The sequence below is a fragment of the Chrysoperla carnea genome, chromosome 3, assembly GCF_905475395.1.
Source record: "Chrysoperla carnea chromosome 3, inChrCarn1.1, whole genome shotgun sequence".
NCBI classification, from domain to species: domain Eukaryota; kingdom Metazoa; phylum Arthropoda; class Insecta; order Neuroptera; family Chrysopidae; genus Chrysoperla; species Chrysoperla carnea.
Window position 1 is genome coordinate 48,186,954 of NC_058339.1, and position 72,089 is coordinate 48,259,042.

Genomic DNA, 72,089 nt, shown 5'->3' on the forward strand with positions numbered 1-72,089 from the left:
GTGGGATTCTCATGAAGAATGTTTATTTAACATTGAAACAAGTGCCATTTAATTGATTTTTGAATTATTTTATATGGAACAAGCAAGGTAATCAACATTACTGTTAGAAAATCATGTCATTTAAGAAAATTAAAATTTACATAGAAAACAAATAATTAAAAAAGCAATGAAAAATTATGGATTAAATTTTACTTCCCGTTGTAAAGCTTCTAAAGGTGCTATCGGACGGACTATATTAAAAAACTTTTCTTGCTATGCAACAGTCTTAAAATGGAAGTACGATAACAGGTTTAACTCTGTTTCAGCAGACGTTGAATAAATAGATGGATATTAAGAAACCATACTTATTTACAACAAGACTGTTCAAATGTATACGAATGCAATATCTAGCAAAAATAGCCCACTTTTTTAATGATCTGATCGTTTAAACTGCAGTGTTTTTTTTTTTAATATTTAAGCCTTGTTATGATTGCTTGACATCATTAGTGATTTTCTCAATATGTTCATCATCAAAATTTCAACTTCAAGCACTCGACTTAAATATACAAAGTTTTCTGAACAGGTACTGCATATTTTATGCTTTTTAGACATATAAATTTTTTGTTTTTCAACAACACGGAAAGGCAATTCCGTAAAATGGCTGAATATAAATTGTTGAACGTTTAATTGCTAAAGTTGAAAATAACCGAATGGAATCACATGTCATCGCCTACTGATCTAAAGATAATTTTGTATTATGTAATAGACCGATTGATTGCACTTAAAGGTTCTTTAGCAGTCTTAATAAAAATAGAAATAAGAATAATTAGGAAAATAACACTTAATTTACTTTTCCTTATCAATTCTTTGTTCTTTTAAATCTACCAAATATTCTAATATACAAAAAATTTCTTACTTACCTTGAAGGTTAAAATACTAAGAACTACATAGTTTTCTGGGTTCGATTTTGGAAACATACGACTGTAATAGAATATAGTACTCAATAAAATTAAACCAGAAAGTTAAGACAAAATGCCTGCGTTGTTTTTATTTCGCAGCTCATCTGAAAAAGAAATACATGTCCAAGGCAGCATTTAAATGAAGTTGTTCATAACTTCCCAGTCTTAGAACAAGACTAATTTTGCTGATATTTAGGTTTTATATTTATAATTTTTCATTGATTTTCTATGCCAATGAAAAGCTTTTTAATGATCTCTTGTGAGTAAAGTTTGTATTGAAACTTGAACTGGTTTAAAATTATTGTTAAAAATTCAGAAACCTTATTAAGTACTATGAGCTTTACGATGCCCAGTTAAAGTATGATAACAAATTGATGTAAAATCGATTTTATATGGAAGAAGAAGTAAATATAGAAACAAATACGTTAATAAATAAATTAAAAAAAAAAAAATTGTATCTTGAGAAAAAATTGTCGCCACAAAAGAATTGTTTGAAAACCTTTAAAACCGTATAAACTTTACTTAATATATTAGTGATCAGAAAACATAAAAAATAATACATCTAATAATAACATCGTGACAGTAACAACATTCATGATAAAATAACTTCAACAAAAAGTTTTTACTCGAACATATACTTCCGTTAAATAATATTATTTAATCTTATCAAAAACGAATAGAATAATAAAAGTTTATCTCATTAATAATACTGTAAACAAAAACATAATTTTAAGTGGTATATTTTATACACTTTAAAGGCATTGTTTGGCATACTAAAAGTTGTAGAAAAGTTTTATTTCGGTATATAGAACTTTTAGCTTAAAAATAATTGAAAAATTCGAGCTCACAAGTAATCGTTTAAAAATCATTTTTAGCTGTTGTATCCAAATGTTTGTAAAAACAATCTAAACTTGAATTCCAAATTTAAGGACTACACCAAATCGAACATACATCAAAATAAAACTTTCATAATTTTACAAACTCAAGTAAAATATACATAGAGTGAAGCAAAATTATACTTTTGTTCACCGACCAATGATATCCCATGTTTTCCTTTCGGAAACTAAGAAAAGTCAAACAGTTATGTCTAGGTCAAAAAGTAAGTCATCTATAAAAATACAATTACAAAAGGCAAGATAACTAGGGATATTCTACATCGACGGTTGGTTAATTGATGTTTTTCAAACGGATCTTTCGTACTATAGAGCCCAAAAAAAAAACAGCGAGGCTGATAATCCTTAAATTCATTGTTTAGCATCCGTCTAAGAATTTAATTCTGAATCTGATACCGATTAACTTCCGTTAAAAGAAATGCTCTGCCAAGGCGGCTTTCTAGATGGATTTGTTATCTTCATAGACTGAGATATATTACAGTCATGCTCAATTGTCTAGAAGCACATCAAAATATGTTGCCTCTTTACTTCAAAACTTCAAATCAAACTTCAAAAATATGAGAAATAGCTTTTCCAGCCTAGTGAACAAAGTAAAAGACATTACAGTGCCCTATTTAAAAAGTAAAATGTATAAAAATTTGCATTCAAACTTTTACAAGTTCAATAATTGAATTGGTATCATGTAGCGTAATATACTAACTAATCTCATAGCTGAATAACCACATGAAACAAGCATTAATTATCTTTAATCAAAAGATACGGTATTCTAAAATATATATTTATCTTTTGTTATTTTTTAAGTAGATGATGAACTTCTCAAATTTGTAATGAAAGTTAATGATTTAAAAGTTATGACGAAAACTAATATTTAATAGCTTGAAGAAGATAACGCGCGAACAATAGATATAAATTTAATAATATATACCTTTGAACTGTTACAAAATAATCTAGATTGTAGGTATGTATGTAAATATAGTTCCTATATTTAAATAATGTAAATTGTGTTTGTAATATGTGAAAATATTATATAATATTATTAAGAATCCAAACACGATTTTCACATTTTATAGATATGTATGGTAGTATGTTAAGCATAGCACAAATAGATATTTTCCAATTTTAAATGGATGGTTATGTGGAGATATATCTATCTATTATATGCATCAATCTAGAAATGTGAAAGATAAAGACAAACAATTATTTGTCTATGGAGTGATTTTTGTTTAATGTTGGAGTGAAGATATTTTCTTATATCTCTGCTAATGTCCTTTAATCTGTGAAATACATAGTGTAATCGTTAAATAATTAAATATAACAGAAACACTTTAGTATTCTAATTGACCATGCGAGACATTGAATCATACGAGTTACTGTCAATGCGAGTACGACAGAATATGGACTACCCGGTATCTTCTTCTATTTTTTGTTACTCATTTATCTTCTTCCCGATCATCATACGACAGAAGATCGTTTACTTTTCACTCGATTTTGCCCTAATAACTGTATGTTTTACGAAACAGGCTGGTAGGTCGCACACATTATAATTTTTATAGACCTAAAATAAGACTTTTACCTAGTTAGTTAAAGTGACAATAGGTTTAGGCGTATCCAGTTTTTGGTCAAAGGCTAAAACAAGAATCTGGTAACTACACCAATTAACAAGAAAGAGGTAATTAGTAATTGTTGGCATAGGTATTTCATAAATAAAACGATATCTTTGCATAACTAACTAAACCAATGTAAATCCAAATTCAGGATGAAGCAGCTGCCCTGACTTGTCAAACCCTTGTTACACCCATGTACTCAATTCTATTTAATCCTTTTTTATGGATTTATTAATAAACATTACTTTTCGACAGGACAAAAAAAATTCACTCGTGAAAATCATGAATAAAATTTTTACTGTAAAAAATTACCAACCACTAACCCTCCCTCCCCCCAATTTGATAACTTTTTATCATATTCATTCAACTTTATTCTCAAAAAATGAGTTTCTTAGTGAACGATGATCTAGTAAATTAAACAAAAACTTTTTTTTTCACCCCTTTCTTTGACTGCAGTAGAATATATTTTCATAATTCTCTGTGTATTTTACATATTTTCGAATATATTCGTATTACTATTAATATTTTTTTGGGTAGAAATTGCATCCAATTTTCAAGAACAAATTTGCAGGTAGCAACACATTGTAATGTATTCTACCAATCAAACTTCATAGGCAAAATGATTATACTAAAACGATTTTTTTAAGTATATCTCCACTTATATTACATAAATCTTATAATTTCGTGCATGTATATATTCTTCTGTCTTGCAAATAAAAGCAGCTTACCTGTAACAAAAGAAAAAATACGAAATGAATAATATTTTATGTTTAGTTCTCACCTGATATTCAATAGTACAGGGTTGTTGAAAAAGATGTTACTACGTAATTGGAAGATATTTTATTCAAAAAGTTGAAACTACTAAAACGTGTAATAACATCTTTTTGGACCATGTCTCTTCCAGTTAAGTATTAACATTTTTTTACTTGGTCTAGATATCTCTCATATGCCTGGCAAAATGGGATTGTACAACCCTGTAGAACAAATTAGCATGAAATGTTTATATCAGTCTCAGAATTATATACTTAAAATGAATATGATTATTATTTGTAGAAATGATCATACGATTCAAATAAAACTTTTGCATATAGCTCTACGATTCTACGAACTAAACATGAATGGTGTGATAGATACTTCACTATCGTGCAACATTCATATTTAAATCAACTACAACTACTACTATACCATTATAATATGCCATTATAATATGTCGTCACTAACTCGTAGCACAATCGTTAGAAGTAGCTAGTGTCAAAATCTTCAATGAATTAACATTTTAAGATAAATTTGTATTACCCAGCCAATGAAAAGGGTTTTTAAACATTGAAGATTGAATTTTTGAGTATACATTTTTAGGAAATTCGTAGGAAAAAAATAAATAAATGTTTAAAAAAACTACAAAACACGCTTTTATAACTAGTAGAACCAAAAAAAAAAAATCATTTCAGAAAAACATCATTTTATCGTAAAAAAAGCGTGGGGTGCTAGATTTCAATTTTTTTAAATATTTTATTTACAGATATTGGTAAAAGTGAATTCATTATAAAAAAACTTCACTCTTTTTATATTAAGATAAATTTTATAAAATTACCTACAGCGATATTAAAACGATTTTCTTAATTGTTAAAAAAATAAGTGGCGACAAAACTGCCTGGAAATTTAAATTATATAACTTAAGAGACAAATTTTGGTTTGAAAGTGATTTTAAAATATGGAAGTTTTATTCGGGAAGTCGCACTAGTATACGCGGTAAACAAAAATGCTTTCAGGTGACTGGTGTTCTTCATCCCTACTTCATTTCTGCCTGCCTTTTTATACCATGTATATATGAAATACACATAGTATATTAAGTTTAGTCCCAAGTTTGTAACGTATAGGTGTGCATAGAATCACCTAATTAGTCCATTTCAGGTTGTCTGTCTGTCGTCTATCTGTCCGTCACGATTACTCAAAAACGAAAAGAGATATCAAGCTGAAATTTTTATAGCGTGCTGAGGACGTAAAAAGTGAGGTCAAATTTGTAAATGAGCAACATAGGTCAATTGGGTCTTGGGTCCGTAGTACCCATCTTGTAAACCGTTAGAGATAGAACGAAAGTTTAATAATATAAAAAATATTCCTTATAAAAAAATAAACAACTTTGTTTGAAACACTTTTTCGTAAACATCACTGTTTACCCGTGAGAGCGCAAATTGTATGTATGTTATGGCTGTATCAGTTATATATGTGTGACATGTATGTATGTGTAATTTAACAGAGTATTCATTAGTAGAGTAGTCTGTACATGTAATTTCAACAATTAACTCAGTCAATTGTTTGTTTTTACTTGTTGTTTTATATATTTATCCACAATATAACTAGTCACTCATCATCAGTATGAATAAACTAATCGTTATTCGCTAGGAAAAAATATTTTAGCCACTTAACTCATCATATTTTTGTGTGTGTATTAAACTTGTTTCAATTTTTACGTTTCCGGTCTTATAACATTTCACAAACTCTCTTTATAGATATCTGCTAGAAACATTGAGTATTACACGAAGAAATGAAAACGCTGTTAAAACATATATTCTTATTCCTTATCAATTTATTCATTCGTTTTCAGTATTTCAACATTCATGTTAAAATGATCGTATTACAACCTTTTATTAAAAATGGTACATTTCCAATAATGTTTGTACCTGCACCTGTAAAACTAGAACTGACTGAGTAAATTGTTGAAATACCATATATAGACCGTGTTGATTACTCTGTCACATTACACATACATACATGGCACACATATATAACTGATATTCTCATACAATTCATACTATACAATTTGCGCTAATTTGCGCTCTCACGGTTAAACAGTGATGTTTAAGAAAAAATGTTTTCTCTCTGAGATTAAATCTCTTGAGAACGAACGCTAGTTCAAAAAAATTAGAGATCATATAAAAAAACTTGTAGTCATACACAAATAATAAAATTATTTTTTATTATTTTAATAATTTTTTTACTAATTTTAAAAGTATTTATTAGTTAGAACAAGTCTCTTATGAAATTAATCGAATATTTAGTAACTAACAAATATCAAATTATAACTAATACGAATCCTTCATTCACTAGACATCGTAATGATTGAGAATTTTTTTATGAAAATTTTAACTGTTTCAAAGCTTTAGACAAAGAAAATCGGATCCATTAAAATTTTTTTTAAATAATTGAGCCCATAAAATCAAATATAAATTTAATCCTGGATTTTAGATCCATCTCGCAAGTTTAAAACTGTCTTAAGTTATATTAAGAATGTATCTGCAAATGCCATTTGTTGCAGAAATAAGACTATTTGAACGTATTATGATTGGAAAAATACCTAATGTACCCGTATAACTACAATTGAATAACAAATTATTTCTTGTATTACATTTAAATTATATTTGTATAAAACTTCATATAATATAATCAAATGAATGTATTTTATCGTATTTTTGCATCGTTCATCTTACAAATATTATTTTAGATATTTAACATACAACACTTCTTTGATTCATTTCTTCTAAGCTTATGATTCACAGTATTATCTGCGGTTATTTATCATTTGTGCAAATAGAAAATAAAGATTACAGTTAATAATGCATGAATATATTCAGTTAGAAATTGCATGTACAAATTGGTGGTAGTTGGTTTGCGAGGTTTGTGTTAAATTGATACCCGTCGAAATTTTAATGGAAAGTTATTTTAATTCTATCCAAAATTGGCTTCCTGTTATTGGAATTTTGCGGCTGTGGTTCATGACCATATAAAGGCATTATCGTGAAGAACTACTGTGATAGAAATGAGGGAAAAATATTGCTCACAGCTTTTGATTGCAATAGTTTTCCTAATATTGCCATTTTCTTATTAAAAGTGAAGGAAGCATTAATCGAGGAAAAGTTCTTTCTGAACATACTTTTGTTTTTTACTCCTTTTACTTGTTTCTCGTCATTCATTTTGAGGTCGTAATGAAAGTGAAACCTGATAGATAAGATAAATTCATCTCGTAAAAGTCTTCTATACTATTGGAGTCTAAAAAATATTAAAATCGAAGCAACGAGGTATCTTTGGGTATACACACCGTGTGTGAGTTTTATTGGAGGCGTTTCCATGGTAACGATACACTACCTTAATTATAGAATTGTATGGATGCATATATAATTGTATGGATTGCATTTTTGACTAACATTGAAAATTTAATATTATTGTCTCACAAATTTAAATAAATAATTATGATAATTTACATTTGAAAAATAATATTTCTTCAATTTAATTTCTTATTTTCACAATTTTTAATGCATTAAGTTTAATTGATTAGTGTTTTTCTATTCTAGTGTTTTTCTATAACACTAACTTGTAAAGAATTGCAAATTAGTCATAACAGCCTCCTTTATCGCCAAATTTTTTCAGGAAGCGCTGGCATCGATTTTATTGTCCCTATCATGGCTACGCACACAATGAATACACTCTATCCAGCCTTTTTATTAAGTTTATTACAATTTTTAGTCAAATTTATATCACAAAAAAAAAATTTCACTTTATCAAAAAAGATTTGTAATATTTTCCGTTAGTCGTCTACTTCCCTGAATAATTTCCTCCTATTTTTATGATTGTCTCATTCTTCCATAATTGAAAAGGGAAAAACAGTTATTTGTTTGTTATATAAACCATAATACTTCCTCTAATAATCCTAAAGTATTTCTCTTGGATTAATTTTTATTTTTATAAAGATTTATTATATTTCTTCTATAATACTTTGTTTATTTATATATCAGAGTCATTTTTTTCTTATTTTACACTTAAGAATCAAAAACACTAAAACTTAAATGTATTTTTATCACGAAATATTACAAAAATAAAATAATATAATGCATATCATGATCGAAGTAAGTAGGTTTTGTTATTTTATAAAATAAATGAAAGCGCATTCTTCCATCAATAAATAGAATGAAAAAATTAAAAAAATAAATATACAAAAATTTTAACAAAACAATAACATAAAAAAAAAAACCGTATAAGCAGAGAAAATAATCGTTTTCATAATTTGGTTGCACATCCTACGTGCGATTTTTTCGTAACTTAAACACTAAGAAATGAAATATTAAGCCACGGAAGTACTCTCGAGATCCAATTAGTTCGATAAATGTTAAGAATAACTGTTAACTGATATAAAATAAATACCCATATTTACAAGTTTTAAGAAAATTATAGAGGTTTCTATTGAAAAAACATGATAAACATGGAACGCTTTGTTTTAAACAACTGACTGTGATAACTGGCCACTGAAATTTAAATGGATTTGAACCAGTAACTCCCAATTTGTGATTTTTTATGAAAAAAAAGTTTTTATCAAGTATACCATGTACAAAATTTTACTTTAAAAACAAATTAAATTAGGCTATTTGGACTACGTTCGAAGCGGGTAAAATGAAATAGCAATGAATTTATAGAAATTCGCAAATTATAATTACCTAACTCCTGTAAATAAATTTTGTTTCTGTGAGCAATATTATTTCCATCGGTGGCAAGTTCATAAACCTTTGTTAATCTTTTCCGTGCGCGGTTGCTTAGGGTAGCTATCACGCTGCCACGCTGATCGATACACGCTGCCACAACAGAACTTAATTAATAGTGGTAATGGGCTGGTGTAATACATGGTAAATCTATGGAGGGGGTGTATTCAGGCTGTCAAAATAATTGAGGAGCTAAAATTATCAGCTAAAATGTATTACAATAGTCTAAATGTGTTGTGGTCAGGAAACGTAACATAAACAAGCCTACTTTTTAAACGGTAGAACAATCGTCTCAATAAACACAAATGCCTTGATTTTCTAGATAATGTACCTAGAAATTGAAAATAATAGTTTTATGTTTGTATAAATATATCCCATAGAGTATACACAAAAGTAACCGCTTAAATTGATATTACGTATATAAAGAAACATCAAGTGTAGGTATTTTTCAACTTCTAGAAAAAATATCTCGAAAACAAGAAACTTTTGAGCTTTTTGACTAAACATGCTTGTGGTCTAATTGTCAAGGACAAATGTTTTCAGAAATTTAGAACGTGTAAGATATCATTATTTAACCGATACCTAATCGAATTATTTTCCTGAATACTAAAATTCAATTTCAATTTTTTTTTTTGCAATCAAACTTCAACAGGTTTTCATCGCATAAATGAAATAAAATCTTTTTATAACACAAAGAAAGGTATGCATATTATAAATTAATTTGCAAACATAATATTCATCACAGTGTATATAGTAATTTTAAACCGTATAATCAGACAGACTGACTGACATACCTACGTAATCTTATTAAATACCAAAGAAAATAATGATTAATTTTTTGTTGTTTTTAAATTACTATATTTAATGAAAAATTTAGTATTAATTATGAATATTAATAATAAAAAAAAAAACAACAACAACAAAACCATAGACTGATAATATGGCTATTATTTTAAATTAAGACGAAATAACAATAAAAAATACTTTCTATATTGTTAATATTATAATCAGTATAATAAAAAATTAATGCTTGGGTTAAAGGCCTGTGGGTACTAATGACTGGTGATTTTGAATATTGTTTTATTTTACGCAGCAAAAAAAAATTTTTTTCACGTAAGTAGTTAGCAAACAGGTTACTATGCTTATTTCTTTATCCCATTGTAGAATACAAATTTACGATTAAGATCTAAATTGCTAAATCGAAAAATGTTTGCATATAACTGTCATCATCCAAAATATGTTTGTTGATTAATTGTTACTCCGTCAAGAGCAAGGGACTTCAGCAATGCAACTACATCGATCTTTATTTTATGTCAAACGTTTGCCATTTCTCTTATTAAATCTCTCTTCCAGGCACTCTTTTGTGGAGCCTTGCCTATAGAAGATACTTAAGAGGTGTTCTAAAAATAAAGGTTTGGTCTTTGCGGACTGCAGATATTTATTTTTTTTTAATAAACTATTAGCTTCAATTTTTGGACAAAGTGATAAAATGATCTTCATTACTTTTATGATTTTCTCAAAATTTACTGTTCTTCTTATCTGTTGACGCAAAAATCGTTAATGGAGCTTAAAGGTCATAATATGTCCAAATAAGAGTCTGAAAATTCGATAAAAATACGGTAAAATCGTGTCGTGAGAAATATTCGACTTTGTGTTTAATTTATGAGTATTAACGATGTTTTTGAATCTAATGCATTGAACATAAACTGGCGTAGTTAAATATTTTTGTTGAACTGTTTCTAAAGTTTACACTTGCAAATATCAAGTAACTCAAAAGACTAATTGATTCTTATACCACCAGTAGCTCGGGGTAAGTGAAAACAGTGAACGATTATTAATTAAGATTTGGAGGTTTTTTTAATCGAATAACGCAGTACCACAATATCTTTTTACCAAAATTAGTTTTCAATAAGTTTAAAAAAATTAAAACAATTGAAACAAAAAAGAAATTTTCAATATGATAAATATACAAAATCAATTCATTTTAAAAATATTACTTTCTCACACTATTGATGTAACAATTTGACTGATTTCCTTTACAAAGTGTCATAATAGATAATAAATATAGTTTATAATTTTATACTTAGATTATGATTATTTAATATATTTAATGGTCAATATTTTCAAATAAATTATGCAATTCACAATTAAATGTATCCTGTCACTTCTATTAAAAAAATAACAAATAAAATAAACTGGTTTTATATGATAGTCTAGTGGCTGAAGGTCGTATAATTGTTTTCTTACTACTAGATTTTTCTATAGTTGTTAGGCTAATAAATTACAGTAAAGCCAATTATAGTTAGACGGGTAATAGCAATTTTCCGGGTTCTTTGTTCTGGAAGCTGCTGCAAAAATTGTGGTAAACTGCACATATTAATCTTCAAAGGAGGCGTGGAAAGTTATCCTTCTTTTTATCAATTATTATTTGTTTTGGTAACATTATAACAAAAATGTTTCTTCTGCAAAGAAAAAATTCATCTGCCAAAAGTTGAACAATATCTTATGATTCAGCGCATTTGGAAGCAACTCCATATAGTATACGTTTATTATAGAATAACAATTCTACTGTATATTATATCCTCTGTGTTCAAAACGCTCCTGCATTTCTTATTATACCATTAAGGGACGATGCCCAAATGGGAATTGACTCCCAGTTAAATTGTCTTAATTGATTATATGTATGCTGTTATTCTAAACATTTTATAAATGTTTCAATAAAAAAATAATGCACAGTTTTGTGCAGTGCGAATTTTGAATTTGTGGGGCTTAGGCCAATACTACTTAGGGGCCTGCTAATTACACAGATAATTGCCATTTTGTTAAAAAATTGTTTCCCATAGCGATGTAGTATACGGTATTAGTAGGTATACGTTATAGGCAAAAATTGGATAATGATAAAAGTAAAGGTATTATAAAATATATAAAAAGGCACTCCACGCTTTTGTACGATATTACTTATAGGAATTATTTTCTTCTTTTTAGTTCAGATAGCTACAAATATTTTGATAAAAATTAAAATTGGTTATAATTCCTATTATATCCTTGCTTTGAAATATCATTAACTACTACCTATATTAGAGTAAGACTCCAAAACTGTTCATTAGGTTACTTTTTTACCTTTTGCCCATAGAGACAGTTATTTAGATTGGTTAGAGCTACAACATATCAAAAATTTAAACAATTTTACTTGAAACCAATTCCCTTAAGGTTTTTTCGGGGTCATTTAAGAATTTTGAACATTTAAGATTAGATTCAGACAGTTCCAGTGTAAATTTGTTATATAATTATTAAAAGTACAAATTCTTCAAATATTTTTACACAATTAAGTAAATGTTGTACCAATATTGTATGTTTTTAAAATATTTATTGTATTTTTAAAATATAATAAATATAATATTTATTAATAAAATAGAATAAACTATTTTTAAAATATATATTAATAGTAATAATAATATTCAGTCAGACATTTAATAGTTTTTATAAAACCTATATTACTTAAATATCTTTATAAGTATCTTAACATACTACTTTCACATTTTAAGACAGACATAACATATATAAACTGCTTTATATTAAAATACTTACTTCTAGTACCTAAATACTAGCATGCATTTTAAGACATTAATATAATACAGGTAACAGACATTTCTTAGTTAATTCTCTGACGCATTTTATTTATATGAACGGTAAAATTGTATTGTAAAAGTTAATATTAAGAAGCGTGGAGTGCCCTTCTGGCATTTTTACCGCGACATTAGCCACCCCACGCCTTTTAACATTAAACAATTATAAAAATTTAATTATTTTATACTTTTTAGTTCTTTTTAAAAACGTAGTGTAGTAAAAAATATTTTTAATTTAATTTTTTTCCACTTTTTAGTATCTATAATATATCTTTTTTTTATAAATTGTAGAATTTCAAGTCTATTTCATCCGGAAGTTAGTCTAACAATGTTGTTTCCCAACTCATAGCTGAACTTGCTCTCGGTGTGTGTAGCACAATGGGACGATAGTTGACACTCTACATCCATGAGGGAAGAAAATTAATTAAAAAATTTGACCCAAATAGGCAAACCTGGGAGGGAGTTATTAAAGGCATGGTAAAATTGTTTTTAAATATTAAATTAGTATCATTCTATCACGAGATTATTGATTCGTGTAGTATTAGACGTGGAAAATGAATAAAGCGTAAAATATTGATAAATTTTATATATTTTTAATTCAATAACGAGTTAAAATAAAAATTATAATTAAAAATTATAAATTCAAAATATATAGAATTTATCCATATTTTAGGCTTTCTTCATTTTCTACAATCCTAGTTTAATCAATACTTTGAGTATTGAGAATGTCATTTGTTCGAGTCAAATTTTGTTATTAATTTTAAACTTTTTATAATAAAGCACGTTTATAATAATGCACAAGATTTTTATGTGCCACAGCAAAAAATTATTCTGATAAAACTACTCTTGAATAATTATCATTCTTTTGTTTGGGAAAAGCTAGAGACGCTTAATTTAAATATCAAAGATGGTTCGGAGTGCTTCAAGTACGCTTTAGTACAATAAAAGCTTGTTTCTTAAAAAATATTTTTTAATTAAACTTTTTACTGTTACAAATAACATAAATATGTTATAGAATACAGAAATTTTAATAACTTTTGTGTTACTACTGTGAAGGTATTATTGTATTTTATTAAAGTTAATTTTATATTTACAGTTACTTAGTTATGTGCATGTAATTGAACAAAATATTTCTGTGTAGTAATTACAATAATTGTATTAGAAAATTGAAAAAAAAAAAGAAAAAAACATTCACAAAAATACCTACATTACACTACGTTACAATACTACACTATGGTTCAGAAGTATAAAATATTACTTACATATTTACCTAGTTCATTTAATTATTATTATTTTTATTATGATTATATCTAGGTATCTATGCAGTAGATATAGAGTAGTTTTGTGCTTATACATATGGGAAAGAAAACCTCGTTGAGGGCTTACCAAATTGAGTACACTACTTATACCGCCTTTAAGCATTAATATGAAATTGTTTTTCTTAATCACATTATATCCCTGAATTCAAATTCTAGTATTTTCAGCGTCATCGATATTTCTTTCTCTATCTGTCAACAGATGGATTACTTCTCGATAGTGTAAATTCTTTTAAGATAGAAAATTCTAAAAATTCTTTTAGTATAAGCCCGTTAATCAAAACACATTGTTTACTTCCGTTACCTATATATAAATCGAAAGTGCTAAGTTTTTATACCATGTATACATATATGACATATACAAAGTATATTAAGTTTAGTCCCAAGTCTGTAACGCTTAAAAATATTGATGCTACGAAAAAAAATTTGGTAAAGGTGTTCATAGAATTACCTAATTAGTCCATTTCCGGTTGTCTGTCCGTCTGTCTGTCAACACGATAACTCAAAAACGAAAAGAGATATCAAGATGAAATTTTTATAGCGTACTCGTGACGTAAAAAGTGAGTTGGAGTTCGTAAATGAGCAATATAGGTCAATTGGGTCTTGGGCCCGTGGGACCCATCTAGTAAACCGTTAGAGATAGAACAAAAGTTTAAATGTAAAAAATGTTCCTTATAAAAAGTAAACAACTTTTTTTTAAAACATTTTTTTAAATATCACTGTTTACCCACGAGGGCACTAATTAGGTGCAAATTTTATAGTATTATGTATTTATGTATTAATATGGGAATATCAGTTATGTGTGTGTGGAAAGTGGATATCTTTTTTTATTTACTTGACGTCAAAAAACAAACAATTGCGTCACCAACACGGTCGTTACATGGTATTTCAACAATTAACTCAGTCAATTGTTTGTTTTCACTTATTTTACGTAACATTAAGAGATGGATTAATCATATTACCCAATATGACCATATTTTATGGACATCCATCCTTAAAGGACCTGTACATACTCTCGTAGAGCACCTGTATATACGGCACGCCTAATTTCGCTTTTCTAAAACCCTCTTCATCTCTTTACCTCTGATGCTGCGACAAAATTTCATAGCAATCGAGTTTCAAAAAATAAGCATATCAACCTTTATACAATGGTTAGGTAGGCATAATAAGAACATTTTTATACTTATTATATACTAAATTTTATAAATGCTTTGTACTAAATTAAACTAGTAAATTTAACAGTGCTCATCCATGTATTTTGAGTTATGATGGAATATCGGACAGAGTATATTAGAAGCTGTTTATTAATATTATGATTAAATGCATATGATTTTATAATAATATTACGGTGTCTATTATAAAACGATAAATCATTATTCTATTATTATTCATATTTCATATAAATTGGTATTTTACGTCAATGATTGATCGATCTTATCTATATGATAATTCTGATTACAAGAATATTAAATAGGTAATGCACTTAACAACTATTGATTAATGCATTCATTTTAATGTATCATAAGTTAGTATTATATTTGAAACGAATATCTTAAAAGTATCTTTTTTAAAACATCAATTGTGAATTTGTAATTATTTTCGAATAATAAATAATTGTTGCTTTAAAATTCAAAATCGATTGTATTCAGCATAGAATATACTATACACATATATAGTATATTCTATGCTGTCACAGATGGGTTGCCAAATTAGTTGATTTACAAAGCCCTCAACGACTAAGCTTGATTTCCATGCCACATTTAACAAATCTTCTAACCAAGGTTAGATCTAATTCAGAATGTCTTTTCTGTCGTTTCAACTGGTGTAGAACAACCATGATGCAAAAAACGATAGTAAATAATTACTGTTACAAACTAATATATTGACCTTTAAATAACAAATATATTGAACTTTAAGTAAATCAATAGCTAATGAAAATACTAAACAATATTTTTAGGTTACAAAACTCAAATAAAATAATTATAACAAGTGAAAACAAACAATTGACTGAGTTATTTGTTGAAATACCATGTATAGGCAGTGTTGATAACTCACATTTCACATTCATACATATCTGACATATTTAACTGATATTCTCATATAATGCGCAAGTGTTGATGCGCATTCGTTTGTTTTTTTGACGTCACGTAAATAACAAAAGACATTCACTTTGATATTCCTATATTAATACATACTATAAAATTTGCACCTAATTAACGCCCTCGTGGGTAAACAGTGATGTTTACAAAATAATGTTTCAAACAAAAGTTTTATATTTTTTTATAAGCAACATTTTTTACATTTAAACTTTTGTTCTATCTCTAACGGTTTACAAGATGGGTCCTACGGACCCATGACCCAATTGACCCATGTTGCTCATTTACGAACTTGACCTCACTTTTTACGTCCTGAGTACGCTGTAAAAATTTCAGCTTGATATCTCTTTTCGTTTTTGAGTAATCGTGTCCACAGACGGACGGACGGACGGACAACCGGAAATGGATTAATTAGGTGATTTTATGAACTGGCGTTACAAACTTGGGACTAAACTTATAATACTATGTATATTTCATATATACATGGTATAAAAATTACTATTTACCCAATATAAAAAAAGGGCAAACATACAAGAGAATTTGAATAATTGTGCGCTTTAACGAAAAGTTTCTGACATTTTGGCTGAATACATTGCCAATTTATTATATTATAATTCAGATTTAAAACAAATTTAAATCCCATTTATATTGAGTAGTAAATAATACTTAAAATGACCTTATGTCCTTAGAATTATCCAATTGTCGACGACCCTTCAGATGTAAAGGTTTTAGCGTAACAAATGTGATAAAAAGGCACAACGTAGGTATAATTTTAAAAGTGGTGTACATGACCTAATAAATAATATAAAAATTCTGATATATTATGTGTATAAATATTTTATTAAACTGTTTTACATGATTTATGAGTTACTTTACAACATATTATATGAGTTTAACTTTATATTGTGTAAATCTAAAATAAATAATATATAAAGTATATACTTAGTATTATACTTTTTATGTACTAAAATACAACTCATGCATAAAAAAAGATTATTGAATCTTGCACAAGAATTCATTTGTAAAATATATGTATAATATAGCTCAGAAAGTCAATGTATTTTATATGATACTTTTATGTCCATATAATATTGGAATGAAGTGTTGGGTCACATGTTAGTGATTTTTTCAAATCATATACGATAAACTGTAGCCACCATTCTACCATTACGTCCCTGGTAACAATATCGAAGCTCCTAAAGCAATAGATTTTTTTTTCGAATGTTACATAAAAAGGACCTCGCACAAATTAGATGTAATCTGCATTTCGATCAAACTTTTTAAAATTTTGGCCAATTATAGTTTAAGCCATTCTAAAGAAAAGTTTCCATGGTAACAAGTTATGAAAATGACAGGATTTCATGTTATAGTTAAATTAAAGTTGGATGTCTATGTGTGTATAGGCAAATACATATACAGATATGTATAACTACTAAAGGTGTTGTTTTTTAATTATTGTTTTTTTTGAAAAATATGTTACGAAATTCAAAGAAGAAGCAGTGTTAAATGTTCAGTGGATCAATAATATGAATTGTTAAGATCAATATTTTCAGCTACATATATATATATATATATATATATATATATATATATATATATATATATATATATATATATATATATATATATATATATATATATATATATATATATATATAATTATTTATAATTTAAATCTTATAATTTTTTTTATATAAATGAGTACATTTTCCAATTTTAATTTAGCGTTAACATGAAATCCTGTCATTTTCATGACTTGTTACCATGGGAACTTTTATTCAGAATGACTTTAACTATTATTCCACAAAATTTGAAAAAGTTTGACCGATATGCAGATTACATATAATTTGTGCGAGGTCCTTTATTCAGTTTCTTTAAATGACCATAGTCACTTTTTAAAAATGATAATTTTTTGAAAAATTTACACCAAGTTTTACTTTCTAATAAGGTCAATTAAGAACTATCCCGTTATTAACCTTTGCGTAAACCTAAAGGAAAACCATAGATAATATGGTTGGCACTTGACACTAATTATCAAATGTCCGAGAAGCACTCATAGTGCAGTGTTTCGGGTAAGGATGTGGAATACAAATGGCAATTTGATGAATACATATGTGATTTAAAAAAAAAAATAAAATAAAAAGTTCATGAAAATATTCGGAAATAATCAGTTTTTAAGGTTTGCAGACATAAATATTTTCCATCTAGTAAAAAGTATGTAATAACTCAGATAAAATACAAACAGCACTAAGGGAAAGTTCGCGTCTTATAACTACGATTCATAATCAAAATTGGATAGTTCCAATTGCTTGGACCTATTTAAACACGTATTAGTGGTAAGTTTAGTTTAGTTTACGTCAGTTTATAGTATTAAATATAAAATATTAATTTAAGGGAGGTCTTAGTACACGTTATTCATGTGTTTTTTCATCTTATTTTAGTACGTAAAAATTTTTTTTCCAAGCTGTACAATATAGTTTTATCGATTTGTTGTCGACTGATGTTTAGATGTAATCGCTATTCCTCTGAATTAACGTGCAATAATGAAATCATCTTCTTTGTACTTATATAACAATGTAGAAGTATATTCAATATCAGTTTAAAAAAATTGAACTTACAAATTAGCAGTAAAAAAAGATTTGCTTGAAAGGTACTCACCTAAAAAGAAAAAAAAAGGGTTAATAAATTTCGGCAAGTAATGGAAACAGAAAATAAAAAATAAATTTAAAATTCTATAAAAGAAAAAATTTTTAGGTGTTATCTATATATTTACTTTAAATTTTCCTGCCATTCTTGCTAAAATTGTTTGCCTGTCTGCCAAAAGCCTAAAATTTATATAAGTAATGCATCCTTATTCGTTCCCGTTCACGTTGAGAATAATAGGTATGCTAACGTGTGACTAGCTACCATATATGTGTTATAATGCGTACAATATTTTATTACAGGCAAATACATTTGAACGAATAAAAATAAAAATACAATTATATTATTATTTGATGTAGTTTCAATTAACATTAGCCTACATCTTTTATTTGTGTAAAAAAATTATTTTAATGAGATCGAATTTTATGTACATATAAATAAAAAAAAAAGGTAATGAGCTGAAATTCAAATTAAGCACATTATAGTACATTTTATTCTCAGTAATTTAATGTATTTTATTACGGAAAACGAATTAAGAATGTAATTTATAAATTACGAACAGGGTATTTTCAAGTCCATTAGGAGTTTGAATTCTAGACATATCTATTAACAATATAAAGAGTGATGAGATAAGAGTGCTATTTTTAACCGACATCAAACAAAAAAGTAGGAAGTTATCAATTCTACTGTATTTTTTTAATATGTTTTACCTCAGAACTTTTGACTGGGTGAACCGATTTTGATGATTCTTTATCTTTTTGAAAACTCTTGCTTCCACTTTATTTTGGTCTAGTTCGGACAACGACATCCATGAGAAAACCATAAAAATCTGAAATTTGCATTAAGTATGCACGACAAGAGGACGAATACCTCAATATCAACGCCAACCGATTTCGTTCTTTTTTTAGTGGCAAATTAGTTATTGTAATTAAAGAGAATGGAAAAAAATACATTCAAACCAGCACTCGAACAAAAAGAAAACCGACTTCAAAAGAAAAATTTTTCCAAAACACATTAATATGCACTAAAAAGTAAAAAAATAACGATAATATAATGTAGTTAAAATTTTTGTTATTTTTGAAGTCGGTGTCAGCCAAGCTAATGTAGCAAACTGTTCTATCAGAGTTGTTTCCTTTTCTGACACCGATTACAAAAATAACAATAATTTTAACTACATTATATCATCGTTATTTTTTTTAATTTGGGTGCATATTAATTTCTTTTGAAGTAGGTTTTCTTTTTGTTAAAAGTTTTTTTTTTTTTTTTAAATTTTAAATAATAAAATGGTTTGTGATTAATATGATTTCTTGAGGTAAAACTTCTTTAAGCGCACCACTATAAAAAGAAACCGAATAAATCGGTATAAAACGAGACGTACACACATGAATTACATTTCTTAAATTATAAATAACATAAATTAATCTCATTGCAGTGCTGTTTTTAATCCACAAGCTAAGAGGGGCAAAGAAAATTTAATTCATGTAAAGCACAGTTACGAAACACAAAGTTTTAAAAGGATTTATTACTTCATAGAATGTATTTCACAAATTTGAATGAAAATGGCTAGGTTTGATCGATAGATCGCGGGTATTACTGAGAAAAATGGTGCCCACTAAGTTAAAACTAATAATACCTGACCATGTCTTGACCGATAAATTACTGTATGCTTAGGCAGTCAAAATTATATATAATTTATCATGATCGATATCTGTCAATATTGACGGAAGTCCATATATGATTAAATAGATAAACATTAAAAAAAAAGTTCACACCTACGTTACTGAAATATTCACAGACTTTCTCTTTCAATTCTTAATATGGCTAATAGCATAATTTCTGTGTAAAAATAAAACATGAAAAATTTAAAATATGTCAATTATTGAATATTTTACTAAAAACTAGTTTCCATACGAAAAAGTTTTTTTCCACAAATTTAATTATTCAGTGGGTTTTTTTGACTATGTGAATTACGAGCTTCTTTAAAAAAAATTTTAACTGGTCAAAATGCCATAAATACATATGAAAAACTAGTACCTATTCCTTGAACAAAAAATGGAAAAAAGTTTTGAAGAAAAGAGAACGAGTTCTGCGAATTTTTTATTAAATTAAATATTGTCTATCTTTATTTTGGAATAAAGACCTACGTTCAAATCTATCTGGCTTTTTTTGAATCGTTATTTTTCGTTCGTGAAAGTTCGCATAAATACTAATTAAGTAATTTTGTCACTACAACCAAATAAAAAATATGACGAAATAATTAAAGAAATACAAATTACCAGCGAATAAGTAAAAAATAACTAAGTTTCCATTTAATGACGAATTTAATTTGACAGTTTGATGTCTTGAACATGAAAAACTTGGCCATTTATTAATTTAGTCCACAAAGATAATCTGAATGAATGTAAAGTATACTATAAATTAAAAAAATTTGAAAAATGCGAAAAAAAAAATTCAATAAATTAAAAAAAATATTTACTTTTACTTCAATATTTATATTATAACTTCATGAAAAGTATGAATTACCTAAATGCAATTAGTAATGCAAAAATTTATTGTTATAACGGGAAATGCAAAAACTTATTAAAGTCATTAAAGTAGTAGGTACATTTCTGATACTTTGAACATTTAAAGAAATATTATTAAAATAAAAAAGTATTATTTACAAATTTATAAATATTATTAAAGTGCCAATTTGCCCTGAATTATCATAGAATTGGCACTTTATTATGATCTTACAGTTTCTTAGGGGTCATTGTGATAAATCAAACCGGATAAAAAGTTCAGTATTTTTCAAATGTCTTACATAATGATTATTTATCTGCTTAAATTGAAAAATGATTCGAATAATGTTAGCGAATTTCCGAAGAGAATGGATCAAAGTACATAATGGTGTAAAGTACAAAATTTTGAATTTTTTTAAAATAAAAAATATGTTTGTATTTTTTGATCAGTTCTGAGGGAATTCGCTTAGACAACCGCAACTTCTGTGCTACGAATGTTTGTGAAATACATCTATGTTCATCGTAAACATGAAACTTTGCCATTTTTTATGAAATGTTCAATACATCAATTAAAATTATCAATAAGCATTTTAAACATACAATAAATAAAAAAAAACTATAAATAGCATTACATTTTTAATAACTTTCCTTTTGCTTACTTATAACATTAATTTTTACATTACAAACATTCATTGATCAAAGTAATCGTATACGAAAAAAAAACTTATCAGTTCCCGCAGTTTATTTAAAATTTACGTAGCCAAAATTAATTTAATTAATCAATTCTCATAAACTTTACTTCTTTTTTAGTTTCTTTTTCAACAAAAAAGTAATTAATTTCACTTTTCAACTTTTATATTTTATTAGGTTTTTGTAAATTAGAGAAAATATGTATATATTTTTTAAATTATTTGGAAATATTTATAATATGGGTATCTAAGGTCTGTTCTCATTTCAAAATGCCTCACTATCATATTTTTGATTAACATTAAAAGTAATGTACCGAATAAATAATTCATGAGAAATTCAAATCTAAACTCTAAACTTAAATGTGATAAAATAAATATATCATTAAACTGGTAATAAAAAATTTTATTATCTGGGAATATATAACTAATTATAGTCTATTTTTTAAGCATTAATTTCATTTTTTATCCATTATTTCATTGGAAGATTTAAAATGAATGAATTATTAGAATTACAAGAGTTATTATTTATCATTTAGAAAAATATTTTCTAAAAGTGCTATAACTATAACAAATAACAATAATACTGTTCAATAGAATATAATTTTTAGTTCCAAAAAAAAGTTTTGTTTTTGTTGTTAATTATTTACAAGTTGTGCGTTCTGCTTACTAATAATAGCATATTTCAGTTTCAAATATTAGAATTAACAAGTGAAAACAAACAATTGACTGAGTTAATTGTTGAAATACCATGTATAGACGTGTTGATTACTCTGTCATATTACACATACATACATGTTACACATATATAACGGATATTCCCATATAATATAAGTACTATACAATTTGCGCATAATTTGCGCTCTCACGGGTAAACAGTGATGTTTACGAAAAATGCTTCAAACAAAAGTTGTTTATTTTTATATAAGGAACTTTTTGGCATAAATTTTTGTTCTATCTATAACGGCTTACAAGATGGGTCCTACGGACCCAAGACCGAACTGACCTATGTTGCTCATTTACGAACTCGACCTCACTTTTTACGTCCTTAGTACGCAATAAAAGTTGATTACTTATTTCAGCTTGATATCCCTTTTCGTTTTTGAGCAATCGTGATGACAGACGGACAGACGACAGATGACAGACGACAGACGACAGTCGACAGACGACAGACAACAGACAACAGACGACAGGCGACAGGCGACAGACAGACAGACAGACAGACATTGATTAATAAGGTGATTTTATGAATACCTATACTAAAATTTTGTTCATATCATCAATATTTTTAAGCGTTAGAAACTTGGAACTAAACTTAGTATACCTTAGTATATTTCATATACATAGTATAACTAGTAATTAAGTTGGTACTTTCGTACAAAACGACATCTTGTTGAGAATTTCTACCAACACCTTTAGAGAATTTGTATGTAAAAGACAACATTTGACAGACAATTTTCAGATATACAATTAATCGAAAAAAGTAAAGATTTAAACAAAAATCGTTTTAACCATGTTCCACAATCCCTGCTTGATAAGAAAATAAGATCCTTAGTCTCACCACCAAGTGTGTTAAGGATTTAAATAAAAGCTTGCATTCGAATTACTATCTTCATCTTTCTGTACCAACAATTATAGTCATAGAGCTTACAAAACAATTAAATATTTAAATTTTCTTATGAAATCATATTTCGTAAGAAGTATACACATAATAATGAAATATGGCAACATACCATTTCCCTTAAAATACATAAACAAAAAAAAAAAAAACAAAAAATATATCCATAATATTTTAGTAGAAAGGCATATGCAAGCGTTCGTTCATGCTGTACAAATATGTCGCCAACTCTTTTAAATGCAAATAGAATATTAAATTAATATGTAAACAACACATATAAATATTATATTTATTGTTATTAATATTTAATAAATAATATGGTATGTATAGGTACTTGTATTTACAAAAATTATTGTATTCTAGTCAATTCGCTGACTACCTTTTTTTAAATATGTTAAGGCTCATGTAAGTACCTGTATGTAAGCTTTTTTTCTAAAAACATCCCTACACCACAAAAACAAAAATCGTTTTTTTTCATTTTGGTATTACTTAATGTGCTTAGAAATCGACACTCCAAATAGATATAAAACAAAATTTGTATTATTTTTGAACTTATATATTATACTAGCAATAACCCGCCCGCTTCGCTGGACGATCTCACTTACCCCATCTCCCCTCAATGCATAAAACTCTGAATATATGTTCTTTTTTATTGTGTAACCAACCTGTATCAATTGCAGCCTATGTGTTATTCTGATTTATGATCTAAACTATTGTGAAATACCGTTAAAATCCATTCAGTAGTTTTCGTGTAACTGCCAGATCTCAAAAGATTTTGATCTCCCTAAAATAGGATGCAATTTAAAAAAACCAAGCACGTCTTGAATCAATAGCTGATCAATAATTGGTAAGCATATTGATGTTATAGTTTCATCATTTATTGTTTTTACACGGATGTTCTTAAGAATTTTGATTAATTTTTTTAAAATGTTTCTTTTTTTATATTTTTTTTGTATTATTTTATGTTTTTATATTTAAAATTAAAAACCTTTCAAAGGGGGGAAATTATCTTAGGAGGCAAAATGCAATGTCCCGACTGATATATCAAAACTCAGTCTAAATCACTTATGGTAGAAGTTTGAAATTTTGAGAGGATATTGATTTTATACTGTAGATGTCGTTTAAAAATGGATTTTTTGAAATGCATTCCCTAGGAGGGTGCAATAAGGGATGAAGTTTATAGATAAATATATACAAAAAACAATTTTTGAGTTGTACTTAACCAATTTTAAAAGTTATTTCACCTATAGAATGCTACATTATCAGTAAGTAACATGGCTGTTTTTTATTTTCAAAAAAAATTTAGTTATTTTGGACCGATTATATAACGAATTTCCGGAAGGAGACGGAGGGATACCGTTAGCCCTGGACAAGTATCTCGGAGAAAATGGTATCTCGTGTTCAGCGACCCCAAAAATCCTCTGATAACAAGTTTGTAATCATTTTAATCACTATTAACCGAACTGAGAATTTAGTACCCATATTTACGGTTAATTTAAAATGCATTTTATAATTGCATTTTAAATTAACCGTTATATATTATTATTTATGCAAATTGAATATTTAAAATTTTTTATCCAATTAGGTAACAAAATTTCCTGACGCTGTAACTACGAATCGAATGCGAAGTAAAGGCTCTATATTCAATCCTAATTTTTGAACATGGGGTTTCAATACATGTAAATTAAACCTATAAGCATTCTCTTGCGTCATATAATCATTTTTATCATGTTCCAGCGTACTTACTACATATTGGTACTTCGTATTCCTTACAAAGTAGAGAAATTTGTTGTTTTTTTATGGTGGTCACTTAACCAAACCAAACTGAATGAATGAGTGATTTCTACTGTACTGTTATTGTACCTACCACCTTTGTAGAGAATATTATAACTTTTATTAAAATATACTTATGAAATATTTGCAATCAATTACAAAAACAAAAACACAAAAAAATTATATTTTAATAAATATTAAGTAATAAATGACAGATAATAAATTAGCATATTTTAAAATAAGTTTTGTTTGCCGTGGTAGGTATGTATATACTTAATATATATTTTTTGACAGGCATAATTTGCTTAAAAAATTTTAATGTGCAATCAAGAAGAATTCAGAGCTCATTAGTGTGGTTTGTATTTTATTCTCGTGTTATTTTGTTTTTTAGTCCGGATATATTGCACATATATTTGTTTCGTAAGGGTTAAAATTTAATTCATGAAATTTTAGGGAAATAACAAACAAATGTTTTCTTAATTAACAATTACCTAATGAGTTTTTAATTTATCCTGAAATTTCCATTTTATCGAAGTCAATGTACATTTTTGGAAGTGAAGAATGCTTATAAACAAATTAGTAATACTTAAGGAATTTTTTTATTTCTATAATATTTTAGTTTTTTCTTAGGGTGAACTTGAGAAATGTTCCTATTTGAATTGTAACTTTGATTTAAACTAGGAAAATGAATTGATTCCTTTAAGATTTATATTTGTTTTTTGATCATATTTTTAAATTAAGTGGTCCATATTTTCAAAGGAATGAATGTTAAAAGAGGATACTTGATATTTGTAAATTTAACCATGGTGCTTGTTAAGACTTCTATTTTGATGTATATGTCCTCAGTTATGATATAAGCTCATTCAGCCTAGTAAAAGGGAATATTTTGAAATAAAAATAAAGTAAGTTTTTAGTTTTCCCAGACGGTGAAAATTCATGGTCAAACAGCACTTTTTTTTTTTAATAGAGCGAATTACGTTTTGTACCGGATTATTGTCATGAATGTTTTTGTAAAAATGGACTGTATTTTTTATGACAGCAATTTTCATTTTCACTATATGGTTTCAGCACGCTGTAAATTCTCCATAAATAAATTTTTTTGAGAAATTAAGAATAAAAAGTTTTGGCGTAAAAGTTAAAAACAAAATTCGTCAATCACTACACCTATCATTTTTCCTTTTTTTAATTTTTCCTGCTTCCATTGAGTAGGTACCCACTACCTTGCTTTGCCATTGATTTTTAAAATTTTAAGTTTTTGAATATTTTCTTTGAAACTGGTTTAATATGGCTGGGAATTTAAAAAATTTCATACCAGAAATATTTTGCGAGATTTACCCTCGTTCTTTTTTTGTTAATAATGACTCCTAGAACTCATACATGCTAAAAATTTTTTTTTAAATGTCTTATTCCAAAGCACAATATTTACAAACTTTTTATTCAATCTAATTTATTGTGACAGATTGGCCATTAGCTAATTTACTGACCAGCTGTGTTGTTAGTTGATATATTATAAATAACATTCGTGAAAAAGACATTAAATCAATTGAATGATTAAGGATGTTCCAGCATGGTATTTTCAGTTTTTTTGTGAAAAAAAATTACCTAAGTTGATAGCCTTGAAAATATGAATAATTAAAAATGTTTTGGGAAAGACAAAAATAAACATGTTGATACCTTAAATATTTGTTTAAGAATATTGCGTTTGTAATTTATCATGGAATTTTGTTTATATTTATACAAAATCGTGTGTTTATGGACTGAATGTCTCACAACAATGACCTCAAAATAAGAAATTATAACTTTGACATCGAAGTGATTCCAAATTCATTCATTCCATTTAAACACGCTTTTATTAACTAATGTAACGGAATCTTTGAACGTGATTTTTACCTTATTCAAAACATCGGATGGAATGGAAACTTCGAACGCTTATCAAGTACCGACGACAATACAAATATATAAATACGTTTGTCAGATTATCTTTATCAGGATCTTCAGGATCTTCAGGAGTTACGATTTTATAAGTTAAAACATTCATATAATTATGGTGGAAGCGCAGATAACATTCCATAATATTAATAAATAATAGATTTAGTTTAAACGCTTTTGCAGATACAAGGAAGCTACAGAAAGTGGAACTCAAAGGAAAAAAATAATAATGGATATGGTTGCAAACTAAAACTACTCTCTTTTGTTACTAACTGAACTAAGAAGTAGAAAATAATTTTAAGATTTCAAAGATAAAATAAAGTGATTAAGAAAAAAATCATTTTATCTTAAAAAAACGTGAGATACTTTTTTAAAAATAGCACCCCATGCTTTTTACGATAAAATGAATAATTCACTTTTCCCTTTTGGTGAGGTACCAGGTGTACCTTGCCAGAAATAGTAGAAAAACTAATATGTCTCAATTATTGCAAGATTTAATAAACCTTGCAATAATTAAGCTGATATTCGTCACACTATTCACTTCCAGGTTTAAAACACGTGGTCAGTATACTGTATGCGTCAATTTTGCACGAAATTTGCCGGAAATCAAATAAACATAAATACTGTAAACACTATTATTTTAAAATAAGATTTTAAGCGAAACTTTACCTCAATTAAAATTAATAAAATTTGTCACGTGTGAGTTTGACATGGATACATATTATCTTTGCATATTGAACAGTCGCAGAATATATAATTATTGACAAAAAAAATTATAATATTTACTTTTCAGGTATACTTTTATAGGCACGTATTTAATCATTTACCAATATTCATAATAATTCAGGGCCAATAATTAATAACTTTTTTTTGCAGCTCTAGAGATCCGTACCAAGGATTATAATTAAAATAATTACTAAAGAAAAATATCATATTGCTTTAAGATTTTACACATTAAATATACAGAGTTGGATGTAAATGAATATACAACTATTAGTCGTTAATTTTAATCAGATTCATAAGTCAATTTTAATAGTTAATCTGTAAAAGCCTCCTTGAGTAGGTAATTTTGATTTTGAGGCAGGAAGATGTGTTTATATCAAAAGTAGACAATATTACTTTCTGCAAACTATATTCCTAATGACAGTAAATTGAAAGTAGTTAAATTTGTTTGAAATATTCATAAATGATAACACAATGTCAGTGGAGAAATAATCAAAACATTTATGGGCATACTTCTGGCAGACTATTTTGAAAGCATTTTAAGAATAAAAAATCAACTTTTTAAATAATCGGAAATATAAATTTCTGAACATAAAATTTTGCTCAATATCCGACAAATTTGTTGTTTTTTAGTCTTATATAGAATATTTTCTTATTTAAAATAATTTTTTGGTTTCATGTTTTTTAATTTTTTTAAATAAACTCAATTCTAAACTCAAACTCTACTCAACTCTTAAACTCAATAACTTCATACATGTAAGTCACATTATTACTTTAACTCCATCTATTTAATAATTCGAATTTTACCACAAGCAGAATTATTTTTAAATAAAAACGACGTTCTCTAGTGGGCACATAGAGAAATAGGAAAGAAAATCTTACAACCGTCCCCATCGTCGACTGAAAATAGAGCTTAACTAATAAGCGTAAATTATAAAAAAAATAAAAACTGTGTTTAGAGTTCGTTGTCTATTTTGTTTAAAAATTCAAAAATCAAATAATTAGACTAAAAAAATTCCATGCACACGAAAATTTATTTTAAGACAGACAGATTTATAGCAATAATAAAAATATTGCTTGTATATTCAAGGAGTATTTTTATTTGAAGTATGCGGAGCTCATGTTTTTTCCTAATATTTCTGTCAGTTCCTTTTGCTGATTTTATAATAAAATGTATAACAAGTTTTGTATGTAACCTTGCTTCGAGGCCGATAAATGTTACTTACTTACACATACATACATTCAATTATTATATGTAAACATTATTATTATTAATGATATTAACTTTAGGTGTGGTTAATTTGAATGATTACGTATTTAGTGCATATAGTGTACAATAAATTGGACTTGTTTCTATTTTATATTGTTTTTTGTTCTCGCTTTTATTTCATATTCTTGTTTTGCAAATTATTTCAAATAATGTGTAATTAACAATTATTATAATTCACTTTTGTGTCAAATTGTTAGTTACAATAATTTTTAATTTATTTGATATATAGTATTGAATAATATGGTGTGCCACAAAAAAATATATGCCTTAAGGTAGTTCCTCCGCGACAGTCCAGTCAAAAAGTTTTGGACTAATACTATCATTCAGTGCATTAACTGTGCTATGACTATTATACATATACCATATATTATTTTCACAAGACTGTAGTTACACACTAATTTATCTCCTATACGTATACAGACACACACTATGATATATACGTTTACCATTAGTTTCTATATCCTTTCCACAAAAGAACATCGCAAAAACGAGTTATTTATTTAAGTTTTTTATCGAAACTATATGGTAAATAATTTTTATTTTTTTTTATATATTTTCTAAATTTTCTATATTTTTTTTATATATATTCTACATTATATTAGTTTTTCATAGAGATGGTGAACGTCATTCATTGATAAATAAATATAATATTTGCAAATTTGTGTATTTTTATACGCTTCTCCCATGTACACGTACAAATTGCGTCACTTTTAATTGCTAATATCTCATGTATGGCATGGTAAATCATCTTCTAATTTTAACAGCATGTGTATTATGAATTAAATATTTTATATTCTGAGTTTTGAGAAATTCTTGAAATATCACTTTCGTGTAGGTACTACCTTAACTCATAGCAAGATTCGAAAATAACATTAAGACCAGATGTGCCACAGTACAGGTGTGCCACAGGGATAAATACTTGGTCCTACAAAGCTTCTATGCTTTTAAAAGATATTAATGTGTATTTTTACAAGTAATAAATAGTGGAAATTGGGAATATTATCGGCTGACCTCGGAAAATTAGACAAATATTAGAGGGAGATATAATGTGAAGTGAAATCCATTTTATGATTTGTCATAAAAAATTCATATAAATGAATTTTTCTCCAAGAAAATTTTAATTTTATGCTCTTACATAATTTTGAGACCGAATTTAATGAACTGTTAATTTCCAATTAAAATCGGAAAATTATACAAATATTAGAGGGAGATATAATGTGAAGTGAAATCCATTTTATGATTTGTCATAAAAATTTCATATAAATGAATTTTTCTCCAAGAAAATTTTAATTTTAGGCTCTTACATAATTTTGAGACCGAATTTAATGAACTGTTAATTTCCAATTAACAGTTGCGTCTAATAATATAATAATTAAATTGAATAAAGTAAAGTAGTCAAGCTATTCTTTTAGAAAAAATAAAATAGGGGAGAAGTCACAGTGTCTTGAGTTTTTTCCTAAAATAAACGATTAGTTGGAATTATTTTAAAGTTTTACTGCGCTTAATAAATTACTCATGCAGAAATGAATGTTTTTGGAAGTCTACAAAAAATGATCAGCAAGAAAAAACTAGACAAAAACTAAAGAAATATTATTAAAGTAAATAATTTTGACTATATACAAGAAATACAACGTATATTTCCAATGAATTTAACACTTACACTATTTTTACAATAAATCCCATTCTTGCCAAATGTCATGGACAACCACTGCCCAGTTAAAAGTATAAAATAAAAAGACATTTGATTTCCATAATAATTACATTTTAAATGGATAGATACTAAAAAAAATTTTTTTTTTAAACATGATCATAATTTTTAGTCAACCAGAGACACTTTTTTGCTTATACATAAAAATAAAACATTATGCAATTTGTGTATAATTTTTATGTACAATAATTTGTTCAAATCACATATAAATTAGTTAGCATTTTAAAACCCATGCTGTGGGTTTCCTTTATTCTAATAAATCAAAGCTGAACTTAGTTCACTCAAATTTTATGGTACCTATATGATATAATAGTTTCCATCTTTTATATTTCCGGTTTTAGGGATAAATATAAACTTAAATTTTTGAACGGGTAGTTTCTGATATCTCGACTAAAGTCGTATACGAGACGCGATATATCCTTTAATTGAAAAATCAGCTTTGGATTACTCAGGATAATTACTCAAACAAAATAAGACGATTTGACGATTTGTTTATCATTGTCCGAGATATCTCGCTAATAGCTCCAGAATAAGAGATTCTGACATTGGATTTTTGATGATATCTCAAAAACCACTTATTCAATCGTTTAATTAATCTGAATTTTGTCATTTGTATCAGTTTGTCATCACTATGTTTTCAAGCAGAAAAAATTATTTTCTTTAGCGACCATATAATTACTAATTGATGACTATTGGGAAAATCATTAAGGCTTAAATATAAAAATAAAAAACATTGATATATGGTATAAGTAAACCCCTCTAAGAGTGGACTATGAATGTCAAGAAAATATATTCATACAATTGAACATTTTTGTTGTAAATTAATGTTGCTTTTTAAATTAGGCTTCTTATTATAGTTCTGTTTTAAACGACCGATTGTCGCATGGTTAAATGATTTTCCCAAATCGTGGGTTTTATTTCTAAGCGAAAATTCCAAAATATATGCCAAAAATCAAACATATTTTCACAGTTTAAGAACATGCGTTAAATCCGTATTTATGAATACTACAATTAGTGTTATACAATTGGACAATAATAATTTGTAATTCTAATTTATACTTTATTTGAGAATAAAAATACGATTATGTTGAAATAAAAATTTTTTTTAATTATAACATGGTAAGTACCTCATATAATAAATATTTTAATTAATTTTTTATTTAATTATTATTTAACTTATAGGTACTAGCTACTATGTATATTTATTTTTAGAAGGGAAATTCAATTATGCATTTTTTTTTAGTAATACATTCACAAAATAGCTTTAACTAAACCAATAACTAGATTGAAGTTATATAAAAATAATGTGGTTAGATTTTATTTATTATCTGTTCATGTCTTTTACCTCAATATTGTGTTATTTATATGTATTAATTGAATTAGGGCAAAGTCGAATGAATTTAATCAGTTTTGTGGCATATCTATGATTATTGGCAGATATTACAGTGGTGTATTTATCGTCAATGATGCACCCAAGACATATATACTCAATGTCAGAAAAAATGCTCGTTTTAAAACATTCTAAGTGTTACTATTATAACATAACATATGATGAGTACGCTTAGAATGTTTTAACTATAGAATTTTTTCTGACAGTGAGTATACATAGGGGAGTGTTTTCTAATGCAAACAAATTGCTTAAATCGTACCAGTTTATGTTTTGATAAACCGTAAATAAACTATTATATAGATGAAAACGAAGGTATTTTGAAATAAGGTCAGTTTTAAACCTAAGTGTGGTATTTTTTACATTATTGTATGGTATAAAACTTTGACGCCACTTATATTAGTTTAAGTTCAACTCGACAGTATGGTCTTGACAAAATTGCGACAATCGACAAAAATTGTTCGTCTTAATAAAAAATACATGGAGATTTCAATGCTTGTAAGTTCAATAAAACTAATACTGTAATATATTCATCACCTTTGTGTGTTATTTGAGCCAGTCAGACATTGTCGCTTAACACTAGTAACAGATATATATGTCACCACTACTCATCATATTATGCGGTAAATATATTTTTAGCGTAGTAACACCTGACAATTATAGCTAGATAATTTAGAAACGAGTTTTTTTTTTCGAATAACATAAAATTATTTTGGAATAAAAATATTTTTTAATTATTAATAATTTTCAAAAGTTTAATAAAAGATAAACTTTTAATTTATGAGGACTTAAATCGGCAATAAAAAAACAATTCTAATAAAACAATTTCAGCATGTTTTAAAAATAAATATTACTAAACATTTAATATTTTCATTCTTTTTTAAATCTTAATTAATATCAAAAACCCCATCAATATAAACGTATACAATTATTTGATAAAATTAATCAATATAAACATTAATTGTTTATTCAAAATGATGATTATACGTATGCATACAGCCACAATTACGATGACAATAGAATAATAAATGTGATTAGCGGATTTTAAATTCTAATGTTTTTTTCTTTACATCCATTTGTTTGTATATATATTAGGATTAAAAATATTATTCCTTTTACAATTTGTAAGGGCAATGAACACATAATTATATCATTTCAAAAAAAAAAAAAAATTGTATGCAAATTTATAAATTTTCTTAAAATATCGTCTAAATCCGGTTGCAAAATTCGTTAAAATAAATGGTTGTTATACTTGTTTGAATATTTAATAGTATGTTGACTCGAAATAATTACCATTCGAATATCCGCATAAAATATAAAGAGTAAATAAAAAAAAAAACACAATTTTTTATAAATTTTGAAAAAAATGAACTTTATCAACGATATACTGGAAAAATATTATTAAACAAGTGAAAACTTACAATTGACTGAGTTAATTGTTGAAATACCATGTATAGAAAGTGTTGATTACTCTGTCACATTACACATACATACATGTCACACACATATAACTGATATACCCATATAATACTACAATTTGCGCATAATATGCGCTCTCACGGGTAAACAGTGATATTTACGAAAAAATGTTTCAAGCAAAAGTTGTTTATTTTTTTATAAGGAACATTTACACTTAATCTTTTGTTCTATCTCTAATGGTTTACAAGTTTTTCAAGATCCACTTGATCTATGTTGCTCATTTAAGAACTCGACCTCACTTTTTACGTCCTCAGCACGCTATAAAAATTTCAGCTTGATAACTCTTTTCGTTTTTGAGTAATCGACCACCTATACCAAAATTTTGTTCATAGCATCAATATTTTTAAGCGTTACAAACTTAGGACTAAGCTTAGTATACCTTGGTATATTTCATATACACGTACATACTTAATTTTTAGAAAATATTAATATGAAAACTTAAATTCGTACGTCCATTTAAAATAATGGAATTAGGAGAATATTCTAACAATTTAAATGATAAAAAAAATTCTACATTTTTCAATTGCTACATGTTAAATTTGTTAAACTTGGTTTAATAATATTATATTAAACATGAACAAAAATTCATTAATCGAGCAAATAAATGAGTGACTTCGAAAATTTAACAATAACAAAACATTTAAAACAGTTGAGACTTATTATTTTAAGAAAACTCATATTTTCTGTGATGGTAAACATGGTAGAAAGTCCTTATAATAGAAAAAATAGGATGTAGAACTAAGGCGCTACCATTTTTATATCGAAATCCACTGATAATATGTATTAAAAAACTCAAAAATTTTACTAATTACTGAAGTAGCCTTCTACTACCCGAGGCCCGGTAAGTAAATATTGGTAAGGTTGATTAATGAATAAGTAAGCCGATAGGTTTGAAAATAATTTAAATTAATGATTTTGAATTTAAATTTATTTTAAACAATTTGATCAATTTATATTGGCCATTAGTTTTTCTCTTTCCAATGTTTTTTTATTAAAGCTTTTTAAATCTAATCGAGCTTTGTTTTACAACTTATTGTAAACCAAAAAAATTTTACGCAAATAAAGATTCAAATATTTACAATACTTTTTCTGAGAATATGTTTATGACACGCGCGTTTAATTTAGCCTGTAAATTGATTTACCATTCTACGTTAAAAGTTAAAAAAAAAAAAAATTTAAAAAAAATACAACGAAATGATGTTATCTGTTCTTAAAATTTCTTTTAAAATTGGCAACAATAAATTTAGGTAGATATTTACATTTTTTACAAACCATATGGCATCCTACTTATTTAAAAACAGAAACATGTAAATTTAAAAGAATGTAGAACATAATACAACAATGATGAATTTTAATCATTGTTCATCTAAGAAAACAGTTAGAGACATTTCGATACCGTAAAAACGAAAATGAAACCAAAACTTTTAAATTTTAATTATCATTTAATCATCGTTCTACACGTCGAATAAGTGTACGGTTTATGAGAAGTTAACAATCAAAGTCAGTGTTTTTACCAAAAAAGTTTTTCATTTTACGACATTTTACAATTTAACGAACATTTATTACGACTTCTTCATATATACCACCGTGTAAAAAGGGCTGTTTATAATAATTAATTTATCTTAAACCGTGCAGAGAATCGACTTATACAGAAAGTGTAATAAATACCCATTAATTGACACAAAAAGTTTCAGTCTTTTGGTAACACTTTCGCTTTGGTATTGAAACGTCTTTAACTTCAAAAGGAGAAATTCAAAAATTAAGCAAAAATTTGTAGACTTGAAAATTATTATCCTGATATTACGATAGTTGGTTGAAGATCACCTGTACTCACTATTCGAAACCAATTTTTAGGGCTTTTGAATGACATGTGATCCCCAGTTTAGATAAGGCTGGCTTAACATTTGCATTTTTCTCCCAACAAGTAAGCTTTTATTTGTAATAGTTAGTTTGCTAGAGGGAGTGATAATTTTTCTTACTAAATCGTTCAGTATATTGAGGAAAGCACTGAGAACTGCTGTGTCGCCTGATAAATGAGGAAGAAAACTATTAAGAAAACAGCATGTTACGATATTTGGCAATCAAATAATGATAAGATTTTGCGAAACAGTTGTGGATAATAAAAAACATCAAAAAATTCACAATCTCTTCGAAATTGAACCGTCTACTGGACGATAAAAAGACGATAAATAGATATAGAAATTCAAATATAGAAATGCAATAATAATGTAAGTCAACTTTTTAAGTAGAATTTTGCTACGTTCAAGAATTTGCAAATCAAAAACTCTCGACAGTTCTTTTCCATATTTATAATAGTTAAAGTAATATTTTGATACGGAATACTAGAAAAGTTAAAAGTAAAAATAAAACTAACTTTCCATAAACAGTTGTCATATCATTTAATTTGCATAGATAGTCATTGAAAAGAATATATATAGACCCAGAAAACCAGTCTGTTTTCTTACGTGACCTCAAAAGAACAAAACAACACATTAAGATACTATTTGCTAACTTTTCAAACGACTTTAAAAAAAGTATATTTTGTAGAAATAACTCAAAAATAAAAATTTGCACTTTTCAATTATACAAAAAAAAGTAAGTTATTATGCTAAAGAATAAATAATTTTGTATGTAGAGAAAGTGTCTTAGTTTTATTGTCAAGTAGAATTTCATACTGACACAAATTCCACAAAAATATTGAAAATGAAATTAATTTACAGTTAGAATTATTATTCTATTAATAAATAAACAGATTATAACGGGAACTCAACACACACACACACACACAAACAAACACAGTCTCAAATTTGACCACTTACCATTTTATATAAAGTTAGAAATAGATAAAAAATAAATCCAAATTAAAAAACGCACAATCACTTTAAAAAAAAAAACTGCACACTTTTAATAAAAATCCGAACTAAGATAAGAAAAAAAAATTTTCGACACTACGAAAAATTAATTTTCATTAAAATATTTCTATAGTATGTCCCAAAAAAAATAACAAATTCGTTTTTGTATAACCGTTCACTTATAATGTTAACGATATACTGTCAACAATCATAATTTTGAAAAATATAACAAAATTTTTCAAATTACCAATCTTTCTGTTACCCCCCTTCTTACTAATATTATCTTATATCTTTGTCTGTAGTATAATTAATGGTAATAATTGCGTCCTAGTTTTTTTGATTTAAATATTACATTTTTACCCACCACAATGGTATGAGTAAAGTGTAAAGGCACTTAAGTTACTTACTTATTTATTAAGTGTGTGGTGGCGTGCATTCATCAATGTACCGTACGAAGACATGGCATGGCTATAGATTGTCGTTGCTTTGTTGCTTACCTGTACATGGAATTTCATTTTAACAATTAGGTATTATTAACTTTCTGTAAGAAAGTTATTATTTTCACCCTGAAAAATGTAATCAATAATTATATACTTTTGGTAAATAAATATTTTTTTGTTCACGAGATGTTTTGTGAATAACAATGACCATATCTGTTGTCTTTGATTCTTTTGGAAATTGAAAAAAAGAACTCTGTATATCGGCTTCATACACAAAAAATCTGTTTTATTGTATGCATGCGAATCGTGGACCTTGACCAAAAGAACAGAAAAACTCCTGGAAGCAGCGGAGATGTGGTTTTATCAACGAAGTGTAGTGAGCGTATTTCGTGAATCAAACACATTTCCAATAACAAAGGGCTAAAACTGTTTAGTATTAATCGTGAATTAATATGGATTTTACTAAAGCAAGAGGAAGTACTTGAACTTCATTAGTAAATACCTTAATTTTTAATAACATGAGAAGGGTAGCCTTCTACTCGTCATGATATTGATAACTCCCTCCCTCCAACATTAGCATATATAAGATTTCTCAAACTCCACTTTCCCCCATCCTACGTAAGATTCAATCTCGTTTTGCCGAATAATAAAACATTGTTAGAAAAGGATCAGTTATACTAAAACTCTTAGTTTAACGTAAATTAAAGTTTTTTATTCTTTAACACAAAGACTAGAGACTATAGTTTGCGATGTACATACATTATTTTTAGTATTAAATTTCAAGTCAACAAATCTTACGTAAGAATGGATTTAACCCTCCTCCCTACCCCACCTAAGCACATGAAAAGATTTTTAAAGCACCACGTCCCCCATCAAATGCTTATAGCGTCGGAAAACCGACTCCAAGAAAAAAATGTTTCAAAACAAATTAATATGCACAAAAAAGTAAAAAATAACTATATCATAATGTAGTTAAAATAATTTTTGGAGTGGGTGTCAGTCAAGGAAACAACTGTAACAGAACAGTTTGCTTCATTAACTTGGCTGACACCGACTCCAAAAAAAGCAATTATTGTAACTACATTATATTATAGTTATTTTTTACTTTAAAGTGCATATTAATTTGTTTTGGAATAGTTTTTTTTTTTTAAGTCAGTTTTCTTTTTGTTAAAGTTTTACTTTTAGTGAATCTGAAGTACACTAACTAATTTGTCACTAAAAAAAGAATCATCGAATGTAAATTTAAGATAAATATAATTTTCTCATGCATACCATTCTCTGAATTGGACCAAATTGAATTGGGAAAAAGAATCATCAAAATCGGTTTACCCAGTCTAAAGTTCTGAGGTAACAAACATAAAAAAAATACGGTCGAATTGAGAATCTGCTCTTTTTTGTTTGAAATCGGTTAAAAATTATCGGTCAAGCTTTCAAAAGTCATATCCATTACGGCTTATTAATTTCTTTCTCCCTACCAAATAATAATAAATAAGACTTAAGTTATTGTATATAAAGAATAAATATGTCGTATGTTTGCGCGCGTAGTTAAGATTTTACCTTCTCTTTATATTTAAAAAAAAAGATTTCTCTTTTCGAATTTATTCATATTCTATTTGTTTGTCAGTATTGTAACAACAAATAATATATAATATTTGTAGCCGTAAAAGATAACCGTAGTTTGTTGTTTTGTTTTTGTTCTTATTTCATTTTGGTGTGTTAACATAAATTTATTTTTGTGTTCTTTAACTTAACAGAAGAGTTTTGTTATTTTCTCTTCACATTGTTGTCATTATTACAAATTGTTAGGGATGGTAGATTAAAATTAGGACCCTTATGAAAATATCAAAATATTACACAAATATAAAGTATTGGGGCCCCGGTCTTGAACTCTTTATATTAAAATTCCGAAGTTTTTTCTTCGGTCTAAGTAATTTATAGCCAATGAGATAAAATGAATAACAAATATCTCCTATCCTAGTCCAACTTATTACTAACAGTTGAAGTGTTATCGATTCTTTCGCCTTAAGAAAATGTTGGGTTTTAATAAATAAACGAAACATTTATAGATTAAGCAAGCCCTATCACCATTTAAACAGAAAATTCTAATGCATAAGATCTTCCAAAAAGTTTCATCCAAAAAGACTAATGGCTACCATGGCATTTATTAAATCGAGATATCATTACAATGTAAAGCTCCGTTGAAAACGCTTCATCGAATTTTTGAATGGAAACATTAGGAATCCCATATCGAATATGCATAGTGTCCCTAAATTTCCTTGTTTTATTCCAGAAGCTTGGTAAGACCTTCGTTTTAGAGCAGTCATTCATGTTTTTATTTCTTCTAGACATAAAATGGCCCTAACAGTTATCAACGATGTTTAACAGTAAATCGAAAGGGGATAAATCACCATTCTAAGTACCTAAATAGTTTGATTAGAGATGTTAATGTGTTCTTTTGAGAAAAATGGTATCTTTCGCTCTATGAAACCCTCTCCTCGTTAATTTTCCAACAGGAAAAATGTGTTATAGATTTTTTCTGCGAACTTTCATGGTCACAAAAATATTGATATAGAATATTATAATAGAAATAATAGTACTCTGATAATTTGGAATCAGTTTCAACTTCGAAAACGGTCTTTCAACGCTTGTTACTGTGACAAGAATGATGACAAATAAATGGCGAGCATTTGGATCAGAAGATATTCTAAGTCGTTTCGAATTGTTTTCATTTTTATTACATCATCTTACCAGTTTTGAACGATTACAGTTGGAGAAACAATTTATCTAAAACGTCTTCTGAATATTCGGAATATTTCATCGCCAATCAATTGAGACAGAAAATCAGGAGGCAGAGTGCGAATAAACTAAGAAATTTAGGGGAGAAAATTTTCCTGCATTGATTTGTGCTCCGAAAATTTCAGAAAGTTAGCATTTATGAAATTTGAACAAGAAAAAAAACAGACGATGTTCAACGATAGTATCATTTTATAGCTGAGTCCACAATTTGCATGCGTTTTCCAATTTAAAGAGCAGTCCTTCAGAGATGCGAGGTTCGTTTATCCAACATTTATTAATATTGCAATAAAGACACAATATCTGTCAATTGTCAGACTGTCTTTGGTTTTTCGATGTTAACACCTTATCGCACAAATAGTGCAACCTTATTTTAATACTTAAAACTTTTAGATATATAATAAGTACACAAAGTAATCAGTTTCGAATGGAATGCTTTTCTATGTAAGAAACAGTTAAACTAAACTAGATGATAAATGATGTATGTATGTAATTATGTTTCTACAATATTACAGTTCATTTCGAAAGTTTATGAGCGGTTTATTTATGGTTAGCGTAAAAACATATGATACATTATTGTTTTTATTAATATTTGTTACTTGTTTAGTAACGTAGTAGAAAACAATGGAACAAAAATTGTTTTAAATCTGAACTAAAACCTAGAATTGATATTAGTTTAACCCCATACTCCAAGTCATACAAAATAATAGTTAGTTTAATAGCTAAGTTTCCATAAATTTATACAAAACTAATACAGAAAAACGAAGAAAACAATGTGATTTTGAAAAAACTTTAAAAAAAAACCAAAATTACTGTAATATTGACAAAAAATTCATATTCTTCTTAACGGGGTTTAAAAAAGAGTCAGTATCCGGCTCTTATGAATAGACGGTTCAAACTAACTAATTAAAAAGTATATTTAAACAAATTTTTTTAATGTACCATGTTCTTATAATGGACTAAAAAGTACTAAATAATAAATATCTATTAAAATACTAATATCTATTGGAAGATTGAAAACGAAAATCATGGGGCGCATGCATTACATAATTATAAAGAGTGTAACAAATGCTGCAAACACCCCATGTTTTTCGTTTTTCCAATCTTTCAAGTATTTTAATAACTATTTAGATTGTTTTTCGTAATATTCACCAGTATACTGGCCAGTGCTGATGACGTCATAAACCGACGGCATACTGGTGAATCGTTCCGAAATATACTGGGCAGTGCGCGTATATATATTCTTATTGTATTTGTTAATTACGAGTAAGTCTTTTTTAGATGCCATTATTCCTTGTTAGTGAAAAATAAATAAATAAATTTCTTGCACAAACACTCGGTGAACGCATGTACACTGTCATGCCTTTTTTACCAGTATACAATATGGCGTTAATTCTGACGTTATGAGCACTGGCCAGTATTCTGGTGAATATTACGGATCACACCCTTAATATTAGCCATTCACTTATGATTTTTGAAAATGTGCGAGAATAGATGACTGCTTTATATATAGTCTCTTTTGCATTACAGATTATGACGCCACCAAGTGTTGTTTTTCTTTCTTTCCATTTGTACATTTAAATCCTTCATATTTTCGTAGTTGATGTTATCAAAATATTGATGTTATCAAAATATTGATTTCACGCGATGTTTTGAGTCAATATCGAAAAATTTTAAGACAAAGCCCATTGAAAATATCAATGATGTTTCGGAGCGCTTAAAGCCTTAACAAATTGTCATATATGAGTTACTTTGAGAAAATTATAATTACAATAAAACGTGTCTCTTAAGAAGTATTTTTAATTCAAAACTAAAGAACGTGTGAATATCAAATATGGTGGAAGCGCATGATGTATGTATAGGTACACTGAAACCGATAAAATAGAAGTAATTAATTTATAAATATAATATTTATTTCCCTATCATAAAATTTCTAACACAATAAATTTTATTATGTATTTTTTTTATACACATATAGGCTAAATTCCATTCACGCTTTAATTCCCGTTCAGAAAATATAATATTAATACCTATAACTATTTAAACAGAACCAATTGTTTTTATTACGTTCATATTTTAACCTCTATAGATAGATTACATTTGTGATGGTTTGATGATTTGAACAAATTCGACCATTTTATATCACTTCAACATGACGGTTTAGTATCTCTATGGTTAGGTTATTTTAGGTTATATTGGCTGTCCACAAGGGGCACTTAGGCTATAGAGCCCATTGTGATACCATATATGAGTTTTACCACCTTTCCGCTGATAATTTCATTTATTAGCTCCTCAATTTCAGAGGCTGAGTGCAGCTCTTTCCTGCATATACCATGAACTACACCAGCCCATCACAACTATTAATTTAATTAATTTTGTTGCGATGGCCGGAATCCCCAAGCATACCGCGGATGGAATTGGTTACGCCTTAACCAACTGAGCTAATAGGGCGACTAGTACCTTTATAGAAAGAATACATTTTCATTGATAGTTTTAGGCAAACTATTATTGATTAAATTACTCGATCTTTAATCAGATTGCGATATACACACGGAGGCCGTGAAGCAGTTAACAATAAAAATTTTTTATATTGTTTATTGTTTTTTATAGCAAATAAATAAATAATTCAATTTCACCAATCATAAATGCATAAACTTAAATATTTTTTATATAGATCGAACATATTAGATAAAATAATATAATTTATTAATTAAAATATGATATTTGTTGTATTCACATCCAGGTGTTTATTAGGTATAACTTTATCATTCAGTTAAGTTTTAACAACTTTATATACATAATAACATAATAATCCAAGTGCCTGTGAGTAATTTTGTTTACAAATTTTAAAAGTCAAAGTTTTTCAATTATGTTCCACTTTATTTATCTATCTAGATTACACTATCCTCTCATAAAAAATTTCAATTATAATCGAATAGTCGAAGAACTTTGACTTTTCAAATCTATCAACAAAATTTAGTAAACAAAAATACGTAATCAATAATTATAAGTTAATATTGACATACAAAATCAATGAAATGGATCAGATGGTTGAGGCGCTTAGCATGAATCCATAAAACTCGGGTTTGACTCCCGGTGTGTGAGTATTTTTTTCAATTCTCTTTAATAAGCAAGATCCATAACTATGGCGTTATTTACAATACTGTATGGTATAAAAACTTTGGCCCCACTTGCATTAGTAAACAGTAATTTCAACTCGAGAGTATGGTCTTGAATCTCACACTACTTGACAGATGTCGAAATGCTACTTGTTTTCCGGCTATGACCTTTCACGCATTTATCAATATGCATTATTGAACTACAATCCTATTCAGTACAGATGTGAACACTATGTTTGTTGTCACACTGCTGGCCACTCTATTATTCTTTAACACTTTGGCATTTTAATAAATATTGCTGGCATGTTATTATATTTGCATCAATGACATTACAGTGTTAAATAGTACTATTCACCAGAAGTATTGTGGATATTACCAGCCAGTCAGTATGGGCCTGATACCCATACTAATATCGGCTAATGCGTGGTAACTGTTGCTCATGTTCCGATACATTTAATGGTATAATAATCATCTTTACTGGAAATCCAAATCACCAGCTTGATTTTCATCTCGCCTTGATTTAATTTTCAGTTGATACATATTTCCAAAACGATAGAAATTATTAATTTTTTTTTTTTTGCTTATTCTGTCGAATATATAATTGATTAACAAATCTTGGATTCATATGTACTTTATCAAAAAAATCATAAGAAAAGCTTTGTTAATTTTAAATTTTCACCAAATTGAAAACTGTCCAAAGCCCATGAAAGAAAATTATTTATTTACAGATGTATATTTACCATTGCCTTTTTTTATTTTTTAGCCACAGATTTTTAATGACCGGCACTCAGACTATAGGTCAACTACATATAGGAATCAACTTACCTATAAGTGAATGTATTTTTTAGAAGGTTCAGTATAGTTCAAGTAGTGTCAATAATGTGTAAAAGTAAAAGTGGGTCTCAAAATCAAAATATGGCATCTGATATTGAAATTTAAGTTCGACCTTCACCTTTAGGGTTATTAAAATCTTCCCTTAGCTGGTTAAAGATGCATCACAGCAGATGAATCTGCCGAAGACATTACTTCTTCATTAGCTAGTTGGGAAACATGACATGAGAGTGACAGAATATCTTGTAATTAAAATCAAACTTTTGGTTGAACTTCAAGAGAGGCAAGAATTGTACAAAAATGTTTACAGTAATTGTTCGTTTTTAAGTAATTTAGTCAATTTGAAGAAGTTCAAAATAGAAGAAGAAGGTTAATAGTGACAATGCAATCTGGTGATTTATAAAAGTGCTTTAAGATGGATGTATTCGTCTTCGTTCTTATTTGACAACGATATCTCGAGTCAGAAAACTGCCCCGTACTATCAAAGCAGTTTTACAGGTAAGAGATCAAGAACTTGAAACTAAAGCAAATTTAATCCACCTACTAAATCTACCTCTGATTTATAGCCTCTTTTCCACTGTTTTAACTTAAGTATAACTTTTGTGATTTTCCTCAACGTCTTTCACTTTGCACTTTATACTTCACTCTTTACACTTTGTGATTTTTATCATCGCCACATACGAAGTTGATGCGCTTAAATAATGAGTTATCATGTAGGTATTGTTAACGAAATGTAATTTTCCAACCGATAATCAAATCAATTTTTTTTAAATATCTCAATAATATACTCGGTGAGATAGATAGAAAAAAAATTGGAGAGGTTCGGAACGCTAAACATTAGTGAAATGAATAGAATTCTTAAAAGAATCACATTTTCATTAAATTACTGAAACAAAACAAAAAAACAATTGTAATCATGACTATAATAGCGATAACTGATTACAAAGGTAATCATGACCATGAATAATGAATGGATATGAGCATCATGTGGATGTGTACGGTGTATTCTTCATACAAAAGACACATAAATGATTGTGATGAACTTTTACTCTTCGCTGGTAGTGCACGATACTTTTACTGAATTGAAGACAAAAGTTGTCAATTGAGTAAAAACAAGCTGTGGTAGATATGATCTTTAGCAACCACATCAATAAGTTTTTACTTTGATAAGTGTTCTTTTGATTATTTGTTGATGAATGTTCTTTATTACAATTTTGTACCCCCAGAAAGGTTAAAGATGTACGATTGTCAGAGCCATTTTGGATCAAAGGCTTGATTTTTTCCAATATGAAGTTGGTCTTAGTCTAAATCAATTCCGAAAATTTTAGGGGGAAGAGGTTGCCCGATTATTTAAATGAATAAATGACTTCAAAAGTAGGCATATTTAACATTGGTCTTATTTCAGTTCAATCTAGCTAGTACCTAACGTAACCCAATTAAAAGAATAATATTATTGAGTACATAATCCTCAAGGAGAGTTCCTTTTCCCTCGCCAAAACAATCTAGACATCTCTGCTTATAGGAAGTTAATAATGGATGGAAATACATAATTTTTGATTAAATTAGCCCAATTGTAGAATATAGAAGCACTCTAAATCGTATAGTCCTGCACCTCTTAACGTAAAAATCATAAAATTAAGAAATTGAACTTTTATCGTAGAAGTAACTGTTTTAATAACAAATTTCTAAAATACTTAAATTAAAAAAATTTATTTGACAATATTCCTTTATAATATTCGAAGTTTCTGTTTCGGCTTTCTATCTGAATGATAACAATTTATTAAGTTAATTTATTCATGCTGGAATGAATGAATTATTATAAATGCAAATTTTTATTTTTATATTAAATGATAAATATTCTTCATCATGACTTATAAAATCATGTTTTTGCAATTAAAATAATTTATTGACCTCATATTGTTTAGAATATTATTTGAAATATTGACATAATAATTGATTGACTTATGACTATGATATTGATGTTGAAAAACTGTGTCAGAGTATTATTTAAATTCCTATTTTACATAAAAAATGCAGCAAAGTAAACTTGTTTTTCAAACAAGTGAAATATACAAAATTTAAATAACCCCCGACAAGTTTTTCGGCTACGGAACCCTAAACTCGTATTAGAAACATGTGTAAGAACACTCTTCATTAAATTTCCTTTTGCCTAAAAGACTTTTCCAAACTAAGCCGATTTGGAAGATAACAATTTTTAGTTTTTTCGGGTACGGAACCCTAAATTCGCACTTGAAATATAACTAAGAACACTGCAAAAGATTGGTGAGATTGGTCCACAAATAAAAAGTTCTTTAATATTTTAAACTAGGTGTTTTTTTAATTTTTAGCGAATTTTTCAAAGCATATCACAAAGAAAAAAACACAAAATTCAAGAACAGTGGGTATTCTTTTTAAAAATAATAAGTTATTACTTGAAATTTTTATATGTTATTGCTTTAAGTTTATATTAATTTTATTTTTCAAGTTTTTTATGAATTAAATAGTTAAATTTTATTAATTCAATTTTTAATTAAATAATGTCTCTTGTTAAAAAATTCTTTCTGTTTTCCGTCATTTTAAAACAAGTTTTTTAAGAATAATAAACAATTATTATTTCTTCGATTCTTACAACTCAACAAGAGTGCCCTTCCTAAATATATCTTTATATTATTAACTAGGCTGAAAGCTTAATGTTCTTTAAAAATAAGTAAGTAAAAAAATTCTTTAAGGGTATCACAATGAAAAAAAACACAAAATTCAAGAACAGAAAGTGTTCTTTTTAAAAATAATAAGTTTGTTATTCATTTTATCTTTAATTCTATTATTTTACTAATTAAATAGTTTCTTTTTTATTCCATGTCTCTTGTTAAACAATTCCTTGTGTTTTTCGTCATTTTGAAAGAAGTTTTAACAAAATGTTATCCATCGAGATGTCAAAAAAGAAAGGAACGGGCATGATTCATGAAGGAGCGATTTTTTTCATTCATTCAGTATTCGATTAAAAGCCTGGGAATAAAAATACTTGCTTTTTCTAGCTTTTTAAAAATTTGTGAACAGCTATAATCAAATTCCAAATATATACCGTGAAACACCACGGGTTATTGTAAATGTTAAGTACATACTTGGAACTTTTTGAGTGGCTTCCTTTTGACGAGCCTACCAAATTTTCCTCTACGGTTTTTTCGTAAAAGCTGCGTTTTTAAATGAACATGATGACGTCATATTTGAGTTATCGTTCTGAAAAAAGACAACAGGAAATTATTCGAACGCCATGACCACTTGAGAGCATTAATATTATTAAAAAAATAAAATATTTTGTACACCATAAATACTACACCGATGAGCTTGTATATCACCTCGAACATGGCGTACTTAAGTATTTTTGTTTTTGAATACGCACATGGTTCACTTATGCTTAATTGTTTAGTAATAATTTTTTTATCAAGTAATTATAGTGTCTGATAGTGTCTTTTTGAAAAAAATCGTAGAGGAAAATTTGGTCGACTCATCAAAAGGAAGCCACTCGCGAAGTTTAAAGTATGCATTCATAATTTTGAAAAAACGACAGTGTCCCACGGTATAAAATAGAGATAATTCGAACATTGATTTTTTTCTAGCAGTTTTAACTTTACACATACATTTACACGTACACGTACATTTTTTAACCACCAGTTTTCGGATTATTTTATCAGAATTAATGAGATACAACACAAGATGAGATACAAGACAAGATATAATGAGCATTATTTCTTGATATACTTTTAAACTTGACCAGAAGTTACATTTTATATTTATCTTAAAAGAACAGTTAATAAAATACTTCGAAGGTTATTATTATTGAATAAATGCTGCATTTTATATACTTATATTTCTTTTTAACTCCATATAATAATCATTGTATATCATAATTTTTTTCTCAACGTAAATAGAATTTCATAATATTTTAAAAATATTTATTATTAATAATGTATATGAAGTCATGAAAGTATTTTATAATAATATAAAAGTAATTATATGGTTAATCATTTAATTTATATCATTTTGTATGCATCTTTGGCAAGATTTATAATTGGTTTTTAAGACCCCTAGCAATATGAAAAAGTTACATTAAATCTATTTTTATTAATTTAAAAAAATTTGTTATATAGTATCTACCAAGTAAAATGAAAACATTATTCGAATTTAAAAGTTTAATATCGGTGAACACGAATTGAGTAATTTTGCAATATTAATCGAAATAAAAATTAAAAAGAAAAGACAAATTTTGTAATATTTTCCTTAAATAAAGGTTCACTAGTTTTTCAGGGCTTCGGAAACGTGGAAAACGGCTAATCAATGGCGAAGTTAACCCAAAAAATAGTATAGTGATATGAAAATGAATTAAAAAGTTGTTTGCATAATCTATTCAATTTATTTGGAAACTATTATTCACGTCATTTACATAAATGAAAAGAATTTCAATTAAACTTATATTGTCCATGAATCTCGAAAAGTTGCATGCCTTATTGAATGCATAGTTTATTTTATTAACATTTTTATGCAATTTTATAGATTAACTCATGTAATTTATCACCTGTGAGGAGATTACTATGTGTTCAAGTGGAACAGATTCCCGTAAAAATAGTATAAACGTTTATATACTGGGCAGCAAAAGTATTCGATCGAAAATATTTCCATTATTATAGTAGACAAGAATTTAACCCGAAATATGAATCAGGACTATGATCCCGAAACTGTTCGCATCGATTTTACTAGCTTTTATTTAATTTCCAAAGTTTGTATGTATGTATTAATGTATGTTTGTCCGGGTGGAATTTTGCAACTCAATTTTGAAGCAGTTATCGTCAACCGATTGAGCTGAAATTTTGCAGATACGCTAAGTTTGGATGACAGTACAACGGTTTTACCATATTTGATATCTATATTTTTACAAGCTATTTTTAGTCTTAAATTAAAAATTTTAATAAACAATACTTTTTAAGGGACAAGGTTTTATTGAACTAAAAAGTAGGAATTAATTTTTTTATGAGTCACTCATACACTACTATTTGCAAAAGCTTCTGGTGTTCAATCTCAAGAATGATTTACTTTTTAGTACAATAAAAGCTTGTCCCTTAAAAAGTATTTTTTGTTCTAATTTTTTTTTGGGTCTTACATTGGAATTTCAATAATTTCAATTTTTTTCCTCAATTTAGGTTGCCATTTATATTGACACAAAATTAAAATATTTGATGATAAAAGTCTTAACGAAGTATAAGACAGCCTATTTCCCCAAAAGCTAAATTTATGAATATGTAGGTCTATTAATATCTGGTCAACATAGGCTTTTCTTTTATCAGTTTTTCTCAATCTGAAATATACAAAATTCCGAAAATTTATCAATTTTGTATCCCTTATTGCTTAAAATAATCGTTATTGAAAGTAAATGTGTAGAATGGAATTGTCGAAGGCAATAATTTTGAAGAAGAAATTCAAGTAATTGATTAAGAAGAAATTCAAGCGTCAAGAAAATATTCTTGACTTATTTTACTAGCGGAAAATAAAAAAGATAATATTTCATCTACAACTTGAATCTGTTATATTAGTTTAAGTAAGTACTGGAGTAAAGTGGAGTTCATGGTACATAAATCTTATTATGTAAATCCATTCACATAGAACCATATACCAATTCTTATTCAATTGTATCTTAATATTAATTCATAACATATTACCTTGAAATTAATATCAATTTTATATTTAATTAAATTCTGTATAATTATTGTTGCACCAGGTATATTGTTCATACACAGGATTTTCAAAAAGTATCGGAACCTTATCTTATCTTAGACTTAAGAGGAAAACGACCAATGTAAACGATATTTGACTAGAATGAGAGAAAAAATGATTCTGGACAGAACATGAATGTTTTTCACTAGATGTTTCTGGAATATTCTAAGTTTTTAAAAATGTGCTTCCATTAAAAACTCTCAGGTTAGGGAAACGTCTATAGGAAACATCAGGTAGAGGTGCGATACTTAATAAAAACCTTTGTAATGTATTTGAATAGAAATAAATTATACCGCTCAAGATATTAGCGCTGTTACTTAATATTACCCTCACTATCAACCAGAAGCATTCAGTATTTTCCAATGGCCACTTTACTGCATTAATCCTTATTCCGAAGCTAAGAAAAAAAGTTATTTTTACGCCGTTTACAACACCTGTTTTATACCTTTAAATAATTAGAAAGGTGTTTCTTTCTAATCCGATGATTTAATCCCATCGAATATATTCTTAAATAGACAATTATTATAATTCAATTAAACCTTATCTAGAAAACAACTACAAAATAACAAAACGAAGATATTATATAAATGACTAAGATTTTATGTCCAAGAACAAATCTTTGCATCAAAGGACAGGTATATTTCATTTTGAAGTTGCAATCCAAACGCATTTTTTTGAAACAAATAATTTTAAATTTAAAATATAAATTTCATCATTATTTTATATTGACCATACAAAATTTAAGTAAAAATTTTTGGTTGGTAGCTAGATTGATTAATTTGATTAAGGTCAATCAGGAAGGAAATATTACATACTTTAAACGGAAGTATCAAATAAATACCTTGAAAAATTTGTGTCAGTTAAAAAATTTATAAAACAACAGTGTACTTCAATTACAAAGTTGTTAAAATATTGTGTATTAAAATTTTGTTTAGCAAATTGTCGTAAAGTAATATCTGAAAAATTGATCATTTTCGCGTCAAAACTGCTGCTAGTATCAAAATGGAGTCTTACCTATCAATAATATGTGTGGTGTCATAGTCAATTAAACTAATCTATAAAAAAAATTATCCAAAACAGTGATATGAGTTTATTTGAAAAAAACATCATAACAAATTTTAATGATTTAGAAATAAATTACAATACAGAGAAATTTTTCCATGGATTGAAATAATATTTTAAAAATATGCTCTGTCATGGTGAATGTTTAGTTTATTTAGTTTATTTTAATTGTTTTTTACTAATTAAAGGCAGATAAGTAGCGTCCAGAACGGTTTGACGATTTTCTAGATGAAATAGCGATTTAAACGAGTAAAAATTTAAAAATAGAACAAAAATAAAAAGTGTGTTATATAGAAAAACTATTTTCGTCAGTACTGATAGAAAATTTTGATGATAAAAATTGTTCATTCAATACAAATTACAATTCAAATGAAAGTAGAAAAGAAATTTTCTCTATATTCTTTATTTAACTAGGAGTTTTTAACGTTCAAATTTTGCGTAAGTACTCCTAAAGAGTTTCGAAAAATCAACTTTACTTTTCTCTCCTTGTAATGAGTATTTTTTTAAAAATATTATTTTTGTTTTTGTATTTTCTATAGTAATTTTCGACTAAACAATATTATAATTGCTTAAACCACTGAAAGAATGGCTTCTAAGATATATAATTGTAGAGGTTTTATCCATTTTTGTCAATGCCGCTTGATTCTCTTCACGACTTCAAGATACCTTAGATAACAAACACTGTAATGGCGGTTGAAGAGGATGCAAACATCTATCTCCATGGTATAAACACATAAAAAATCATTAAACATATAATCTATTTATATCATTCACAACTCTAGTTCTTAGAAGAAATTTCCTTTGTTGTCATCTAATCATATGTTCTAAGATACTGGTTACACCTTCCTAAACCGCCATTACCTGACTTAACCGACATATCTAAGAGTTGCGAAAAGAGAAATAAATATTGTGCTGTAATCAACATATTGATATTTCATTCAGATACAAAACAAATTGTACATAATTTATGGCGTCATATTTTTTTAGGAAAATTGATCACTATCCAAAATAAATACATTTTTTTACTTTATGTTAAATCAGCAAAAAAATTTCTTATTACGAAACTAATGTAATTGAAATAAACAGTATCTAATTTAGAAAATAATAAAATTATAATAAGGACTTATTCAATGATTTTTTTATATAGAAATGAAAATTTATATTGTATTATCCTGATAAAATAATTCTTGAAATGTCACGTAGGTACTACTATTAACTCGATATAAAATGATGTAAAGTAAGGAACTAGAAAATTTGTCATCTAAGGTTCTGTTGGCAATGTTTTCGCGTAAATTGAGGAAATTAGAATTTTGTTAATAGGTGCTAAAATATTATATATAAGAAACTATATATTGCAAAATAATTTCTCATAAAATTTGGTTGCAGCGTTTTTACCTAGTCAAAGTTTAACCCTGAGCTTTTAATTAAGAGAAAAAGAAAGAAAGTTGTCGTGGGACATACTATTATGGAAAAACAAGCACAATGAAGGAATGGTAATAGAACGAAAGAATTGTTTTCAAGTTTTCATCTATCAAGTTATGAAAATAGGCATTATATTATTATTTTAAAAATATGATTATATAAATTATACGTATGTAGTATATCATTTTATGGAAAGGATTCTTTTAAACTTTATCCGTAAACTACCAAAGATGGAAAAAATGGACATAAAATATGTTTTTCAAATTTTATGCCAAAAGCCATCTATGAACAGTAATCAGAAGTTTATCAGAAATAGACTTTATCGTGGTAGAAAAAAAATTTGACGTAGATGGATTTGATTTGACGACCGTTGGCATCGTTGACCGTAGAAGTGAGTACCAAGACCAAGTAAATCTAAGACCACATTCTCATATATAAAATACTACGAATATTTCAAGATAATTAACTACAAAAATCTATCAGTTTGGCACCAGATAAGGAACATAGTTCCAATAACTCAGAAACTCGGGGAGGAAAAAACCTTCTTTTGCAATATTTGACTTATAAAAAGTACCTTTTTATCTCGACTTAATCACTTTTTGACAACTACATAATTTCTTCAATTTATACCAACTCGATTGACAAGAAAACACTAAAACCACGAACATAGATGCTGTAACAACTACCTTGTACATTTTTTGATGATTATCTGATCACATATTATTCATTTTTTTTGTCAAATACAATAAATTCTCCACAGTATATATCACCTAATAACATATATACTACCTATTTAGCGTGTACAAAATTGGTCCATTCTGTTCTATTTTTCTTTCTTTTTTATCGTAGATAGAAGAAAATATTGTGTATGTCATCATAATCTTCGATATCAAATAATATCCCATGACAATATGATGATACTGTTTCTACTTTTTTCTTACAATTTTTGCAAGTTTGCCCAATCACCAATATATATTGCATTGATGTAAAAAATACATACAGGATGTCCGAAAAGTATCGATCAAATCATAGTCAAAATCGGTTATAACATTGAATGGACCAACAATTATAGTCACTATAGTAATAACGATATATACTTCGCCATATATTATAAATTTTGAAAATAATAATGTTTGTTTGTTCGTGTGTTTGTTACGCTTTTAAGCAAAAACTAGCGTATAGATTTGAATGAGCGAGCATGCTGCCACTAAACCGACGAGGTTATTGGGAAGTTAAAGTTCAAGATATCTTCTGATAAATCTTGAATTTTATCCAGTTCTTAAGAATCATTTTACAAAGACACGTAAAACTTATAACACCCCTCTTTGTTAGTCTGGAGTTTTATAATAGTACTTTAATAACACCTTTAATGAATTTTCGGAATCCGAGTCTATACAAGCAAAATATCTCAAAACTATTGCTCATAACAGAAGCAACTTCTTAGGTCAGGATATTAGACCTTTCGAATTTCTAGGAATTTGAGACTTTCTGTATTATTTCTTTCCTTATCCATATTATAAGATAATCTATATATTATAAAATGAAATATGTATGTATGTATGTGTGTATACCAAGTAGATATGTACTTTATTATGATCATATGTGAAATATTTTCAATCGATATTTTACACACATCAAATAATTGGTATATACTTTATTGATCAACAATTACAGAAGGGAAAAATATGTTTTATAGTATACATAATAACTAGAAAAATATTTTACAAGGGTCAAGCGCAATTAAGCTTACGAAAATTGAAGTGTCCAACAAGTCCCTAATAAATCTCTTTTAGAAATTTACTTCTTATTATGAATTTCTCTTCTCGTTTTTCCAGTTCACTTAGTTTCTGTTCTTCACTTTCTGTTGCTTTAACTCAACTATTGGGTAAAAAATAAAAATTGATTTTGTGCAATTTTTCTGTACAATATCAAAAATTAAAATTATCATCCTGTTTTTTAAACTGGAGGAGCAAATCATATACATTACGTTTATTAGTTAATAATTTAAAAAAAAAAAAAAACTGAATCAAATTTGAAAATAAAGTTTTTTTGAGAGGTATTATTCCAAAATTGTTGAACAATTATGAATCCATATTCCATATACCTTACGAAAATAATATTTTTGATATATTACAAGAAGCATTGTCTTTGACATACAAATAAAGATATGTTTGTTATATATATAATACAAATATATTATTAATAATTTATGTTATACGATTTGGAACTTGAATACATCTATATCCATACGGAAAAAATTCACTGAACAACCAGATATTTGAAAGAGGCTCTGCCTAACGAATATATCATATATCTATATGAATATACTGATCTTTGTCGAATGTGTACGTATTAAAGAATCTGGTTCTCCGGTATTAAGAATTTTTGGTAGGAATGTTCCTTATCACGCGTTGGGCGTAACCAACAGCTTAATATAATGAAATATTAATAGTTTTTCAATGAGGCCGTGGTCTTGTTGTGACCGTACTCACTTCTCTTTCGGAAAGTTGTCAGGCCCATCCACATCAATCAGTTTTTTTTATAAAATTTTTATTTAAAAATATTTAAATTTTAAAAATATTTAAATTACAGCAAAAAAAACACAGTTCCTACTGGGTTGCCCACGACCCAGGGTAAAAGTGTTTAATCATTATTCCTTCTTAGATTGCCCTACCAATAATTCCTAGAAGCCTTTCTTTTTCAATTGTTATATACATAATACCCATTTTACAATTGAATTTCAAGTGGACTGAATCATTAGTACCTAATAATTATTAATCAATGAATGAATCATTTTACATTAAGAATGAAGTTTTATCAGTAAGTGCTAGCATACTACAAAAATAAATTGCGTATCCTCGAGCAGTAGCCTGAAATTTTTGACATTTATCCTTTCAAAAAGGCTGATGATGGTTCAAATTATTCCATACAAAATACCTATAAATTATTAGAACTCAATATAACAAAAGGTAATTTTATGAATCATATTAATGTAACGAATTTCAAAGTGAAACTCATTAATGAATTAAAATACATCACATTCTCACAAACAGTGATAACAATTAATATAAATTCAAAAACCCAAATAAACCATTAATTAATTCACAATTTTAAAAGCTTGAAAACTTTATATAACTGAAAATATAATGTGGAATAATTAATGTACCTTTGCAATATCTATATCAGAGTTCGATCATTTTATTAAGATAAGTTCGATTTTGTCTTGTTGGTTTATTTCATTTGAGGACTATAATTAAAAGTTCAAAAAATCCAAAAATACTTAAAAATTGGCAAAAAAGCAATGATATTATCAAAATAAATAATCACATAAATATATATCCATAATAACAGCCGTAATATTAATGATGATTTAATCTCTAACGAATATTAATTGTAAGGAACGAATTATAATTATTAAATATGCAAATTTGTATATTTGTTTAAGCGAATAATTAGTTTATTATATTAATAATAAAATGATTTATGTTAAAAATATTTTTTTTCTAATTTTACAATATTAATTATAATGTATAGGTACTAATTTTTGGAATATTTTAATAATTATTGTGTTATATAAATTTAATTCTTAATATTGATTATATACGCACTGTAATAAGTTGTTACTTTCAAATAAATGTTAAATTTTGCAAATAATATAAAACATCATATTACTACCATTTATTTTATATGGAAGTAGCTTTCATTGGCTTCAGAAAAATTCCGTGTACCGCAATCAATTGACTGCATTTTAAAGCATAATAATAGCTGCAAAACTAGGCAAGTTTTTTTTATACCATTGATGGTGTCTTTATAAATTGATAAGGTGATAGAAAGATTTTAAAAATATCTAACTACCATCAAAAAAACATTTTTTCCCCGACTTTTCCCGACTGCTCCGAGTTCTGGTAGTTTGTAGTCTATAAGTTGTAACTATACTGTTTTAAAACACACGCCAGGCGGTAGTTACTAATTTAGGCTTCTTATACTGCAACATAGAAAGTGTTTTCTGGTGATAATTATCAATTTTAGAGATGTTACCACACTGCCATTTAGCAAATACTCTTGCTTCAGGATGAATAGTTCCAATTATCATCGATTCTGACAATTTAGAATTGGCAGCTCTGAATATTGTAGAAAGAGAAGCATCATCTTTATGGAAACCACTAAAATAAAACTGCGTCGTATGTCAAAACAGTAAAAAAGAAGTTTAAACTTTTTCTTCTTACAAACGCTCTACTCAATTAAGAAACAAGATGACTCTCAACGACTAAGATTTTCAAAAAAATTTCGAGAGCGTCTTCAAAACTCTGACTTTGGAATAAAGCGATATTTATTGGTATACAAAAGTCAATTTTTTTTTAGTTTGAAATGTGAAACACCTTTAGTCGCTACCAGTTGAAAAATAGTATTTCAGCTAAAAATGATGGGTAATAATATGTAAAAACAAAACACCCAAAGTGCAATGTTTACCGAAGAAATTGTGCAATGATGTACATATAGGAAATTATTTAAGTGTGAAGATAATGGAAGTAATAAACAAATGGATATTAAATACTTAATAAAAAAAACACTTATTAAATTCATTTTTATTAATAATGAAAACCTAGTAAAAATGAGAAATTAATACAGGAAATAATTTTATTTATGTTACACACAAAATAAAAAATTCTTACTTGTAAATTAAAATGCCAAATGTGGTTTTTTCAATTATATTGTTTTAAGTAATTTATTAATAAATTTATTTTTTAACTTTTTGTTAAACATAAAAATATTTCTTCTATTGTTATTTTACTTTTTTGTTATCCCAACCACAATAATAGGTAGTATCGTCAATATTCTTTTAAGGTTGTTCAAGAAGAAAATAATAATTGTTTTTGTAAAGAACAGATGTAAATCAGTTTTAATTTTACTCGCTGCTTTCAGTTAAATGTTTTCTATTTCTGTTGAATCAGAAAAGGACGAAAATAGAGTTGCAAGTATAAAAATTATGTTTAAATAGAGGCAGTTGTTCGTGAAAATGTTTTCATTTTTCCATTAAAAGTGAAAAAGTCAATGTTAGATGCATAAAGACAGAGCTATAGCATTTTCAATAGAAGCAAAGTTTGTCCTACTTGCTTATGTTTGGACTGTTTGAAAATTTTAGCTACCAAATTAAAGTAATTCAATGCTATTACCATTCATAAATGTATAACTAAACCTCTTCACATTATTTTTATTAACCTTTATAAATTCATGAAACGAAATTTGTGTTTTTTTGTTGACAAAACCTACTTCCTACTCTCTTTCCTTGTTATACAAAATAACAGCCAAGTGTTTTTTAATTGTCTCAAGGGTCAAATCTTACATTTTTAGGTTTGGCTGGCATAGATGTAGACATGGAGAAAATCAACAAAGAAAATTGATTTTACGGCGAAAGACGACAGCTGCTCGTTGGGATGCATTAAGCAACATTTGTAAGTGCATTTTCCATCACTTTTTAACAGTGATAAGCAAAAGGCAAGAAAATTCGACAATTTTAACGGTCAGCTGTCGTACTTCTAAGAGTGCCTTTATTGCTAAAATCACAAAGCTTGGGGCACATTTAGTACATTCAGTTTCAAACTTTGATATAGGAAGATTTAGATTTGCCTTGTTATAGATAAGGCCAAAATACAAAATGGCCATAAAAGTACGAGAACACTATGTTTTTTTGTATCAACTTTTCAAAATATTAAATTGTATTGCTATTCATTGACTTCAATTTTTTACCTTCGGGGGATAACAAAATGGAGAGCGAAAGTAGGGATGAACAACCGAATATTTTCAAATAAAACCAAGTGGGGTATCAATTAAAAGAGCTTGACGTGTATATTACGAAACTGTAGCCCCGACGCTAGGGGATATGTTGGAGGAGTGAAAGGGGGGAAGTGAATGATCGAATATATTTCAAATATATTCAAGCCTGGTATCAAACACAATGGCAACAAAACTGTACGTAACATGAAAATCAGTTCAGCCGTTTAAAAGTTGTGAACAGTTTTATCGGGGGTTTCTCAAATTTCATAAAATTTACTAAATACTCCTCATCTATTTCCATGCAACCATAATGTCTCACAGCATTTATTCCTAACTGTAAGGGCTAGGTACAGCTAGTAATAAATGAATTTGTACAATAAACAGAACAAGAAACAATCTACTTAACTATTCGATAAATTTATAATGAAATTGAAGGATGCATTATGAGAAAATTACTATTATGCCACACTTTATGGATTGTATGTATACATACTATATAAACTACACAATGATTACATTGTATGCGGTTATAATACGGTAAAATAGTGATCCTTCACTGCTGCAATATGGATACATTGTTATTGTTAGGGGTCAACATTTATACCGTTGAACACCTCGTTATAAATCCATTAAAATTGTAAAACAGTACCATTAAAGTACACAATCATTCATTTGATTAAATAATTGACTTTTGGTGCACGCGGTAATGACGTCGAAATAATTTGCTTAGTTTGTTTTAAAAAGAAATTTTTTCAAAAAATTCATTTTTCAAGGGGCTGAAATAACGGGTGAAAGTTTATATGAAAGTTTGCCATTTTTTAAGTCAGAAATGTACAAATGGATATATGTGCTTATAGTTTGAGACAGAAGTATACTGAATCACTTTTTTATTTCACTCCTAATAGACGCACAGCGAACTCTATGACCGAATACCGCGTTATTTTCCAAGGGGATGTAAGTATAGTTGATATTTAGTGGGCGAACTAAGCGAAGGCAAGTGGATTGAAGGGTAGCATGAGGGTCGTCAAAGTTGATATTGTGTATATTGTAGTATATATATATACAGAGGATAAATGAGGTAAAGGTTGGTTCTCTAAATAAATCAATGATTCACTAAATAAAAATGAGAAAAAAGTATACTGTATCATTATACTTTTTTTATTTCATTCTTTAAAAAAGCACAGCGAAATCCACGACCAAATGCTGCGTTATTTTCCAAGAGATTGTAAGTAAAGTTGATGTTTAGAATGTAAGCTAAGTGAGGAAAAGCTGGTTGAAAGATAGCATGTGAGTCTTTAAAGTTGATTATCTAAATGAATCAATGATTCACCAAATGAATCATGTATGGAATATATTGAAATGAATCATAATCAAGGGTGGAGCCGTAGACAAACGCTGGTATAATTTATATTGCTTAAAGGACATTTTTCAATCTGATAAAAAAAATCTTAAAATTATTTTAAATTTAGCAATTTTCGCAACATTTTTCGGTAATGCACACTAGTAAACGCAGTAGCCGCAATCAGTCTCAGGTACTCTTTATTCCTACATAATTAAAAAAAATAAAATAAAAGTATTCGAAAGCCAGCCATCTTGAAATCAACTATTTCGTGACGTTGCTATGTCTTATACTATTGCATTTTATTCCTCGGGGACAAAGATTATTTATTGTATAGTTATATACATCCGATCCATATTTTTACATCAATTTTGAGAATTAGTTTTGAAGTTGAAATTGCCATCAAATTTCAGAAACGAATAAAAATTATGGATTTAATTTCAGTGAATCATTTAGTATTGTGTAATAACTTATCAAGTACTCATGTACCTACCAATAGTTTATAATAATGTAACATTTCATTATTATTATAATCATAATTGAAGTTAGAACATATTATTCAGATGAGTTAAATCGAATTGTTTAATAATTATATAATAATAATAAATACTTGTATTTAATGACACTCAAATACAATAGAAATGAATCACAGGCAAAATAAATGCCACTTGTTATCAGTATAAAACGAAAATACGAACAGAGACAATCGGGCTATAGTTTTCTACCCTTAAAAAATCTGACCTAAATCGGCTCATAAATATCAGCAATATATATAGCTATTTGGATAATCTTAAATGAAGACAACTGAGTGCTTCAACGGATTCTAGATTTTTGCACTAGGGTCCCATTTCTCAAATTTTGAAATTTGAAAATTTTGTTTAATTATTTAGCTTTCGATATTTCGAAAACCAAGGTAGATATGGAAAAAAATGTTTCTTATTTTTCGTCTAAATTCATGAAATTATAACAAAATTCATCAAAAAAGTTGAAAATAAGGTACAAATAATTTTAACCACAAGGCTAAACTTTCCTTGGCGCTCGTACTACCTTAAACTGTGTTGTAGTTAATAGAATGCAAACGGTTGTTTGTAGTATGCGCATTGTGAACTTATCTAGTCTGTGATGATTGTTCATATTTTTTGCATTGAATTGCACCGTATGCATGACTAACAACATTCATTTTCAAAATCTATTAGTAATAAAATAGGACAATGAGGGATTTACTTACTTAAAATAATAATATTATTGTATCGTTCGACGATGTACATTAACCGGTCAAGAAAATCTTGTAACTTTTATTACAGGAATCATTAACTACGTAAAAAATTGGGAAAATTTCTGAAACCATGTTTTTTGCTGCGTGTTATATCTTTATACAGGGTGGTCCAACTTATAAAAGCATAGATAAAGCAAATGGCTAGTTACGTTAAATTAATGATAATTTCTCAATACATTCATGGCCGTGAATGCTTCTTTTTCTAGAACATACAGCCCAAGTCTAGAAAAATTGGACATTTGGAATTCGGTACGAACTGCTTCATGATTTAAAAAATCGAGGTATGGGTGTTCCATAACCCATTTTCCAAAAATGTATTACGTCACTAATATTTATTTCATTGCAAATACAATAACACAAAAGTATTGTTTTACTTCCAATGAACTTATCGGCGAAACAGGGTTATGGCATATTAAAGTCTCCCCCGCTGGTTACGCGGGGGAGACTTTAAATTGATCACCATAAGCTTTAAATCAAGAAGAATTCTTCCTACGGTGTGCCAATTTAATTTAAGTTCAATGTTTCTAAGCTCCCGAACTTGTACTACTTTCAAAAATATCAAAAATTCACTCATTTTTTTAATAATTTCTATCTAGGAAGATCGTGGAAAATTCGTCTTATGTTTTTTTGAACGTTGCCACTAACACTTATCCATTTCGAGATATCCTTTTCCAGATGTTACTGCGCATGGTTTCAATAATTTATAAATCCAATAAATTGCCAACATATAGATAAATATCTACAGTTTTTTGAAACATTTTCTATACCGTTCATTTTACATGAAAATAGTGGATACTTACAATATCTATAATATAAAAATGAATCGCTGTATGTGTTGCTAAACACATATCTCGAGAGCAGCTGAACCGATTTCACAAATTCTTTTTTATAATGTTCCTTGAAGTACGAGGATGGATCTTACGGAAGGAAAAATGGCCAAAAAAGGCTAAAAACAACACTTTTCTATATTCTCAAACAGAAGATTCATAAACATAATGAGTCAATTTGAATTTTAATACCATACCATAAAATTTAAGTGTTAGTAAAGGAGTTTTGGGAAAACAAAACAATTGAATGTCGTTTGTATCGTATAACTATTAGTGTCAATATTTATCAATATTTATACTATTGTAACATTAGGTACTCAAAAACAAAGTTTCTAGGGTAAAATGTAAATTGTCTGTGGTAAAATGTCAATTGAAATGTAAACGTCTCTTTGCTGTGCATCTATTATTTTTACAAAATCTAAAAGCTACAAATTTCTATAAAATTAAAAAAGTGTTGTGTGTAATATTTCTAAATTGTAAACAAAAAAGAATCGACTGTTAGGCGGTACGAAGTTTGCCGGGCCAGCTACTTTATAGATAAATATGCACAGATTTTCTACACTAAAACTATCATAATTTAATTATTTTATAATTATATGTATATGCAATATAAAATTATATTCAAGTGGAATAATAATTAATTACTTTTATTAGAAAGTGTGTATGTGTGTGTATATTATTTTCAATTTTTTTTTTTTTTTTTTTTTTTTTGTTAATACATGGAAATTAATAATTGATTTTTATCTTTTATTTATTTTAAACTTATATTAAAATTTTAGGGTTTATGTATATATTTTTTAATAAACTATTTTAAAAAGTAAGGCTAGTTATCTCTTTACTATTACAAAAATAGGGAAGAGTTCGATACGAAGAGCGTAATTGTGAGCAGTGGAGCTTTGGGGTTTATAGAATCATTTTGTATGGCATTATTAATAGTTATGTCTCTAATTTTTAATTAACAATATTTTCCTAAACAAAATGGGATAGTTAGCATAGAAATAGTATCCTTGTTATCTAATTTTCTTAATTCCTTTTGCTTTATGTTGTAGGAGTAATCACAAACAGTGTATTTTATAAATAAAAGTGGACTAAGCAAAGTAAATTGGAAATTTTATTTCTTCAAATCTTATTGTATTTTTCATTTAAAACAATAAGAGGAATCACGAACATAAATCTAGATATTACAAATATTTTCAAAAAAGCTTTATTACCCAATCTCCTCTATCAGGCATGGTTTTCATGCGAGGATTTATCAAAATAAAACACTGCCATGATAAGTTGAATAATATTCTGACAAAAACAAACCATAAGAATATTTGCATATGATAAAAATACAGTTCAAGTCATATAGTTTCGTTGTCATAACAATCTTTGAATCCTAAAATAAAATTATAGGTTTTTAAGGTCACAAAACCTCGGAGGTGAAAGAGCTGAAAAGTCAATATTTGAAACATGACTTTCCGCAGTTGAGGAACTTATTTATCAAATATTACACAGACCCAGTCCCGAAAGTTTTTATTGTCTAATTGAATCGTTAGACGAAAATACAAATAATCTCGTGCATTTTCCTTTTATCTGCTTTTTTAAACGCTGAGTTTTTTATGTATAATTATACTGTATTTTTAACTTAAATGTCATATAGACAGTTGGTGCGAGTTTTAAATTGGGATTCATGACAGTAACAAGAAAAAAGAACATTTGAGGAAAAAAGATCAGAAATAATAACCATTTTGTAAAACTCCTTGTAGGGCAACACAAAATCTTGTAGGGCAGATATATTTTGTATTATCAAATTCCCTTGAAATATATAAAATATGAAATATTGATAGTTTTTTTTTTCCCAGCTCGTTCGCAATAGTTTTTCATTCTATTTTTTGGTAAAATCGAAAAGGTAAACAAACTAACTTTCTCTTTTCTTTCGAGATAATCTTAAATTAAGTAAAATCCTGATAATGCGCTGTGATGAAAAACAATAATTATGGGGAAATTAAATTAAACATGAACCAAATTTGTGATAAAAATGGTAGTAGTAATTTTAGTAAAATATAAATTAGTGGGTATCACGTTTATTCAAACAATTATTTAAATTCTCATTCATTTGTAATTTATGATGAGTTTTGCGATAATTTAAAATATCTGCTTTGGTCAAGGATATTTGTTTGTTTAAAATATTTGTTCTAAATAAAATAATTTGAAATCATGTTTTATTAAAATAAAAAAATAAAAATAAAAACTTTATACATTATTTTTTATTAAATAATTTAATAACTCTATCAATAATTAAAATTTAAAATAGAATATAACAAAAATACAAAAACACATTATATACAATGTAGTTACTAAAAAAAGTATCTTACGAAATACACTTTTTATTTTAATAAAGTTAGAATATATTTATATTTATTATTTGTTCTTATTAAAATTATAAGTATTTATAATTAAATTACTTCATTTGTGAATGAAATAATAATAGTAAAATAAGTCAATGTCTTTTATGTTTGTCACGAATAAAAAATTATATTTCTATTTTAAAATATAAATATTATTTTTCATTTTTATTTACAGGTTGATTAACAATTAATAAACAAATAAAGAAACAAATTTTTGGCTTTAAACTTTTACTTGCATTACTCGAAAGTTTTTAAAATTGTTATTCAATACAGTAATGTACGCCGATCTGGTTTTCAAGATGTCAAAAGATAATTATACCATGCATATATGTAATATGCAAAGTATACTAAGTTTAGTACAAAGTTTGTTACGCTTAAATATATTAATGGTATGAACAAAATTTTGGTATAGGTGTTTATAAAACCACCTAAATACTCCATTTTTGGTTGTTTGTCCGTCTGTCTGCCAAAACGATAACTCAAAAACGAAATTTTTACAGCTTACTCAGGACGTAAAAAATGAGGTCAAGTTCGAAAATGAGCAACATAGGTCAATTGGGTCTTGACTTAAGGGTCCCTAGGACCCATCTTGTAAACCGTTAGAGATAGAACAAAAGTTTAAAAGTAAAAAATCTTGCTCATCAAAAAATAAACAACATTTGTACGAACATTTTTTCGTAAATATCACTGTTTATCCCTGAGGCCGTAAATTACGCGGAAATTGTATAGTATGTATTATGTGGGAATATCAGTTACGGATGTGTGACATGTATGTATGTGTAATGCGACAGAGTAATCAACACTGTCTATGCATGGTATGTAAGCAATGAACTCAGTCAATTGTTTGTTTTCACTTGTTTTTTTTTTGTTTTTAATTTTATTATAAACAGTTATTTTTATAAAAATCCCTGCATGTCAAGAGAGTAAGGTTTCCATGTACTAAACTTTAATTAAACACTATAATGAACAAATATTTTGTAGCGCAGGAGCTGAGTTAGCTAAGCGAATTTCCTCAGAGATTGAAAAAAATGACCCTTTTTTTTAAAAATCGAATATTACATTTTTAATTTTTCAAGAATTTTTATTTAGAACTTTTTTTCTTAAAACTGATAAAACATTAAAGAAATATTTTTATTTTGAACAAATTCAAAGTTTTGTACTTTACGAACCAAACCTCCGTCCACCCCTTCCTTGTTTATCGATCGATTTTTCTCATTAACGAAATTGAACTATATAAAAATTATAACAGCTTCCACCATTAGTACAAAAGCAATAGCTTCATTTCCTTCGACGCCCGCACACAAAGTTTTGCCTCGTGTTGCCTACTGTATCTCGGATAAAAAAACCTTTTTAGCGATGAAAAATCAAAATTTGAGAAAAGTGTTTAAAATTTGGTTAAAGATCAAATATTTCAATTTATATTATTTCGTCACCTCCTACGAAGTATTTTGTATTCTCGTGTTCGATTTCCTATTAATTTTTGGTTGTCACATAATTTGTAACAACACATACCTACCATGTTTATCGTTAACAGATGACATGAAATGTTATGTAAACCATTTAGCAATACAATATACTAGACAACAACATTAATTGAAAGATTTGTTTGTAATACAAGCAGTACACAACTCCACAAGACACACAAGCTCTTCTCTCATCAACATCAGCTATAGCTCTACTCAACAACCAGATATTATTGAACATTTACTACGTGGTTGGTGGTATACAATTCTGATAGATGATGTTGTTTTGTATAGTTGGATGAATCTAGGTATTTGATAAACAATCATATCTATTATCTCTCTATGTTATGTTGCTTTACATAACTTCTAGGATATAAGTTCTATGAAGTTACACAATTAAATCTACTACGAGTTTTAGAAAATTATTCCATAAACTTGAAACATAACTATGTTAGACATAGTCGAGAAAATCATACTCATAGAAAATGGAACAAAATTTCAAGACATTTAACCGTAGGTTTAGTATCGACTAGAACCTATATGTAAAACTTTTTACCGTACTAAGCCATGTTCGTATCAGCTTCACCCGAACTGCTTATGTGAATACTACTTCTTTTTGGATCGGCATACCTCTGGCTAGTTGGCCGTGGTAAGGAATATACAGAGAAATATAGTCTACTATATCTATATCTATAGTCTATATAGTAGTATATAGAAATATATAATAGAATAATTTTAATTGTAATTTTTTTGAAATCAATTGCTTACAAAACTGACAACGGAATTCCGGATATATTAGCTGGTCATGAAGTAAATCTTGTATCAGAGAGCGGTTGCGTTAACTACAGTTGAAAAGGTGCTAGGAAAGCAACCTAATTTCTATCTAGCAACTTAAAATTACATTCTCTAACTATGAAACTTAATTATAAAATTACATGTCACACTCAAATTATTTAATTATTAAAATTTGTGTTTTTCTGGCGTAGAGTTAGCAAAGGAAAACTGTTTGGCAGGTTATATGGCTAATAGATCGTGAAAAGGATTTGAAAAAAACTTAAAATGATTTGAAAATCATCGATTTAGCAGTTTTTTCGAGAATTCAAAGTAGTTAAACGCTCTCAGACGCCTGGCGTTCTTCATCCCTTCTTAATTTCAATATAAGAAAGGAAATATGCAAACCCCAATCATCAGCCTTTGTCAGCTCTTAAAACATTAGTAAAATTAATCACTGTTTTATCAAGATCGACTTTCCAAATTTGTATATTTCCGTTGTATAGTGTTATTTTTAGTTTCTCTTTATTTTCTAAGCAATTTTGTTATTTTGTGTTTATTTCTAATTTGGTTAGATATCATATAGTAATTTAACTCGTTTTTAGTTTTTGAATGAAATAATGATTTAAAAATTATTTGAAAGAATATAATTTGTATACAGATTATATTTGAAGGTTACTTGAATTTAATTTTTTCTATTTTATATATAAATACAGAATACTAAAATATTCTCATTATATATTTTTACAAAGTTTTATTATTGCAACATAAGATTTTACAGTGCACATCCAACAGCATTATTATTTTATATATTTTCAATATAAATAACGAATTCGCATTGTTTTTTTACAAACGGTTTATTAAAAGAATAAAAAAAGATATTGTTTTCATCTTATTATATTTTATTTAATTAACGAAGTAGGGTAAGGTGTAGTGCCCTGGACATAATGTACCTTGAATCCCTATAGTTTCTCTCTGTTGATATTGCTATCTATGAAATAGCAACTCCATGAAAATAGACTTTACTTAATATAACAAAAACAATACGAGAAAATGAATATCCATGGACATTTGTTTTTTCTTGTTTCAAAGTAAGGAATTATGCTTTTAGTGGTCTTTTGTTTAAGAGTTGCGTATTTTGTTACGCACCAATGTAGCTAACAAAATTCATGCCACATTTCAGTTCTAAACATATATTTTATTTTTAAACATAGCGTGAGTAAAAATTTTGAGAAATTAAAGTTTGAAAATATGCATCGTCATGTACCTTGGATCAAACAACGTAATGCACCACTGATCTATTATAGGTACTAAATTATTTTTTTCTTTGTTATAGGCAATTATGTATAAGTTAGGATAGGGCAAGTGGGGCAATTTTTTTAAAGATATGTCGATAAAAAAGAGGATTTATAAAAAAAAATAAGTGCTCAGTTTTTCTCTTAAGCAAATTGAATCAATCATATATCTGACGTCTAGCGTTTACATCTTGAGGACAATATTCATAATTGAATAATTAGACGATAAAATTATACTCATCGATAAGAGTGGTTGGAGGTCTTTCTAAGTACATTAACGTCCATTCCATGGTAAATAATGCTCTTGTAACATGGATCAAAAATGATATAGTATTTAATTATATCTGTGCTATTCACGTCTATTGTAATATTTTAAATAATAACTTCAAAAACACATAAATGTTCAGTTTTATATCTGGCACAACACTCCTCAACTCTGTTGTTAATTTGTTCAGAAGTTTAATACGATAATTATTGCATTTAATGTGTTACCATGTCAGTAATTAGGATGTGAATATTATCATTCAATATCATTATCAGACAATTGTAATTTAATATGTTTAGAAAAAAAAACTAACAATAATAATATGTAATTTCTTAATGATTTCACTTTAAATTTGATGCTACAGTGAATAATTGAATTGTGTTTGTTTATCGTCAGTTAACTGAAAAAGATGATGAAAACAATATAATCATTAAAATGATGATGGTCTTTTGTATTAATCAGCAAGATAAGATTGTCATACATTGTTATTATAGCAAATGTATGTTGAATTGGTTGAAATATACTAATTAAATAAACATTTGAAACATTGCAACAGCGTTGAGCTAAGATAAAAATTATTATTATCCCATTTATTTTCCCAATATGTACCTTATTCGAATAAATTAAAAATAATGGAGTATAATCTCCGCTCCTCAAGCATATTGACCAAGGGTGATCAATTTATCGCCCATTAATTACAATTGTTTAGACTACTGCTACCTGAATTTGAACCCCCAATCTAAGTCTAAGTAGTCAAACGGTCAATTGCGCCTTAACTCGCTCGGGCACTTTCATATTCATTGTTGATTAAGGCATTAACTAATTTAAACTTGTGGCTGATAGGGAAAATTTGTACCTATGATTTTTTTTGTATGCTATTTGCAGAATTGTTAAAGGAAAGTTACGTAATAAAGATTATTGAGGTTTGTATTATGTCTCGATTTTTGAATTTATTAAGAGAATTTATTTATATTTTAATTTATTTATTTTCGGATTTTTGCGTTTCGATTTTCGACAATTTGTGTATGCCAGTTGTTTATGTTAAGATAAATTCATTGACTACATAACAACCAAAAATTTGTAGCTATCGAAGGGGTTGAAAAACGGAATATATTTTGTAACCCTTCTGTTATTTGTCTCTACATATTATGTAGTGATATACTTTATAACCGTTTGAGCTATACCTAGTGTGCTCAATAATAAATACAAAGCAATGAAAATCCTGGAAAATCTGGACAGCACACCCTGCTGGACAGCATTATTGCATTCATTTGGATACATAAACTTGATAAACAAGCTTCCAAAAACATAAAAATATTACCTACTATAACTTAAACCATCATCTCCCTTGCGTTAGAAGTTCAATTGTTCTGAATTTTATTTTTAATATTATTTAAAATAATATTATTTATTTTATTTACAAAATACGAACTAAAGTGTAAGTGTTGAATGATTAAACTTTTAGGATACATGACAGAACAATAGGCTTACAATTAAACTTCTTCTATAATTTAAAACTCAAGTAACTGTTTTAGGTAATGGATTAAAAAAAAGTGAAGGATATGAGATTTTGCAACTTTTTCGAGAGTTCATTTTTAGACTGTTAAATTACCCATTGAACTAACGTACGAGTGAAATACATCTTCGCCTGAGAGTGGCTGCGTTAATTTACTGCTTTGCTGGCAAAAAAAGGTTGCATTTAATGATGTCACACATTTATTCCAGCAGATGTTAGAAGTTTAACTTGAGCAATACATATTAGAATTGATAATAAATCATAAAAAAATTTTGTAATTATTAATTAATTGGAATTTATGAGTTATTTGACGGAAACCGATTTTTTTTCGTAGTAAGTATTTTAGTTGAGGCTTTTAATTATGCTAGATTCAATACAAATTTCGGTTATAATAATAAACGGCGAAATGAACAGGTCTGAAACCGTAAACACATATGTGGATGTATCGACTATAACAATATCGAACATAAAAACATGTTCCCTATTATGATCACATTACCCTTAAAAATGTATGTAATAGCAAAATTTAAAAGTTAAATTAAAATTGGTTAAAAAACGAAGAAGTTATAAACTATAATTATTATTGCACAGAGTTTTTTATGAAATTTTTACGGCGATACTCAACAATAACGTGACTTTTTAAGTATATTCCTCTTTATTTAATTAGCATTTTTAAGCGTTCATATTTTGCATACTTCTTATGATTTTCAAAACCCAACTTCACTTTTCTGTCCATACAGTGGCAATTCTTCACCTGAAGACTTAGCAAAAAGTTATTCATCACCTCCTTTGTCATCGGAATTACTCAGCAATAACGACAAAGATATGTAGATACGTAAAAACATGCTTTCACTTTAATATGAAAATGTACAAATTGCTTATAATGACCATAATTGTTGGTCTCTTCAATATTATATTCGATTTTCAGCGTTGATAATTCGTTTTATATTATGATTTCTTAGAAAATGAATACAGTTTTACTGTAACACATTATTATTTGTTAGAAAATATGATGCATAAATAACAAATTTCTTATCTTTATTTTCATCTTACTTGACAATTTTGACAATAATTACAATATCTACCAAAATAATTGGGGTAAATTTTGTTAAATTTTGTTGTATTCATTCAGATAAAAATCTTTAATAGTATAAGCGCTGTAAACTTTAAAAAATTTGATTGGAATTCAAATAAAATATCATGAATTAACCATAAATGAACTGTCAAGTTAATTTTCTAGTTTTCTCACGGTAAGAATTTGCATTTTATTATGAAAATATGGTGGTCGATCAAAACTTAAACCATCTACCAAGATATACGATAGTCTTATAAAACCAGCGTTGAACAAGCTAAATCAAAACGATAATCAGTGTTCTGTGTTGTATCTTTGTTAACTGAAGATTTATCAGATCAAATCTGTTCGAATGTAAAAAATATGCTTCGGATATAAGGTTATTTCTTTTCCGACATAAAATATATTCTCTTCGTTACAACAGAGGTACGAGCGCAACACTCCTTAAGCAAAAAAGAATTAGAAATTATAACGAGGCTTTTATTTAATTAGAATATTTGCATACGTAATTTGAAAGTGTTTATTTGGTCTTATAGCTCTTAGACTATGGATAGATGATTTAAAATGACTTATTATGTTTTATTTACGTTCTTTGACAAAAACAATGAGTATATGTGAAGATTTATGTATCAAAAGTGTAAAAAGCTTTCTACTTTCTTGATAATTAAGAATTTATTTTAAATGTTTGGTTTTACTTCTAACTAAAATGATTGCGTACAATAAAACATAAAGTGTATAAAATATGTATTAAATCTGAAATATGTGGGCAAAATGGGATTAAAAGAAGATATTTTATTAAAGGAAAGTAGCAAATTTTTGTTTATAAAGTAAAGCATTTTAATCCTTTCGCCACTATAAGATTGTAAGTGTTCGAAAATTTTTGTTCGTAGTCAGCAGCTGGATGAGAGGCCATTACAACTTTTGATTCATATTTCGATCAATAGTAAGGACTAACTTAAGATGTACCAAATACTTTTACTAACGAATTTATTTATAAAATGTACATATTTCTAATTTTTTTATCTTTTGTTTTATTGTTGTTTAAAGAAAAATATTTTTATTTAGTAAAGTAATATAGCCTAATCAGAAATCTTTGCTCTAATAGACTGCAAGCCATGCTGAAATTTTTCAGGTGAATTCCACCAGGGATAATGTTGAAAAAGATGCTTCCCATATGTAAAAGTAAGTTTACGCACAATGGCCTCATTTTTGCGCGGTACAGTTGAGTACAGGTGAGAATATGAATATCACACCCCTGGCTGTCTTGGTCCTGCACCACGAAAAATGTACGGTATTGCTGGATACTAACTTTTTGAAGCGAGTTACATAAATAAGCCTGGTAACTTCGGTAACGGAACTTAAAAAATCTTCCGTCATTTTCCGCAGAACCACGTGATTATATCTGAACGAAATTTATGTAATTCGCTTCAAATACTTATGCAAAGTTAGTATTTACCTGTACTACGCAAAAATAATGGCATGGTGCTTAAACTTACTTTTACAAACAGTAGCATCTTTTTCAACATGATTTCTGGTGGGTTATTTCACCCAAAAATTTCAGTTTGGGTTTGTGGTCTGTAATATAAAAAAATATATGTAATATATCTAATTTAATATTTATCGAGGTTAATTAGCACTAAGTAATGACCACGATGAAGTTATCATGGTATTTCATCATTTCATGCCTATCAAAAATTGGAAAATGATTAGAAATGATTTTTTGGAATCTTGCAATACAAATTAAAAAAAAAGGTAATAATAGAACAGCTCCTAGCTTAGAAAATTCTCCAAAATGCTACTTGCATCACCTGTTAAAATCCCTACAAAAAACATTTCTACTCCGATAATTTTCATTCACTTTTACTTCGAAATATAACAATTAAAAATTTAATTATTTAATCTGAGCGCCATTTATGCCAATACAAATTGAAAGTGCTTTTTAAATCGCATATATGATAGTTATTTAACTTATTATTATTTAACTGCAAAATGATCATCTAAATTTTCTTGGAACAGTTATGTCAGTTGATTAAGATTATATAAAAAAAATTTTGTCTAGATTTCATTTCAATCTACTATGTACCTAGTAGATAATTA